This window comes from Elaeis guineensis, chromosome 8, assembly GCF_000442705.2.
Source record: "Elaeis guineensis isolate ETL-2024a chromosome 8, EG11, whole genome shotgun sequence".
NCBI classification, from domain to species: Eukaryota; Viridiplantae; Streptophyta; class Magnoliopsida; order Arecales; family Arecaceae; genus Elaeis; species Elaeis guineensis.
The window spans coordinates 4,544,116-4,611,651 of NC_026000.2; the positions used below are offsets into that span (position 1 = coordinate 4,544,116).

The 67,536-nt window shown below is 40.7% G+C and overlaps 4 protein-coding genes across 5 annotated transcripts in view; 3 read left to right on the plus strand and 1 right to left on the minus strand.

Annotated features, from left to right (window-relative positions):
- The window catches only part of LOC105050692 (homeobox protein knotted-1-like 2), an 8,753-nt gene extending 6,320 nt beyond the window's left edge, over positions 1 to 2,433 (plus strand). Inside the window, exons 3-6 of the mRNA XM_010930806.4 lie at positions 1,209 to 1,405; positions 1,478 to 1,609; positions 1,777 to 1,913; positions 2,005 to 2,433. Of these exons, the coding sequence (XP_010929108.1) occupies positions 1,209 to 1,405; positions 1,478 to 1,609; positions 1,777 to 1,913; positions 2,005 to 2,008 (470 nt within the window). The 3' untranslated portion in view covers positions 2,009 to 2,433. The remainder of the gene's footprint in view (positions 1 to 1,208; positions 1,406 to 1,477; positions 1,610 to 1,776; positions 1,914 to 2,004) is intronic.
- An 11,104-nt stretch (positions 2,434 to 13,537) lies between these two features.
- Positions 13,538 to 20,264, minus strand: LOC105050691 (pyruvate dehydrogenase E1 component subunit alpha-1, mitochondrial). Of its 2 annotated transcripts, XM_073261836.1 has the most exons (9): positions 19,491 to 20,264; positions 19,307 to 19,386; positions 17,098 to 17,175; positions 16,480 to 16,527; positions 14,798 to 14,893; positions 14,645 to 14,716; positions 14,326 to 14,379; positions 14,165 to 14,230; positions 13,538 to 13,825 (listed from the first exon to the last, which is right to left on the minus strand). In XM_073261836.1, exons 1-9 carry the CDS (start codon positions 20,179 to 20,181, stop codon positions 13,781 to 13,783), a joined length of 1,230 nt encoding a protein of 409 aa, XP_073117937.1. In that variant the 5' UTR covers positions 20,182 to 20,264; the 3' UTR covers positions 13,538 to 13,780. The 2 variants fall into 2 exon arrangements, with proteins under 2 accessions (XP_073117937.1, XP_010929106.2); XM_010930804.4 differs by lacking the exon at positions 16,480 to 16,527 and having other exon boundaries at positions 19,491 to 20,260.
- A 3,257-nt stretch (positions 20,265 to 23,521) lies between these two features.
- Positions 23,522 to 29,727, plus strand: LOC105050690 (uncharacterized). The gene is given in 7 exon segments (XM_010930801.4): positions 23,522 to 23,937; positions 23,940 to 24,278; positions 25,924 to 25,975; positions 28,227 to 28,322; positions 29,215 to 29,279; positions 29,386 to 29,538; positions 29,620 to 29,727. Coding segments are annotated over 7 exon segments (1,107 nt in total). The 5' UTR covers positions 23,522 to 23,604; the 3' UTR covers positions 29,689 to 29,727.
- Positions 29,728 to 32,159: 2,432 nt separating this feature from the next.
- LOC105050689 (uncharacterized) lies at positions 32,160 to 36,379 on the plus strand. Its single transcript, XM_010930800.4, has 3 exons — positions 32,160 to 32,518; positions 32,728 to 32,816; positions 36,065 to 36,379. The coding sequence occupies exons 1-3, from the start codon at positions 32,480 to 32,482 to the stop codon at positions 36,210 to 36,212; spliced, it is 276 nt and encodes a 91-aa protein (XP_010929102.1). The 5' UTR covers positions 32,160 to 32,479; the 3' UTR covers positions 36,213 to 36,379.
- Positions 36,380 to 67,536: the final 31,157 nt, after the last annotated feature.

The window sequence follows — 67,536 nt, forward strand, 5'->3', positions numbered from 1 at the left end:
AGACCTACTGCCAGGAATTAGTTTCTTTGACTGGTACGAGGCCAAGAAGATATTTCAGCTAGAGAGCAGATCAGACATATCTTATGAATATATAGTCCCATGGAATGAATATTAAGTTCCACTATTGTCTTTACTTGATGTTTAAAAGTAAATATTTTTATAGGTCTTTCATGCATGGCGACGACCCAATCTATGATTTTAAAATCAAGAGGATGACCCACAATAGATTCTTATTGAAAAGTTATGCTTCTTGTCCTTATATTTCAGATCATGTCATACTCAGAATCCAATACCACTTGTTTAACGCCTACCTGATAGTGGATTGTTGACATGCTTTCAGCCAATTATGATTAGGCAAAATCACATCCACTCATGAATAGTCTAGGTTTATTACACTAGGCCCTTACGAGGCACCTTGGCCTCCTTGCCTGGATAAAGGTTTTAAATCGGCAATGTTCTCCACACTAAAATGTTTTAATTTAATACATCCACATCTCTACAGCAGTTTGGGAAGAAGGTGATAGACCCCTTGTTTTGTTCTTATTTTTTATTTTTTATTATTTTTCATCGTGGTCTAATGATTTTCTTGGATGATTTCGCCATTGAAAAAATCTTCTCAAAGGTCTAAATAATTTATGCTAGGAATCCTATTCCTCTATCTTGACATGATGAGATTTTTTTTTTTTTTTTTTTGAGATAAAGCAGAAAGACCATATTCATCGTATATAAATATATCTAAAAAAAATCAGAAAATAAAATATCATACAAAACAGGTAGAATAATCATTAGCTCTATCCACAAGACCTCTCTTGAATGATCCACAATATAGGAAGCAATCTAGTCCATCATGGCTATGTTAGCCTCTCAATAAATATGTCTGGCTTCAAGGGAGGTTCTCGCCCACACATGATGCAAGATCTTCAAAAGATGTATTAATTATGTGATACAGACAACTGCTACAAGCCATAGTTTACAGTTTATTTCCCTGAATAAAAGCCAAAAGACAGAGAAATATTTTTTAATTAAACATCTCCCGGGCTTCCATCACTGCACTAGGCTCAATTCTACGGTACGTTCTCTTGCTTCAAATAAAACTGAAACTCAAACTAGTTGATTAGTTTTACTTTTTTCATAAGTAAATTAATCTTTGAACAGGTCTTATACTTTTGGCAAGATGCTTAATGAGGGGCAACATTGTGCTGTGACAGGTGTCTCGCCTGGTGAAGGTACAGGCGCAACCATGTCTGATGATGATGACGACGACCAGGCAGACAGCGACACCAACTTGTTTGATGGAAGCTTGGATGGGCCTGACAGCATGGGTTTTGGCCCTCTTGTTCCTACTGAGAGCGAGCGGTCATTAATGGAGCGTGTCAGGCAAGAGCTGAAGCATGAGTTGAAGCAGGTAAGGAAGCACCATGGGAATGTGTCATAGCAGCGGCATTACTATTGGATTACTGAGTCTTTAAAATTGCAGGGTTACAAAGAGAAGATTGTAGACATCCGAGAAGAGATCCTACGCAAGCGAAGAGCTGGAAAACTGCCTGGAGATTCCACTTCTCTTTTGAAGGCTTGGTGGCAATCCCACTCTAAGTGGCCCTACCCAACAGTGAGAAATTATACAGTCATTTGGTTCTTTAAATTTCCCAGTTAATAGTAGAATAGCTTCCTGTGGCTTTCTCGCTTCTATGCATATATTCTCATATGTTCTTTCTGTATTATTTGCTCTCCTCTAGTGGTCCTCAAGCTGGTTAGTATTGTTTTTGTTTTGTTCAGGAAGATGATAAAGCACGACTGGTGCAGGAGACGGGTCTGCAACTAAAGCAGATCAATAACTGGTTCATCAACCAAAGGAAGAGGAACTGGCACAGCAATCCTTCTTCCTCCACCGCACTGAAGAGTAAACGCAAAAGGTATTCCTTATCAGGCTTATAAAGTTAATTAGAATCCTATAACCATTAAGAGATTTCTTCTTATTTTGAATTTGAATGAGAAGTAACGCAGGTGACCACAATGCTGAACACTTCATGTGAGATGATGGCCGAGCATTTAAACAGTCCTGAAATGGAGCTCAATCGCTAATCTAGCAGGCAGTAGAGTAAATATTAGCACAAACGTTCTGAAAGATGGGCTGAGAAACCGTCACATGTAAACTACTGAGGAAAGCCAGTGTATCAATGGGACAAACCACCATAGTTCTACAAGCACTTGATATCCGAATATATGCATCAGCTTTACAGGTTTGTAGCCATGCTATTGCACTAAGTGGGCTAAAAGGTCGGAATATTGCAATTACAATGCCAGAAGATTATGTGGAACTTATTTCCTACGTTGGCACTTGGCAGATTAAGGTCTTGTTTGCACTCTCTGTATCGTTGAATAAAATGATGGAGCTATTAGTGTACAGTATAATAATTTTGCAGTGCTTGTCAATGCGGTGAACCGGAGTGAATTTATTGTGCTTTTGCATGTCAATGATCTACTGGTTGAAGCGTTGTGCTACGTAATTCGAGACTTTAAATTCACAGCGAATTCTCTTTTTCTGTTTCATTTATGTTTTTATCAGTTATCTGGCGAACATGTCCTGCAATGCACCAGCTCATAGAGCCCACCTATTGAAGCAAGACAAAAGTAGTACCTAATTACATGTTGGCAATCATTGCTTAGAGGATTTTGTAGGAGATTAGATTGCACTGGACTTGTCTACTTCGGTTGCTTTTGCTTTCACTCATACAAGGCATATAACATTTATGGTCTGGTTCAACGTCTCTCAATTTGACAACTATTTAGTTTGGCGAATTGAACAACATGTTTAGGAACGAAAAAGATCTAGCATCATCCATCTTTAGATCAAGTGCCCATTAACAATGATTCCGAACAGGCTCGATGCATGCGTTTTATGCGATCACATCCTTGAGAGCCATTTGAAGTGTTTATGCGTCTTTTTGGTCGACGTTCATGGCCGCCTAAAAGAATTCAGTGCCCAAGAAGCTTGGACATAGAAGCCTGCCTTGCCCATCCAAAGTCTCAAAGCTATCCTCCATTCGCTTCTCTTGCAAGAGCTTTGTTCTATGGACACCACCTGGTGAACTCATCTATTATTGAATACTCATATCCAAAAAAAATTAAAAATTCCATTGTATCTTCTTCCACGATCAATCCAAATAAAAACCTTTCCTTCATCTAAGGCTGGTAAATGAGTTAGGAATGGCCCTCTTCACAAGGCACATCACTGTGTGAGAAAGGTGATAGGGATAAAGGTTCTGTAAGCTTACCGGCTGTTACTGGTTACACCTAAACTCTTGGAAGAGTTGTTGTAATAGAATGTGGAGTTTGGGCTCAGAGGCAAACTCGACGTTCAAGTTAAACTTGTATGAACACTAGAAAAGCGAGGCATAGAGCTTTAGAGGATTATATATCTTTTGAGCCGGGAACTGGGAAACTGATTCATAGAGCAAAGAAAAACAAAATAAAGCGGGGAGAAAGAGGGAAAACATGTCCACGACTATGAATCCTATAAACTCCAAGCTTTCACACCTGATACACCCAAAACCAAATCTAAGAAACCTAGAGTTCACCAAAATCCCCAATTTAATATATATATATATATATAAAAGCATTTTCCTGCAAAGCACTACCTTACCTTCCTAGATAACATAAATATAAGCGAAAGGTTAAAAGCCCAAATAAATCGAAAAGAAGACAAGAATGCAGAAATCCAGTAAGAAATCTCAAATGCCAACATAAGGAGGGGAGGACATCGGAAGCAGGACTCACCATGAGAAGCGCTTTAGAGAGAGAGGGAGAGGATGTGGAAGAATTTGGGCAGCGGAAGCCTGCCCCACTGTCCAAAAGGAACCCTAGAATAGAAGTGGGTGTGCAACAGGGCTCTTGAGACACCCATCCCGAAGGAGTGATGATCGGGGAGTGGGAGCCGAAAGGGAAATCGGGAAAGGGCAGAACCCACTCAAAAGGTAATGATGGACGGTTGTAAAATACGCCAAGCCCAACGCTGTATTTTTGATGGTTGGATTATGAATCCCAAAAATTTAGGTCCCAATTTGAAGATTATTTATTTCATAAATATCGTCTTATGAGAAGGAGGATCTGAAGCACCTATCATTGCTTTGCTCGGGAAAGGATCACACGTATGCCGGCTTATCTTAGTACATGACAAAAGATTATTTCTATATTTCGGATCAATAATATTTAAATTATATTACAGCAATCTAATCATTATATCAAGACCACGTCTCAAATAGGCTTCGTTACTACCCTAAAATAATAGCATTTTTTGGACTTGAACATTGGATCCACGGAAGCATGTAAATACCCTCCACTGACGATGGGGATTCAGTAGCCATGCAGTGCTCTTATACTCTCCAAACTGCAAGACAATAACTCATCAATTATCAAGGCAATAGCCATCCATGCTGGTTCCTGATTCCTGCACCTTTGTGGCCATTATTGGGTGGTCCTAATGCACCACTACTATTGCCGAAGTCTTGCGTGCATTGAGGTGACTTGCCTGAGGCTGAAATATGCTCTAGAGGGAACTTACCCAACGTGTCATCAAAACAAGTAGGAGACAGATAAAGCTGCAATGCCTTCAACCACAAACATGTAATTTTCTTTTTCAATTGCTCCTATTATCTCCACACAAATCTCAAACTCATGCCTCGCGAGTGGAATTTCCCACCATTATAATTTCATCTTTGTATATATTCTAGAATTGGGCATTGGGCATTGGGCATGTGTATATATGTATGATGAAAGTAAACCAGATTGTTTTTATTGGGATCTATTTTTATATTTAAATTTACCAATATGCACATACAAATTTAAGCGTCCAACCAATATCCATCTCCATATCTTTATCCGTCAAAAAAAAAAAAAGAAAAAGAAAGGATCTGTATCCAAATATCTTGTTATGTTTGTTCTTAATATATTATATCTTAATTAACTTACTTCATTCAGTGATCTATCTTATATTTTGTATTTGTATCTGTACTTTAATATGTGATATATATTTATATTATTTAAAATAAATATTAATATAAATTTTTATATCCATATTTACCAAATATAAATGGATACAGCTATATATACCCTTTCAGGAGGAAAAAAAAGTATAGTACCATCTAATCTATTGAGGTCCAATCAAAAAATTTATTTAGGATTATTTAAAAAGATTATCTCAGGAGTTTATAGAAAAAGTCCAATTTAATTGAAAAAGTATGATATAGAATATATATATATATATTTGCTAACATGGATAATTAATATATTTTAAAATAAATAAAAAAATTATTTTTGATATAAAAATGATAAGATGGAATCAAAAAATAATATTTCTGATTTTAAAGATTCATGCATGTATGCATGCATATAGGGGGAGAGGTATATTTTCACACTGTCATGTCAATTTGAGACTTTGCACAACTTGCATAATGCGTTTGGCAAATAACCACTCCCATGAAGGAGGCATCGATACAAACAAAACAATGGGATATGGATTAATTTTCATAAAATAAGATTTTACCAGCCACTATGCAGAAAATAAATAGCACCGTACCCGTGTAGAATGTTGTCGGCCATTTTTAGGGACGAAAAGGACATGCCAAGACTAGCAAGAAGATGGCATCCCCAACCAACAGAAATTTATGTTAAGGTTCCCTCTTTTGTTTATCTAAAAAAGGATGGATGAGAAAATTTTGTTTATCCAAATAATGTTCTGATACTATTGATGTTATGGACATGTTAATGAGTAGTTTACAGCCATAACACAAAAAACCTGTATACAATATTACATTCAGGTTAATGTTGAGATAGTTTTTACATAAAACTTCGGCTATTTCTTGTTTTTACTTTTATCCGTTTTCTTTTTCTTGTTAAAGTAATCATTTTTTGCTATGAACAATTCTAAAGATTATACAAACAATTTAAAAAGCAAAAGGGCTTTATTATTTGTGTTACTCAGTCCAGCCTTTTCATTTTGGATTTATGGAAACGAAAGCAAAGAATGAAAGCATGTCAGATTCGTACCCATAAATGCTAATTATGTCCAGCAATAGTAACGGTGATTGCAAGATTTGAATCATGAAATGTTGCAGTTTTACCGCTTCACTTTTATGGAAGCATTTAAAATTTTTTATTTTTTATACGTAAAAAAAAAATATTGTGCTTCAATTTTGTGGACGGTACCATCCAGGCTTCTTTCTTTGGGTCATTCGGTCAATGGCTCCATGACATTGTGCACAGTAATATTATCAGCAAATCAAAAAGATCAAAATAAAAAAAAAAATTATAAATAGAATCATGACGACCTAGACGACTCATCAATAATTTAAGAATTAAAAAATAATAGCACCGGCAGCAACGACGGTGCTAACCCTAGTTTCCATTGCAGCCCCGATATCATACACAAACAAATTTGCATAACGTAAAGAAATATCCCAAGGGGAGAAACCTGCCTCATCCCGGACGTCGGAGCCGCCAATGTTAGGAGCCGTAGAGGGGACTTTCCATACTATAACATCTCGGAATCTTCGTTGCCGTCGTCACCCTTATCGAAATTGAGAGCATAGCTAAGGGGATCGTACCCACTGGCATGGCGATGGGGCCTATCGATCTGGGACACGAGGATGCGGTGCCTCTTTCAGAGCTTCGGTGGCTCCATCACCTTCAACTGGAGCCACATGAACAATGACTGGAGAGCGACGCTGGCCACACGTTCTTCAAGGCACCACTGATGCCGTCGAAGCAGCATGAGAAGAAGGTCGAGCTGCAGAACATCTTCTTGAGAGATGATGGAAGCGAGGAGGAGACATCATAGCGGCTATCGCATCTCATGGGGTGGTTAAGGTTTGGGAGGGATAAAATATAAAATTGGAGAAAAAAAAAATAGAAGGAATGAGGGCACCGAGCGCATGCAAGTGTCCCAAGGCTAAATCCGCGGATGAGATTTCGATAACTCCAAAGATCCGTTATGGTTGAGATATTTTAGATTATGGATAATCTGATAATTTTTAAAAATTATTTATATAAAAAATAATTATAAAAAAAATAATTTTTATTATATTTAATTGATAAAAAATTTATTTCAAAAAATGATACTAAAAAAAATTATTATATTTGATTGAAAATAAATATTGTTGGAAATTATGTCCTAAAATCAATCGTATGACGATTGAGTTTATCTTTGTATATGAATTATTGATAAATAAATAATAATTATTCTGACATCTTTTTCATCACAAAGTTACATTTTTCTTGAACTTTTGTGCTGTGATGAAGTCCTTAGAACTATGTTAGTGTACGATAAAGAGAGGATTTATCATATAGTTCTTAAACATGTTCGTGATCAAATGATATGTCATTACAGGACGATGACGTTTATCGAGTGAAAATCGTTGTGTGCCATATGGATTGGTTGTCCTCTTAACTAAAGAGTGTAGTGACACTGGTATAGCATACAGGTGAGATGTAGGAGTACATCATCACTAACAGGTAACTCACATGCTGAGCGTTCTGCTGTCAAGAGCTCTCGCGAAGCATATGAGTATAAATGTCCTTCAGATCTGAGATCACCATAGTGACTTACAAGTAATTCACTGTGCTTTAGTGTCGGACTATCTGAATTTTTAATGCAATGATAGAAGGCTACTGGGTACAGTCAAATACTTGAAAAGTCTGTGTGTAGATCAAGAGGGATTGACCTCTCTGAATTCTTGAAGTTGATGTATCACTGTATTTTAATTTAGTAAAGCTTTGCCAGGGTAAGCCATAAGATGGATTTAAAAGGTTGAAATACAATATGGATGAAGCAATCTCAGTTGACAATTAACCTGAGACCATCCTAAAGCATTCAGGGTTAAAAGGATGAATTATGCGGTAACTATATGTATGGTTCTGAAATATCTTTTTACAATAATTCGATCTATCTGGACATTAGGAACCATTGCTAGATGGTATCTCGATTAGTGGAGGAATCGGTTCTTGTGCTACCGGCTTAGTGTTTGAACTATGGAGTCACACACATAAGTCAGACACCGTAGGAAAGTATTGGCCTATGTTTATATGTTCAATTTAGAAATACTTGACTTGATTGAACATATAAGCTAACTTGATTGAGAATTAAGTTATAGGTTGAAGAAATTGAAGAGTTAACTATGTCTAGCTAGCACTATACATGAGATTCAAGTTCATCTCGGAGATGAACAGTTTCTAATCTATGATCCATGGAGCATATGAAAGATTGAATTTAAGTGCTGATTAATTTTAGATTAGATCTAAATTAATTAGACTTAATTGAACCCAAAATTCAAGTTAGACTTGATACAAAAATCCTAAAGAGTTTGAGATTGACAGTCTTTCTAAATTATTTCGAACCAGCTTCGAATTGTATTCGAATCGAATCTGTTTTGGATGAGATATGAAAATTCTTACACTGAGATTTTCCTCTCTTATGGGCCGACCAACACCTGGAAGCTTCCTCATTATGGGCGTCTAATGTGGGTGAGAGATTAGATGCAATTTGGTTGTCATATGTCATGGTAATTCTATCTCACGTAGGAGTTTTTCTTTCATGAGTATTGGATCGATTTAAAGCATGTTTGAGTTAAAAATCCTATACTTATTGGATCATTGGATTCATATATAAATAGAGAGGGTCTCTACCTATAGATGCATAGCAAACAAATCAGATTGAGAGAAGAGAGAAAGAGAGAGAGGTGTGAAAAGAGAAGAGTCCTTCTTCTCCTTGACCTCTCCCCTTTGGTGCCGTCCCTCCTCCCTTGGCATGGGCCCTCCTTGGGCATCCCACTTGTTGGCGTGAGATGTCACACCAGCACATCTTCTCTCTCATTTGATTGGTTGTAAAGATCGGAGTTCATCCCATTTATCTGTGACGTCTGGCGTGTATCGAAGTAGAGGATCTGCACATCTAGGCCTCCACGAAGGATTGTTTCAGATTTTTGGAGATTTGATATCTAGTTTCACTACTAATCAAGTAAAGATTTGATACTTATTCATGTAGATTAATAAAAAAAAAAATAGTTTCTCTTCTCTTCAAATATATATAGGAATATGATCAAATTTATAAATATATCCTTCAATATATAATAACTTTTTAATAATAAGATAGCATTGTCATCTTCGATCAATTTTTATATAAACTATAATCATATGGTCCTTTACATAATATCATTTCCATCTTAATTTTTTTGCACAAGCTCTTTATTGAATAAATTTAGAAAGAAATCAAAACAAATTCAATGATTATATATATAGCTTTATTGGGAGAATTTTCTTCTAGTATAGATTACTACCATTCAGGAATTTACCAAATATTAACCCTCATGGTACTTGTTTCACCTTCTTTCTCTGAAAATAAACATGTGTCTTATCAATTTTTTTACTATCTCTCTTTCATTTTTTATATCAAATATGGTAATCTGATATAAGATTCATTTTTTCATGCTAATTATCCCCAACCAAATGGATCCTAAATAAATTCTAAATACTTGTAGTCACACGTAAGGGAAGGTGGATGCAACTCACACAAGCCGTCGGTCCTGATAAAGTTTCATAAGCATTGTGATTGTCAACCTTCTAAATGAAAGTCAAATGTCGCTTAATTTAGTGATTATCGACTTAACTAATTTAAATGACTATGATATATTTTTTATAAAATTAATGATTATTGTTATCTTTCCTAATTTAATGACTATCGACTTACGTAATTAAATGATTATCACTATGGCATGTTTTTCTTTCCTAATTTAATGATTATAGCTATGATAGATTTTGTTTTCATAATTAGCCAAGAGGTTATTTCTTTGATCGAGGGATCTTATTTTGATCTCTACATTTTGCTTGCTTAGCGAGTTTATTATGAAGAATATCTCTATAGATACTCATTGTAACCACTCGATGGAGAGTTTAGCATCAATTTTTTTAGAGATTTTCTTCAATTCTCTAGACTTGTCTAAGTCTTCTTGCCCATCGCATTTAGTTATGCATAATTTCATCTCGAGGTGCTTGATCGCAAATGCAGACTTCCAGCACTCCGTATAAATTATCTCCTCACTCATGGTATGATCAAGTGGATCTTGCATGAATAAAATGCAAAGCCAATTATAGGAGAGAGTGGTTTATAGCTCCTACTACAAGCAAGTATAGCAATTCCCTTATGATGTATTTGATTCGATAGCAAGAAAGATTGAAACTAGGCAATCCTCCCTTATGATATTCTCCATTCTGAGCTATTGTCAATTTAGCAAGTAGATGCAGATGCTATTGGCACTTACAGATAGGGATGAGCAAAAGCCAAATCTAAACCAATCAAACCGGTGAAATCGAATCAAACCGTATTTTTGGTTTGGTTTAAAATTTTATTCGATTTGGTTTGATTGGTTTTTGACATATAAAAAATAGATTTAGATTGGTTCAGATTTGTTAGTAAATAAAATCATTTTCAAACCGAACCAGACCGACTTTAATAAAACAACGTCGTTTTGACTAGGATGTTATTTATGTTGGAGTATTAATATATTAAAAAATAAATTCTGAATTTATGGTATTATTTATCAATTTAATTTTGTATTGATTAATCTTAAACACTAAGTAGCTTACTTACTGGATTATTTATTTTTGTTGTAACGTGCTAGGGATCTTTATCTTAATCTCTAATGATGGTGTTTGTTTAAGAATTTTATTTTGTTGAGCGATAATATCTTATGTCAAGATAAATTATTTTACTTAATAAATTCTCTTGGTGGTATTCTTATGTGCAAAGAAAATAAGTCTTCATGAATCACAAAAAAATATATATATATAAATCGATAAATCAAACTAAACCAGACTGTTTAAACCATGTTGGTTTAGTTTGGTTTCAATCTTATATTGGTACGGTTTGGTTTCTAAAAATATCAAACTGTTTAGAGCTGGTTCGGCTTAGATTTGAGTATAAAATCGGTCTAAATCAGACCATGCTCACCCTACTTACAAGCATATGTCCAATCCTCTTAGGCCTAGCTATTCATCGTACCGATGGTAGCCTAGTAGGCCCAATTCTTCCTTTCGACCCAGGAGCTGGTAACTCACCTTTTTTGTGGCTATCTTGCTTGTTAGAAAATTCTTTGTGCGCGGTGTAGAAAATCCAACATGGAGTGCACCGTCTTGTCTGATTGGTCTATATAGCCATCACTTTTCAACACATATTTAATGTTTGTAGTTCGCTTTTTCACTTGAAATTTTGAATGATGAAAATATCAATCTTTTTTAAAAAAAAATTATGAATTTTATGCATATTATAACATTCTACATCAAATTATAACTTTCTGCACGCATGATGTCATAATATAGCCCAGAAAATAATTATATGACATCCTGTACGTAGGGTGTCATAATATGATCCAAAAATTATGATATTCTGACATATTAGGACATCCTGCGTCAAATTATGACTTCCTGCACGCAGGATGTCATAATATGGTTTAGAATGTCATAAAATATGAGGGTATTTTTGTCCAACTATTTTTCAACGTGCATTTAATATCTATAATTTTTTTTATTTAAAAATTTTGAATGATAAAAATATCACTATTCTTTAAAAAAAATTATAACATCTTGTAGCATATTATGACATCTTACGCGTTATATTATAACTTTTTGCATCGAAGATGTCATAATATAGATATAAGATGTTATAATTTTTTTCAAAGAACGGAGGTATTTTCGTTATTCAAAATTTCAAATGAAAAAGTAAAACTATATGTATTAAATTTACATTAGAAAGTGATGGCTACGTGGACCAATGAGATAAAGCGGTGCGCTCCAAGTTGGATTTTCTACGCCGTCTGCGGTGTACAAAGAATTTCTCCTTACTTGTCTGGGTCATATGGCTCTCTGCTTGTGCCCAAAAAAAAAAAAAAAAAGAAAGATTAAGGAGAATAGTTATATCATGAACTTTTTTTTTTTGATTTGATTATACTTCCAAAATTAATTTTTGACAAAATATTTTGTTTTGCGTAAAAAAAAAAGATATATGCATAAATGCGACCCCTATAAACAAAAAAAAAATGCAATCGCTCTCGACAAAAGTAGTTATGCCTATCATAAATATACTTAATCAATATAATAATTATTTGCTTACGCATATTTTTTGGCGAATTATTTGTGAGGCATGGAGTTCTGGAAAGTCTTACACCTGCATTATGCCTAAACATATATTGTGTTAATTCTATATGTCTATTTGTACTATTTACCCTTGCTCTCCTTATATATACTAGTAGATAATGACCGTTATTAACCTGATTTGTCTGAACCGGAGACATGAAAATTTTTTTAACAATGATTGTTATAGGCATTATAATAAAATAACAATTTAAAAAAAAAAATAGCAACAACATTATAGGATTAAATCATTATTCACATGATGAAAAAGAAAATATTTAGGAGTCAGAATAGAGATTTGAATTGAATAGTTAAATGATCAGTAATGACTAATCTTCATTAGATAATCGCAATCGTATATTAAAAAAAAAAAATCTAGCTAGAAGTTGTTAAAAAGACATTTTAACGGCCTTTATCTTACCTTGTTATCATATTATAACACAATATGGGCTGACCGTTACCTCCTTTGTACAATGGGAGTTGGATAGAAAAAACTACCAGACAATTAACATCATAACAGCCATTTAATCTTTGTTTAACTCTGATTGCAATAACATCTAGAATAATCATTTCTAACTACAAAGAAAGTAACTAAAGTAGAGATCTGCTTATGATAACAGCTGATCAGCATTTTTATTTATTTTAAAATTCTTTTTCGATCAATTTTTATGTCAATGCATGAAATAATATCTTCTTTCAGCGATGCAGATAATCATAAACCATAGGCAATATCATCTCAAGTATATTTTTCATTATCTTTAACCGTAATGTTAATCTTGTCACAATAAACATTATTCAACAAGGAGTAATCATCAGAGGATATTCCCATAGGTCGAAACATTGAACTAACCGAGGATAAAGCACGAGCTACATAGTAAATTCTCACCTCATGATAAATGAGATGCCATGCTTGAATCCCTGCAGGTATCCTAAAAAAATAAAAACTAAAAAAGTTAAAAGGCAGATCCCCAATTCTGGGGTAAAACATCCAAAGCATTCACATATTGTTCATATCCACCCTTGGACCAAGCAAGTTTCCAATGATTCATCAAGTTTCCGCAGTAGAGAAGCACTGCTTCACAAATTTGGTATTAGCATTACCACCATGCCCCCGAGGATGACCTCATCCACAAATACTCGTTGACAACTAAAAATGCTCAACCATTTAACACATCCGGCCTATCTTCAGTTCCACCCCTTGGCTGGAGGTTGCTATTCCATCGAGACTTCAGTGCAGAATGCCACTCCATGATGGTATAAGTAACGTTATACCATCTCCAAAGATCTCAATTTAGATCATTAGTTAAACGCAGTGTCAGCATTATTCCAAGTGTACTCATCCAAGCAGGTATAACATATGTATTCCAACCAATCCAAACATGAAATTTTGCATTGCACTCAAATTTTAAAAGAAGGAAAAATGAAACGTTATGGGTGTAAAAATGCATTAGGGGCAAATACAACACCCTCAATCAGAAAGCGAAATCAAACTCTATACAAATCAAATGGTCGAGAAATACACCAAAAGTCTATGAATTTTCCATTCAATTTTATTATTGAGCCTCTGTGAGAAGAATTTCCTTGCAGTGATGGTGGCCTTGCTTCACGGAAGAAAGGCTTTTACCTCTTTCCTATCTGCACCAAATGCCTGTAACCAGAACAAGAAGAAAGTTCAGTTGCACAGTCAGCAAGAACTTGTCAAAAACATGTACGTGCAGATGTAAGAACATTGCATAAAGATTTTTTTGTTTGTTTGTTCGTTTGTGTGTTTGTTGACACAAGCATTGCATGAGCTAGGATAAACAAAATAGTTTGTAATAAAGTTCAAGAGATTAAGCTTAAATTTTAGCAATCATAGGTAGAAAATAGATATCCAGGTCATTGATTTGGGGATATCATAAGCAAAAAAATCCTAGAAAATGGAACAACCTAAAAATCGAAAAAAACTAATATGGAGTGAAGAGACCACATTTCATAGCTCATTTACCTCCACACCAAAACCTTTCACATAGACATTAGTAAATAGCTCGGAAGGATCAGGCATAGGGGTCTCCTGAAAAATGGGGAAGGGAGAAAATAAGATTCCAGAGCACAAAGTTGCAATGAGATGTCTAATATTTTAGTCAATGTTCCCAATTTGGTGGTTACCTTGGCCTGAGCAATGGCCTCATCTACCTCCTTTCTCACTACTTTCTCAATGTCCTGCACAAACATTTTCAAACACATGATAAAGAGACAAAAAAGTATAACTAGTTTCTATAAACATTTACATGATAAAATCTGCAGACTAATTCTGGAAGAACACGCAGTAGTACACAAAACAGGAATCTGAGCCAACCAGCCTTGGCTCAGCTGGTTGGAAATTTGCATTCCTCTCCAATTGGAAGAAGTCCAAGATTCAAACTCTGGTAGTGGTGTCCCCAGTGTATTTCTCGGAATAAAAGAAAATAGGGATTCTATTCAATACCTTGAGCTCAGCAGCAGTGGCTAGCTCATGGGATAATATTAGCTTCCTAATTCTTTCGATTGGATCACGCTCCTGCCACATTACACAAAAGGCCAACTGAGATGAATGCTTGCACTATACCAGCAATACGATTAATATCTGAAAACAGCTGACCTGTCTCACACCACTAATCTCATCACGGGTACGGTAGGTACTCCCAGGATCCGACATGGAGTGACCATGGTACCTGTAAGTGTCCATTTCAAGAATCTACAAACCAACATTAAAAGAAAAAAAATATGAGCATCAAAACTACTTGTCACAACATAGAAAAATAAGATTTTATTCTCCAGATAATAAAATCACTGGCTGCCTGCAAAATATCCATCATAGAAGCAGGAGATGAAATTTCCCAACTGCTTGTATGTGTATCAACAAGGTAACATGTTTCCAATAGGTCCTAACATGATAAGCATGAAATATAGCTGCAGACTACATTTACTAGAAGGAACATATCAAATATGTGCTGTGCTGGAAGGAGAATATCAAATACATTTCCCATAAGCACTAGTGTGATGAATGAATGTTACAAGAGCAGAATAATATAGTTGTCAATTCCTAGTGCCATATGCATGGTGGGAACCAAAATCAACAATCCAAACTATTCATCATATTCGATTTCAACATATCACAGAAGCACATGGATAGAAGTTCTATATGGTTCTTTCCAGTCTGACCACCGATCAAAATTAATCAACTGTCACAATTGTTTTAAAAAAAAACAAGGGGGTCAATTGTGTCCACTTGAGCACAGGTACAAGCCCCAAAAACATTTGAATTTTTCTTAGATATTTTGCATAATGCAGATTGTACATTGTGATAAATAAGGTGGAAATTTTGTTTAGGGACAAGTTCCTACATACCCCCACTCCCTCATATAATTCTATATCTCTGCATTTAGCCATCTCTGACCAGACTATTGTCCTTCTGACCTCTTCCATGTTCCCCAACTCCCTAAACTACAACCAACACCAGTGTCTCCCCCCTCTGCAAAGCTAATTTCCCTCCTCATTCTAGCTCTACTCTAAACCCATTCCTCCCACAATCCTCATCCTTGTCATTCTTTCCCCTCCTATCTTTTGCAAATTCACACCTGCCTCTACACCAAGGCACCTCTACCTCAACAACCTCTTGGAAACAACTCCCCATCCCAAGCTTGATATGATCAGGTCTTATCCAATTGGATCAGATCAAACCAACAGGGTGCAATATGGATCACGATTCAAGGGCAAGGAGTTGTTGAAGGATGGTTGCAGTCCTGCAAAGCATTTTATATATTCAGGATTGCAAATAATTTGCCGTCAAATTTTTATTTTCATTATTTTTTTTTTTTTTTTTTTATTTCAATAATTTGCCGTCAATTTTTATTTTCATTATTTACATGTGCATGAATAACTGATTGAAAATGAATGATCATGTATGGTTGTGATCAAATCACATGTGCTGCGGTGATTGATTTAATGAGAAGACGTATCTGATGGATGGATTTTATCTCAGCATATAATGAAAACTAGTAGCATTATAAGATTTAGAAACCATATAGGAATTTTAATTGCGAGTTTATGAAAGAATATCATTGTGTCTATACATATTGATCCAATTATGAAAGTCAAGTCTAATTTTCAGATTAAATAATTTTAATTAAAGCATTTCATAACCTTGTTTCCTAAAACTGTTCGTTGAAGCAGTATTATGCAGCAGTTTTGGTTGTCCATCACTTGTTTATGTGCTTACCAATAGCTGTTTCCTGATGAAAAAATATACATGCAGGCACCATATCCAAATAAAGTACTCACCAAAACCATTTTATAATGTTCAAAGAAGTCATAGCTTTGAACCAAGACCTGCACCGGTTTCCAGGAAAATAGGTCTAGTATAAATTCAAATAACAAAATTCAAGTAGATGAAATTCCCAATTGCTATTGACAAAACAGAAATTTCCCTCTGCCACTTCTCTTTCATATTACCTTTTTAATACCTTTAATTATGACATGAGATATAACTTTGGTTGCATTTAGTTTTAACTAATTCAATAAATATTATATAACTAACACCACAATTCATAATTTTTTGCATATAGATTAAATCTGAAGCAAAATTTGAATTAGCACATCATATTATGGCATTAAGAAAAAGCTAAAGTTGGAAGAAAGAAAGAACATTTCAAGTACAATTTAACAGTAGCACCATGCATAGCACGTCCTTGTGAAACCTATTGTATCGGAGTAACCTGGTATATCAGTATTTATGGTATCATTTTCAGCATAAAAGTGTTGAGACCAACATGCATGAAGCTTTCAAGTCATAGGGACCCAGAAAGAAGTTTAACTTGTAAGATCAAATTAAAAATGGATATCAGGGTTCACAATTTTGAATAAGGAAAACAAAAATAATGAGGATGGTTAAGTACTCACCAAGGGTCCATTCTTCAGAGCGTAGTCTTTAGCAAATTTGCATGCTTGCTTCACAGCAAAAGCATCCATCCCATCAACCTGTTCTAAAAGAAAGCAACATTAAGAAAAGATACTTTTTTTTTTAATGCTATTGATAATTAACGTGTGTTAGGCTTACAATGTAGCAGTGCCCTTTCTATCAGAGAAACTCCGCTAAATAACTTGCATATATGACAAAGAAGAGACACAAAGCAATCTGTTGTTCCAAAAAAAGTAACATTCCTAAAAAATTGCATAGGTACCAATTTAATCTGCTTGAAAAAGATTCAAAATGCAGATCATGTAGAGCAGCAAATATAATGCTAAAATAACCTACTGTCTTTTATGTGAATCGGAATACTCATGCTTCGAAAAAGATATGCACTGAATTATACAGTATAAATTTACCACAATAGCACATTAAGGAATTTCAGAAACTGTAATCATGAATAAAGTGATAAGGCATGAAATTTATTTGCTGACTATCAAAGAATACCAACTTTAGAACTTTGCTAACTTGTACTCCGCTTCTCCAATGCTTTTGCTAGAACATTGTCTACAAATTGCTACCAATGATTTGTAATGGATATGATACTTGTTTCTTGAAATGCAAACAGATAGACTTTCAAGATCCTAGGAAGGGAATGGCGCTAGTATTTTGAAATGTGAGGAAAAAGTATATCCACTAAACCAGTTTCCTTGATGTGAAATAGCGTTCAAAAGGAATAATCTGCAGTATAGGCATATACATGAAAACAAAAGAGATAAGAGTTACTTGTGAGGACATGTTTTACCCATTGACAACAAATTTGAAAGAGCACTAGATGGTAGTGAAGTATTTTGCGGCAAAGACAATGTTATAAATATTGAAAACTGCAAATGAATGAAGATTTTGAGCGACCTAGAATTGATGACATTTGTTGTACATATCCTCTTAATTTAGCAGTAAACACACTTTCATAATAGAGATCCAGTTTTTAGGAAGCAATGGTTTTCCAAACCAAGCAAGTAACTAGAGACCTATCAAATACATAAAACCAAAGGCAGTATAACCAACCAAAGTTAGAAAACATGGGGTTTCACCGTGCAGACTAATATTCTAAATTTCCATATATAACTGTCTCTCAAAATAACAATAAGAAAACTTAATATCATTCCACATAGGTCATGCCAAAGACTTGATATCATTTCTCCATCAATTTAACTAGAATAGAACTTCACCATCTTGTAAAAAGCACTATAATACATAGTCTCACAGCAGATGGGATACTAGTGCTGACTCTAACGAAAGAAAAATGTTACAACCATAGAATAAATCCAATCTTACATGGCAAAAATAAATCATTATATAACCAAAAATTTCAATGATCAGGAATTCATAACATTTTGCTATATATAGAAAATTTGACATGATTAATTTGCATGACTGGATAGCCAAGTGGGTTTTTGTCTGAGCACAAAAATGGTTTCATATCTAGCTGAAAGTATTCGGTTAAGGTTACATCCTTCAGACGTGGAACTACGGTTAACATAGAGCATCAATGAAAAAGTTAGCACATTCATACACCAAATAGCATATGCAAATGTGATTAGATGGAAGCAATTGAGATTGTACAAACATAGCAATTTACAGATTTGCTTGGAAGGAACAATACATACTTGGCATGACAAATAAAGATAGGCACCAAAATACCACCATATGTGCATAATTTACACACCTAACCTAAGATATATTTTCTTGATGATCATTACATCACTATTGTTCCAAGCTGATATATGAAGGGTTTGTTTTTGCTGATTTTGATCTTCATGTTCAAAGAGTGGATGATTGGATGTCTTACTTGTTGCTACAAAGTGTGGACGGTAAGGTTTAGATATTACTATTAGATAACAATGTGAATAGTGAGCAGCTAGATCTAGGTTTGTTGGTCACCTTAATTGTACGACAACATGTACTGATGGAGTAAGAGAAACCAACCAAAAACATAGACCATCAAAAGTTAAACTGTAACAGAAAGGAGGGAATAGAGACTGGATGGTCTTATTCCACATTAAGAATCAAATTTAGAATCCTATTACCAACAAAAAAAAAAAAAAAAAAACAACAATTATAACGTGATGCTTTTCTCAGAGAGAGAAATAGGTAACGACGTGATGGTAATAAATTGATAAAAAATGTCTTCCACCTAACCTTCAGACCAGGGACATAATCCCCTCTCTTATAGTATGCAGGGCTCTTTGCCGCCCTCCATTCCGCCGTCCCCATTCCATCTACGAGACAACAAGAAACCAATGAGAGAAAATCTTCAAGAAAGAAAGACTTTTTCCCTCCCCTGCCCTAACTCAATATTGATGGTAAAGAAGTCCCGACTCACAGTGATTGTTCTCGCACACCAAGATGACGGGCAGATCCCAGAGCGCAGAGATGTTGAGAGCCTCGAAGAGCTGCCCCTGATTGGCAGCCCCATCGCCGTACATGGCGAAGGTCACGTTCTCATCCTTGGAGTACTTCTGGGCAAAGGCAACGCCGCAGCCGAGGGGGACCTGGGCGCCGACGATGCCGTGGCCGCCGTAGAAACCGGAGTCCTTCTTGTAGAAGTGCATGGACCCGCCCTTCCCCCTGGAGCAGCCGGAGCGGCGGCCCATGAGCTCGGTGAAGGACTCGACAAGGGAGCCGCCGCGGCCGAGGTAGATGCAGTGGTCGCGGTAGGCGGTGATAATGGCGTCTCGCTTGGTTATGGCGGCCTCCATACCGACGGCGACGGCCTCCTGGCCGTCGTACAGGTGACAGAAGCCGCGGATGAGCTTGGCCTTGTAGAGTGAATCGGCGGCGATCTCCATGCGGCGCATCATGGACATGTCGCGGAAGAAGGAGAGGAGCTCGTTCGGGGTGGTGTCGACGGAGCGGGAAGGAGGGTCGATCTTGTGGCCGATGAAGGGGAGGCTGGTCTCCACCGTGAGGACCCGCTGGTCATCGGCGGAGGAGGAGGAGAAGGGGCGGAGGATGAGGAGCCGCCGGAGGGGGGCGGCGGAGGACGACAGGGAGAGGCGGCGGACGGCAGCCATGGGGTGATGTGGGAGGGGATCCGGGAGGGGGCGGAAGAGAGAAGGGGAAGGGAAAGCAAATGGTGTGGTTTAGACCCTTGCATGCTTGATATCTTTTGTGCGTTATATCAGGGGACGCTTTGACCGTTGGATGGCTGATCCCAGAATAAAGCCGAGTTTGCTGTTCATTGTTTCTTCAGGATTTACAATTCAAAGTCAGGGAAGGTGGGTGGCTCTTGGGCCTCGTTGAGTCGTTGGCAGACGTTGAACCATCCTTGTTGTTTAATTTAATTTAATTTGGTTGTTGTGGCCCGAGGGTTCCTTTTCTTTTGTCCAATGGCCCGCTTTTACAAGATTTTCCACGATTTTTATTTGTTTGCATCCAACGGACCGTTCGGCGCTTGCCAAGACGTCATAGATGATGGCTGTGATCCCGATCCAATTCCTTTTTCCCTTTTTCTTTCTATCTTTTTATATAAAAATAAATGGAAGCTTTATGTCGCTAACCTGCCTTTTTTTTTTTTTTTTTTTTTTTTGCTGATAAATATGAAGAGAGAGAGCGTCTAAAGTTGTATATATTCAAAATAGTGATTCAGTTTGTATAAAGTTTTCCATTTATCATTTGGATTATAAAGGACACCAATGCAACATATATTAGTACTCACTACATCTTGCAGCATATATTAATGGCACTGGTATAAATATGCCCAGTCATCATTAAATTTTATTACTCGATATCTAACGAAAAAATCACTATTGAAACATTCAGTACATAATAATTTATTTTATTATTATATTACACTTTAAAGATAGTTGAACAAAAAAAAAAAAAAAAATGTCCCCTCATGGCATTAGGTTAATATTAATAGAGTGAGAATTTACGAAGAAAGATCCTCAGCAAAAATTCAGCTGTAGAATTTTTTATTTATCATATAAATAATAATATTAATAATATTGATATTAATGATAAATTTTTTTTGATAATTAATAAAATACATAGCTAAATATGTAATAAAAAATTGACTATTCAAATATTATATTTATCATAATTTTTCAAAAATAATTGAAAAGAAAAAAAATCATGCTACAATAATTAGATAAAATAAAAGTGTAAATGATACAAAATAGAAATATTTACTATTTTACGAGGAATTGCAACTTTATCCTCCTTTGATTAATTTCTCCAACTATCTCTAACTTAGTAGGAAAATAATTAGTATTAGCACCTACTCCTATCTCCACTACCACTTTTCTATTTTATCTCTTACCGCTACACTATTTTTCTCCATCAGAGATCTCCACTACCCTCAACTAAAGCTGATCATAGACCAAGCTTTTTAGTATATAAAATATTAATTTCTAAAAAATTCAACCTAAAGCTTAAATATAGTTTGGACCCGCGGTCAGCTCTACCCTCAACTTTAGCCACCTCTCTTAGGTGCCCCTTCTTATTTTTGATAATTCAAATGTACATATGTTACTGGGTCTAATTCTAAAATTAATTATATTGGATGAGAAACTAAATGGTCTGGGTGAAGAGATCACCCTTCTCCTCTGCTCCTCCACCATCATCTAGTTCAATCTCTCTCATACGAGATTATATCCCACACCTTACTCGGAGTTGGCTTGCACAGCCAAATGCCTAACATAGGCATTTGTAAGACTGCAAAGGGGTCAGATTGACCTATGTTCCAATCCATTTAGACTCGATTCGGCCCGCAATAAAGAGCTTGTAATGCTATATTATAATCTAAAGTTAGATCCGTTTCATTTTTCAGATCGGATATGAGTTTATTGAACTTGAATCTAATGATATGCGTTCTTTTATATATTGATTTAGATCTTATGCTTAATGGCATAATCCAACCCGATCCAAAATCAATATTAGACCCAGATCCCTCCTTTGCTTGGAGAATAGAGACCAACCTGACCCATCAATATTGATTGTAATTTTATTTGGATAATTTGATGTACAGATTATTTTATAAGTAGGGCAATGCAGCTTCCAACAGTAAAATTTTTTTCTTTCAAAATTCAAAAAAATCCAACCTATAGATCAATCTTAAATATTAATAATCCAGTATGATTCACCAAGTAAAAGGATTTGATTTGAGGCTAAATGTAGTTCAAAAGTATATTTGTGTTTGACATAAATCAATCTTGAGACAGTGCGTTGCTCTTCGAGAATAGGGATTGATTTCAAAGCAGAGCCCTAGAGTTTATAAAATATAATTTTAAAAGCACAACATCAAATACCTTCATTGTTAATTCAAACATTCAAGTGAATCTACCTGTCATGGTAGGTTGGCTTCATAAAATAGATTCAATTTTTTCAGAGTAAGATCGGATTATATATGGATCCGATCGGATCTGAATGATCCATTCTGATAAAATTTTTATCCATAGATTCAACCGAAACTTCTATTAGGTCGGATCTAGATCCAATATTGAGATCTGATCAAAAAACTGAGTTAGATCGAGATTACTTATTATCCGAACCAATTCAATCTGACCCATTTGCATCTCTAGGTATCCGTGAACAATCAAAGGTTGGAAAAAAAAATTGAGGGGTTTAATTTTTTTAACCAAAAATAAACCCTAATCTAAAAGACGAAAACTTAAGAAATGTGGTAAAAAAAGAACTTCAACGAAACAAAATATGGGGATTACTGTATTCACCTCATCATGTCTATAGAAAGCAAATCAGGCAGCAAATTGGCTTCTTAGTTTTGGTTTATTGGTTGATTTGCAAGTGGATTCTGTAATTCCTCAACAATTATCTTTGCTGCTGAGGATAGATGCTGCTGATTTTTGTTTATTTTATTTTTAGTATTTAGCTTTTCTTATTATTCCGTTTTTGTAAAGGCTTTTCTTATTATTCTTCAAAGGAACGAGGAAGGGAGGGAACGATGGAAGTAGGCAGTGCTGGGGGCAGAAGAGGAGTGGTTGCAGTAGGAGGGGAGGACATGGGGGAGGTTGGAGGCGACAGCGTTGGAGGAGCGGAGGACGAGGGAGACGCACGTGAAAAGGTAGCGTTCCTTGGGCGGAGATCCACAAGCTCCGGAAAGGCAGTGCCGCCTTATGGCCATGAAAATGGGGGGCGGTTGACGGCGGACTTCACCTCCGGGGAGGATTGGTGAGAGGATGAGAGAAACGTCCGCCCCATGGACCCGTATATTTTCTTATTCAATCTGGTTAATTCTAGACTCGGGCCCGACTAATGGTGGCTTAGCGGCTGCGCTTCCGTCCCATCTCGCTTATCGCATCTCAAAGCGCGAGGGGGGTAGATCCGATGCTTAGCGATACATCGAACGATCAGATAGCCCGCCGAGCGTCGGACCTAAGTAACCCCAAACTTGAATGCAATCGGATCTCGGCACGAATCTGTCGTAGCCCCGGGTTCCAGGCAAAGGTGCTTCCGGCCCCGTGCCGATAGAGGCGTCCATGGAAGAAGAGAAGGCCGCCGCGTATTACGACGAGCTCACCCGGAAGGGTGAGGGCGCCGCTCGATTCAAACAAGGCCTTGGCTACTCCTCCTCCTCCACGTCCGATTCCTTTCCCTCGAAATCCTCTACCTCCGCTTCTCTCTTCTCCAGCTTCGTCCGTGCCTCCAGCCCCGGAAAGGCCGCGGAGCTCGAGAAGCAATCCGTCCTCGATAACATCCACAACAAGCTCACCAAGGACCGCCGCCGCCACTCCCCTTCCCCTCCATCTGACCGCGATCGAGGCGGCTGCAGGAGCGGCGACAGAGACGACCGCCGTTCCGGTGTCTCCCGCACCGCCGGTCCTCTAGCAGGGACAGACGAAGGGGGAGAGATAGGAGCCATAGCCCGAGGCACGGGCACAGATCCCGTGAGAAGGATGGGAGAAGGCATAGGTCTCGAAGCCCTTCGAGAGAGGAAGAAGGAAGAAGAGGCGGACATCGGGACAGGGATCGGGATTCGCACCGCCGGAGCAGCAGGCGTAGTAGGAGCCGGTCACCTTATAGGTCCGCACGCAGTGGGGATCGAGATAGAGGAGGTCATGAGAGGGAGAAGGGTAGCCTCCAGCGTCAGATCTCAAAGACCAAGGGTGGAAGCACTGATTATTCGAAGCTTATTGAGGGTTACTCTCAGATGGTGAGTTTTCCTTTCTTTTTGTGGTTCTCATTTCTTTCTTCAATTTCTTGTGCACTTTCTTGACCGTTAATTATTTTTTTCGTGGTAACATACTAGATTTGAGTCTCCGAACAAGAATAGAAATCCGACGATGTGTTCATTATACTTTGTGGTTAGGGATTTTCCCTCTTTGTTGTTCATCCTTCTGCACTGTTTCAGTCTAAACTTAAGATATTAGCATTCTTTACCCCCATCAGCCTTCGCCTTGAAGGGACTTGGTGTGATGGCTATCTAATGCATGTGTGAATGTCAGTCCATTTGTCACGTTCTTCACTTCTTTCAGCCTGTGCCATCCGGACGATACATTTGAAACTTACAACAGTTCCGTCAAAGCATCATAGAATTTGGAACTAAACGGATGGATTTGATTTCATCTAGATGTACAAATAAATGATGCAAGCGGAAGTCGTTAGATAACCTCCTAAATCTCCAAGAGACCAATTGATGTACCTCCTAAATCTCCAAAAGACCGATTGATGTGCTTAACTCGAATACTTGTGATCATTCACCTTGGCGCATAAGTTTATTACTGATGCTACTATATATATATATGCGGGATATGTGTATATAAGGTATATTAATTAGCATACTTTTGTAGATATGAGAGAAAATTTATATTCATGAATTTGCAAGTGTTTGGTGTATAGTCTAAAACATTACTGAGGGATGCTTTTAGCATTGTATGCATCTATTTCATATCCCTCCCTCTCCCACTTTCTGTCTGAGAAGAGAATATCATGGCCCAAAAATAATAGTTTATGTCATTTTTATCCATCAAACTTGGGATGGGATGCCATGGTGGCATGATCCTTAGTAAATGATTACATGGTGAAAGAAGACTCTCATGAAACACTACAACGTGAGTAGGTAGTCCTTACATTCTGTGCTACTCAATAATATACATCTGCTGTATTTTTTCATGGAAAAAGATCAGCCCAATCTCTTTTTGTTGGTCACAGTATTTTGAAAGCTCAGTTTCTCCGTCAGTCACAGTATTTTGATGGGTAAGTTTGCAAATCCTAATTTCTGTCCCTCTCTTGGCATGCCCTGGTAAGATGATGCCCAAGCCCCACATTAAAAGCTCACACCCTTCCTAAGCCACCAAGGGATGGATGAAGAGTTATGGATGGTATCTTCTCCTAACTTGTAGGCAACGATTGATCTATCAGTTGCAACCAGGAATGACTGTGCAACAATAGCAATATTTCATAATTTTATAACCTAAACCGCCTCATATGAACTGACAATATTGGCCGCATCCAGTCTGGTTATATAATTGCATGTATAATCTGATAGTCATATCTGCATATCTTTTTAGCAGTCTTGGATTAATTGAATTCCTTGTCTCATCTAGGCAGATCATGCCTCTGATGTTGGATGAGCTGGCACCGAATGCATTTTGTTTCTTTAGTCACCTAAAAATCATACATAATGTTAGCTTTTTTTATCTCTTTTTCCTATTTTCTTTCTTTAACTTCACCATAGTGGGCTATTATGCAGTACATAATGAGAATTCTTTTCTTTTGTAAAGCTCAGGCCTGTGTGTACTTTTTCTTTTTATTGTGATTGATAATGATATGATGCTAATCTGTTTATTTCTTGACAGACACCTGCTGAGAGAGTTAAAGCAAAGATGAAGCTTCAGCTTTCAGAAACTGGTATCATTATTTCTTTTCTTATCTTTTTTCATGCTTTGTATTCTTACCTGCTAAAGCTTTCCTGTCACACGCTGTTAATTGTGCCAAATAGCTTGTTGATTGTCATGCATTATGTTAGTTAAGTTCTATTCTATGCTGCCAAACAAGAAGAAATACTGAAAGGTTTCTAAAAAGAGATCCAAAATTCATGTAGTTTGCGTATTTTGGAATCTTGATGCTCTCTTTCATAAAATTGTAATATCCTTAATGCTGAAGCAAGGAAAATTGTACTACTCATTGCGAGATAATGGTTCATGCTCTGGTTGCATTTTTCTATTACTTTTCAGGTTCAAGCATTAACAGTTTTAAGATCTTTAAGATGCATGAATTGAGCAATTTGCTCTATAAATATATAATTGCCTAGCAGCTTTTGCAGGGTAATTTATTGTATTATTCTAATATCAACATATAAAAGTGCTTTTACAAGGGAATGTATGCCGACATGTTATGTAATCATATCAAAACTAAGCTGTAATCCCGTTAAATTCACTTTTTTTATTCATTTCTAATTTGATTCATATGAGCACTAGATTTCACGATTACAGTGATGGGAGGCAAACTGTTATAACCCACCTCTTCTCATATACACATGCTTTATGGTTCTTTTCTGTCCCAATATACATTTCTAGGAGAAGTTATATTTTGCTAAGAGGAATGAAGAAACAACACAGGAATGAAGAGACAACTTAGGGTGGGCATGAGTTGTAACCACACATACAGTTGAGCAATGATCAGAACATGAGTGATAAATGTATTTGAGCACATTAATTCCAGGGAAGAAATTAACTTGAACTCCATTATCATGTGCTCCAATGAGCCTGAGTCCATTCACCAGTGAATTGAACAATTCTTAGACTATACAATGTTATGTGAAGCTATCATTGAAAATTGCTTGATGTGAAGCATGGTTGAAGCTTTGCATAGTCTTCTTTGGACAACTCAAGAGTTCCCTAAGTGGATGCATCTGATGGAGTAGTTTTGGATCCAGAGGTGTCCTTATTGTGATTCGCTATGGTTCCATGAAGATCTTTAGAAAGTATCAGTTGTATGATTTCGTAAACTATACAATATGAACACTTTATTTCCATTATACATATTTCTGATAGTGTACTTCTCAACAACACTAGATGTTGCATTAGAAGATGACAATCTCTTCATGTGAGATGGTTTGCTACAATTGGAAGAACAGGCACACATTACCAACTTATTCAGCCAGTTGGTCACTCTATTTGGTTCACTTTATTATATTTATCAGACAGTTCTCTGTTATGTCTCACTGCTATGTGTTCTCGGCTTCTCGCTAATGCTTTTCTCATGGAAAACATTGTCAATGTTGGTATAAGATAGACCCAAGATTTTTATTTTTATTATTAGCTTTTAGGATTCTTAAACTGCAAAAGAATTAACCCGAATTTAGGCATGCTTTTAGGTTGGAAGGGAATGGGACTAAAACAATGGATTTTCACTCGCAATTATGAAATAAAAATTAACACTTGGAAATAATAGGATTTATGGTTGTTAAGAGAAGATTTTATGCTGACTTCCTCTTTAGTGTCTTTGATATACCCAAAAATGTTGATTTACATAGATTCAATCCATAGTGCAGCTAACTAGGGATAATTTTTTATTTTTTATTTATTTTTTTTTCAATTGTCAATAGGTAATCTGGTCGTGTGTAGCTGAAATATTCGTAGTTTCTCTATCAGACTGATATGTTAGTGACTTAACACTATTGCTATTTATCAGCTATTCTTAAGCGTTTGCCCCCTAACTCTGAAACACAAAATTGAAAACGTGCCACAGATAGAAGTGTTAATTCTATTTATTAGGAACCTGATTGTACTAAAAAGTGCATTAGCCTGTTCATTTTGAGAGCTTCCATCAAATGTAATTTCTGGTCCTCATATATCAGACTGGTATCTTAATGTCTTAAGTTCTTAATACTATGGCTATATATAACCTATTCTTAAGTGTATGCCCCTAACTTTGAAATGTGAAATTTGAAATGCTCTATAGATAGAACCATTAATTCCAGTCACTAGGAACCTGATTGTACCCAAAAGTGCATTAGACTGTTCATTTGGTTTACTTCCATCAAATGTAATTTCTGGCCCTCTTATGGTGTGGACTCTGGGTTCTATTGCAGCAGTAATTAGGTGATATAATGCTTCTTAAAGATGATCTTTGACGTCAAAATTTTATTCTCTTGCAGCTGCAAAGGATACAGCAAGGGGCATGAACACTGGATGGGAAAGGTTTGATTTCAACAAGGATGCCCCGCTTGATGATGATGATGATGAAATTGAAGGTTAGTTTAGCTTCTGCTCGCAATTATATTAATTCTGATGACATAAGATGGTTTGAGTGGTCAGTTCATCGCAACAAATTAGTCAATGCTCTGGCATGTGTGTGATTGTGCATGCATGCATGTCAGAATATTTATCTGCACATGCACATGCATGTTGCTTGTGCTGTTGGAATCAGTGGGTAAATAAAGTTTGGACCAGATGGCCATGTCTATAAACAGTGTCCATCCAAACAACCCCAAAGGACAAATATTTATGATTTCTCCTGTACTGGTATTGCAACTGACTCTAAAATTGTTATCAAAAGAATTTCCAACAAATATTTCAGAAAATGGTTAGACAGACCTGAATCCAAGCATTTTAGACGCTAGGCTGCATTACCATGGACTGTTTGCCCATCTGGCAGAATTTGTTGGGTTAGGCATTTCTCAGGCTTGAGGGTTACAGTGCTACTTTGGACTTTCCGTATCTATAAATGGGGTAATGCAGGCAGGTTACTAGAACTCTACAAAAATTGTGCCCTACTATATTATCCATGCCATCTTCAATCACTTAATTTCAGCATTATATTGGTGTTTATCACTCTGATATGCATTATATATGCCAATGTGCGGTTATACGGGCTTGTGCCCTGTTGTCCTATGTTCTTTGTCCAACTGCCTAGAAAAGCCTTATTACCATTTGGAGCAATCTCTGGCATTTTGCAACAAGTCTATATGCTCCTTATAAACTTGATTAAAAAAGTGTTTAAAATAGTAAATGCCGTCTAAATTATTTATATGGCAGAAGCTTATTTGTGCATCTACTAAAATAAGATATAGATGTGCCTTAACTTTATTAGTTACAGACGATGTTTAGCATATATAGTACCAATGCTGTTATCTTTATCTGCAGTTGCAGATGATGATGCTTCACTGGTCAAGGATATAGGAAAGAGTTTCCGATTTTCTGCAGTTGAGGTACAATTGATTAGCTTTGTAAATTAGAGATTAAGATACAACTTATCCATTTCCTTTCCAAAACAACTTTGGAGTTTCCTGTCTTCTCTACTATGTTGTTTCATAGGCAAAACGGGAGGAAGAAGTGAAGGCTGCCCATGATGAGGCCATTTTTGGAGCATCAGCAGCTTCACCAGTTCCTGAAATAGGATCTACTGAAGATAATGATGCAGACGATGGTAATGAGACACACGTCAATAATGCTCTCATAAGCGATAAGGTGAGACTTTCCTAACCTATTTTGTGTTTTTATTAACAATTAAGTCAGATATAGTTGCTTATACTGCCAATGTCATGATAGGTGTTTGCCATGCAACAAGGTTCTTGGCGAGATCGAGCTCGTAAATTTAAGAATGATACAGAAAATTGAAACCCATCTTGTCTCTTAGCCAAAACTCGAGGTGTAGCCTGCGTTCCATGCTAGATCCTGCATTCCTGCCAAACACAACAGTGCATCATGGAGATAGTGGGAGTTCTAGCAAAGAATTCTCGGCGACCCCGGGAAAAATGGACCTCGTGGTGGTGAATCAGGTAGAACAAAAGTGAGCATGCTAAAAGAATGTTACAGTTGATGCCATTTGTCAAGCTCTGGGTTCATCGACTGGGTATGCATATGTGAGCAGAAACACCAGACAGAAACTCATTAAACCTGATTGTGAACAGGAATTAATGAAATTGTCATGTTTGCACAGAGTGCTTCATTGTTATCTCTCGGCTCCTTTTCTCATTTGTCTTATCACCATAGCTGCCTCATGCCTCCAGTTTCTTCCCTCAAAAATTCTTTTTTTTTTTTTTTTGGTAAGCCCCGCAAAAATCCTCTGGGCAATGGTCCTGAGCATCAAAATGCATAATTTAAATGCTGCGCATTCTTTTGTTGGAAGGATGAAAGCTTGTGGGTACGGTCGAGTCTTAACGCGTTTGGACCATATGCCTTGTTCTGCTTCAAAGTAGATCGTTAAAATGTAGACCAGCCATTATTTTAATAGAAGTATGATGTCACGATATCCATAGCGCGGGTTGAGATGATATTTTCTAAACCAACGAGGAAAGCATGCATGTACCGGTTCTTAGCCTGAAGTGATTTTTGCGTTAAAAATTGGTCTATTATTGATTTGTCAATTCTTTTTATTTCTTTTATTTTTTTTGCAGAATGATATATATTTAGGGGTTCTTGATGATTGTCCTCAGATCCAAGTACAAGAGGGTCAAGTTTGAACAAATATGTGATAGATATTCAAAATGTGTATTAGATTTTTAGCAATATATTTGATGTTTAGTAATGTGTATTGTCTGCTTGATATTTAGATTTAGGGGTAAAACTGCCCCAAAAAAATTCTAAACATACCATTCTGACAAGAAAAATATAATCTTTTTTTGTATAATTAATAATTAATAATTTTTTTAATACAAAATTTGTTAGTCTGGAAGGTCGAGATGGTACGTTTGGATCCGAATGGGTAATGCCACAACTAGGGCACACCACTCATTAATCAGAACTTCACTGGCCTTTGTTTTTTTTTTTTTTTTTTGTCTCCAATTCATTTAGAAAATCATGGAAAATTCTTTAAAGATTTAAGTTTTTTCGTATGAATCTATCCTCAATCTTCCACCATTATTTTGAGATTTGTGGAGATGGATGAATGATGGAACTCAGAGGACATTGGGATATGTACAAGGGGTTTAATCTTTTCAACCCTTCTCATCACCCTGGATTTAGCTGCTTTTATGAAAATGGGATTTTCAAACAATTTTCCTAGCTCTTCTCATCACTTTTGCTCGTGTTGCCTGTCTACTTTCATTCTTTTCTCCACGATTGTGATATAGCAGCCAAATCTTTGAATTTGATCTTGTCACAAGTTATAGTGCTGGAAGATGGTTCACGCAATTATTGACCTGATAATTACACTATTATCTTATAATTAATATTTTTAATATAATAGGATTTGCTACCATAACAACTATGGTTAGTTGTAATAACCAAAAAATAGCTTGCAATCAATGTAACGACGATAATGGCTGATATAAATAATAATTGAAATATAATCATTATTTATAAAATTTTAATGCATCCTAAATATGGTCATTAAACAATGTCCCTATTATGGTAAGCCATGTTCAAAATTTTTATGACTTATTTGGTTCATGAAAAATTTTTTTTTCAAGAAGTTACTTTTTAGAAAGTTATTTGTTAGAAATAAAATTTTGACATATTTAATTGATTAGAGAAAGTGATTTATTGCAAAGCAACTTATGTTTGATTGAGTATCTATTTTTTTAAAAAAATTATGTAGAAAATTTTATATATCCTTAATAAATATAAAATCATATATTTTTACTCCTAAATTTTATATAAATAAAAATATTATATTTATATTTATATTTATATTACATTAGATCATAATAATTTATTATATTAATATAATACTAATATATTAATATAATAATAATATTTTAATATAATAAATTTATTAATACAGATATAAATTTAATATTATATTAATATAAATACTATATTAATATCAACTAATTTATATTAGTATAAATATTAAAATAATAATAAAATATAATAAATATTATATATTTATATTATATTATATTCATATAAATGTTATGGTAATATTACTGTAGAGATTTTGATATATATTACTATTTAGTATTTCATCCTAACTATGTATTAATATTTATAAAATTTTAATTATAAATTTAAAATAATATTTTTTAAAAAAAATATCATCAATTTTCATCATTTTTAATAAATTTTTATAAATTTTCATTTTTTATAAAATATAAAACATATTCTTCCATAAAAAAATATTTTATTCTTTCTTTTTTTTTAAATTTCAATCAAATAAAAGATTCTCTCTCCACTTTAAAAAAAACTGCCTATTCCCTATATTTTCCGTGAACGAGTCCACGCGTTGGATCACGACGATGGGGTGCATACTGGTAATCTTCAAATGGTCAATAAGGTAGGGGGCTGAGTCTTATTAAATACGTTACCTAATCGGCGTGGTCTCTTGCAAAAAGCCCCAATGGAAAAGGAGCCCCAATAGAAAAGGACCGCTGAAGTCTGAAGGCGGTCTTCCTCCCGTCTACCAGCATTCCATTTTGTTCGCTCCATCGTCGGCTTCCGTTCCTCTTTCCGTCGCCCGTAGCTTCGCATGGCTTCTTCCACCGTTAACCGCTGGCTGAGGCCCGAGGTATGCCTCATCCCCCTCCCTTTCTCTCTCTCACAAACACACTTCTCTTCTCCTGTTTCCCCCTTTGGATCTCCTTTTCTCTTTCCTCATCATTCATGAACTGGGACCTGACGATCGACCCTACCATCTTTCATTTTTTTTTTTTCCTGTTTCCTTTCCTCCACAGGATGATTTATGCGTTTTTTTTTTTTTTTAAATATTGTTACTAGGTCTATCCCCTCTTTGCGGCGGTCGGGGTGGCTGTGGGGATCTGCGGCTTCCAGTTGGTCCGAAACATTTGCATCAACCCGGAAGTGAGGTCAGTTACTGGTTGGATCGTTAATTCGACGGCATATCGCATCCATGATCATAGGTTTTCTTAGTAGTTATCAGCAATTCGTAGTAGTTTGATATCGAAGAGGGTTTAGGTTTACGAATCATCAATTCAATCTTGATCTCCTGTTTATAATTGAAATCCTTATTCATCTATTTCTTCTGTATGCCTTCGATCACAACCACTCTCCTTCACCACCGTCGCGTCTATTCCCTTTGAGCCAACCTCCACAACCTCGCATCTGTTTTCCTCTACTACCCCTTCTTTCCTTGTTCAAGGGACGAATAAGAAGGGATGGAGGGTTGTTGGATCTCGCCAGGTGATGGCAATCTTGTCGTCTTCTGTGTTGACGGACACGAACAAAGGGTAGAAGAATAGGGGATGGTGGAGTGCTGAATCTTGCTGATTGTCGGCAATCTTGTTGTCTCTGGTGCCGAAGGAGATAAGAAGAAGGGGAGGGCTGTCGGAGTTTGCTTATCAACCATGCTTTGTTTCCTCCATTGGCCAATGACGCCACATTAGGAGGGGGGAGCTGCTAGCTATTTCTAGCATCCTTCTCCCGATGGCCGATGATGAAAGCTGAGCCATTGGCATCTATTAGTGGTGAGGGATGAAGAAGCCATAAGCAGTGGCGGATCCAGGAATTTCTCTTTTGTGGAGTCAACATAATAAAAGAAGCGGAGGAGCTAAGAAAAAAATAATAATAAAATATTATTTTTAAAAATAATAAAATATATAAAAATGATAATGTGTGATATGTTAATATCCTTTATGATAAAATATTATAAGAGAGCACCGTAACAAAATACTAGATATTATTAAATATTAAAATTATAATGACTAATCAAAAATTATTCTAATCATATATATTTCATATGAATGAGAAAAAAGATAAGACAAAAAAAAAACTAAAAAAATATTACAAAACAACAAAGAATCTAAAAGAGACATACATAATTGAAGTTGAGAAGAGATAAGAAGAACATATGATTTTTTATTGTATTTGGATTGATTAGGATATTAAAAAAAAATTGATGTGGAGTTTAAATGTAAGGGGTGGATGAATGAGAACTATGAGATTGGAGTGAGGCATTAAAAGACAAATATAGAAGTGATGAATAAAGAAAGAGAAAGAATGAGAGAGGGGGAGAGTGGTCAAAGTGGCATGAGAGCCGGAGAGAGAGATGGAATATGTGAATTACTAAAGAGAGAGAATGTGGGTTATAAGTACTTCTTTTTATCTTTTGATGGGATTTTTTTAGGATATAAAAAATAAATTAATATGGGGTTTAAATATAAAAGATGGATGGATGGGGTTGGATGGGGTATTAAAAGATAAATAAAAAAGTAATTAATAAAGAAAGAAAAAGGAGGAGAGAGAGGGAGAGAGGTCAAAGTGATGTGAGAGAAAGAGAGAGAAAAAGTGAGGTAGGACATTTGAGTCATTAAAGAGAAAGAATGTATATTATAATTACTCTTTTGATATAGTCTTTTTTATCCTTTATTTCTTTAAAATTTTACATGAGATATGGAATCAATTCATAAAATTAGTGGGGTCAATTTGGGCCTTTCCTACTAATATATATATATATATATATATATATATATATATATATATGTGTGTGTGTGTGTGTGTGTGTGTGTGTGTCTAATATTATGGGGTCAATTTTGGCTTTTTCCACTAGTCAATATGGCTTTTTCTACTAGTAGTCTAGTATATATATACATATGAGGTCGATTGACCCCATATTTTCCTCCTTGCATCCGCCAATGGCCATAAGCAATTAACATTTCATTTGAGATGGCATATTGTGCTTTTGTTGATTTCGCCCTTTTTTTTCCACTTCCAGGATTGACCCAACTGAGGTCAAGTTGTTGCCCTGGGTGGTTTGATTGGTTGTACTGCTCGGTCAATGGCTTTAACAAGTTTTCCAATTTTCCTGGTTTGGACCCAGCCAATCCTGTAACAGTTGGCTGGTGAAAGATCAGATGGATGGAAAACACTGGTTCTATAGGTTCTTTTCACCTCTCATCTAGACCCTGGATGATGAAGGATGATGGGAGCTTTGTTTGTCCCGAGGATTTTGGATGCAAGTGTTGCTTGCCTGACTGAATCTATTATCCAACGACCCCAAAAAATATTTGAGACGTGTCTAAGTTGTATCTAGAATTGTATCTTTGCCATTTTAGTATCAAGAAAATGGAAGATGCTAAGAGGAAGTGTTCACAACACGCATTTTGCTGTATCTGATTTTTATCAGTATTCTGAATGTACTGGGTGTTTCATAGTTTGCTGCCTATACCTGCTTGGTTGGTAATTTGATCATATTTATGGTCAAATTCAGAGAAAACCAGTGTTGCACCAATGTATCCTCAAGTCAAAATCTCATATGTATTGGAGAATCTTACTTTGCAATATCAAGAAATCTGGATATAGGGATTCATCAGGATGATGCACACACATTTTATCAGTAAAGTTTATAAATCTCAATAGAAGAATGTCATATTTAATTGTTTTATATATCATCGTCAGCATCTCTAGCAGCTTCACCATTGGCAGTACTGATGGGTAGCAGGCATGACATTGATCACGTTCTTCTGCTGAATCTTCTCAAACATCACATTAATAGTGCATCTACTGTGATGATTCACATTATTTTGTTTGTTCGTGGAAACATCGTGATCAGCAGCCTTATCTGTCATTTTTTGCATGTTATGCAGTTTATTGTTCGTTTGTTCTATTTGTTGGTCTTAATAGATATCTCCTTGTCCAAGAGTGATTTCATGATTAGTTATATGATGTTTTGGTTTTGACTTTTTTTTTTTTTTTTAAATTCTTTATATCCCTCCATTACCACATTCACCACCTTTAGCCTCATTCGTCTATACTACAGTTAATCTGTGAAGACAAAATTTCAAAAATTTATGATTGGTGCTGTAAAAATATGAAGCTAGAGAGAATTCCATAGTATGTGGAGATATTTTTCACAAACCTTAGTTTTGTGCATGTATGAAGGATATACAAGAGACTGTCACGATGTATGAGTGAGCTTTTCTTTCTGTGCACTTGCCATTAAAATTCGCACAACTAGTCTTGATCATCTGGACTTTGGCCTTTCTTTGATGCAATGCATCTGAAAAACTCTATTGCCACATTTTTTTTTAAATTCTTATCGTTATGTTCTTAATGTATGTATAGTGATTTGCCCCCGTATGTATGGTGATTTTACCAGGGTCAGCAAGGAAGGCAGGGCTGCAGGAGTGCTGGAGAACTATGCTGAAGGAGAGAAGTATGCTGAACATGGTCTCCGAAAGTTCGTTCGCAACAAAGCCCCTGAGATCATGCCATCAATCAATAGGTTTTTCGCTGATCCCAAGTGAAGTCTATTGGACCTAAATAACGCAAAACATTTATAATGGTTATTAGTTATTACTCGTGTTCAACTTGGATGATAATTGGGCCAAATATGGCCTGAGATCGGACAGCGTGTTTGTGATGCTATTGGACCATCAAATTATAATATGAAGCGTTTGAGTCATGTTCAACATGTTTTAGTTCTGCTTAAGAAACTTGATGACCTGTGAACGGACGTATATCTGTGATTTGACTTTTTTTTTTCCCCTCTTTTTTGTTGTGCGTTTCTTTTTCTCTTTCGTTTTTTCTTTCTAATGAGTTCTTAGTCTGTGTTGAATGATATTGGTGGTTTATATATGATCCATCAGGCTGGTGATTCGCGAGCTCGATTATCTATTAAAAATAGAAAATGAGAATTTGTTCGTGAATAACTGGAAGGAGGGGAAAAGGCAAAGCTTTTTCTTTTTTCTTTTTTTTTTTAAAAGAAGTCCTGGGACAAGCTCCATACACAAGCTGACCTGTAGTTATTATGGTAACGAATTCGTGGAAATCAGACTCTGTGGTTCTCGAACGAGGTTAACGTGGTAATGGAGCCTACTCAAGCCCAAAGCATTTCAGATAGGCCTAGGGCTGCATTTTAAGCTCAACGGGCCGGGCTTGACTTTAAAATGAAGCCTGCCTGTTAAACAGGCTGGATCGTGATTTTGACCAGCTCAGCTTGAGCTCGGTCCTCCTTCCTCCAATCTCCTCCTCCTCCCTCCAAGGCCCCCATCCCTCTCCTTCTCTCTCTATCTATCTCTATGCCCCACATTTCTCCTCTCTTTTCTTCCATATTTTATATTCTTAAATAAAAAATAAGGAAACTCAAGATCTAGTCCCAACTCTGAGTAAGCACTGAGCTCAAATCCAAGAAATAAGCATGAAGTGGAGCTGGATTTTATAAATTTTAGTTATATCCAGAGCCAAGCCTTCTCGAAGCCAGCTTGACCTATCCAATGTGTAGGTCTAACAACCACAAAGATCATAATGCTGTATATTGCTCAACCAGTGAGCCACCATCGTGCTAGTCCTCCGCTCCATCATCCTCTCTAATGCGATTGGTTAGAATCATTTGTATTTTAGACCATCCTATAAAAAATTATTTTATCATCTCAGATAAGTAAATCTTTTTCTTTCAAAATAGCAATTTATTCAATTCAAAATTTTCAATCAAATTTAAATAATAATAATTTTTTTTAATAATAAATAATATGATAATTTTTTATTGGATAGAACAAACCTAACCAATAATCTCGTCTTTAATTGGCTATTTGCTATACTTGTCGCCTCATCCAAAAATAGTATAGTTGGATTGTGTGTGTTTAATAATATTATATATATATATATATATATATATATATATATATATATATATATATGAACGAGATTTCCATTTTTGAGGTGGCTGATGTGGCGACGATCCGTGCATGCACAGCTGTGCACGGAGGGGGGTCTTCATTTATGCACGGCTGTACAGACACTGCGCGCCGATGATTTGAAATTAATCAACAGTACAAAGGTGCGAGGTCCTGAGAGATGGGAGCCGTAAGGGCGATGGAGAGGGGTGAGTGGGAGCGGTAAGAAAGATGGAGAGGGGAGTGGGAGGGTATCGGGAGTAGCAGAGAGAGCGCCCTCCTCCTCCTCTTCCTCTTCTCTCCAGACAGTCTTCATGCATGCTGACAACCTGGACATATATGTGGCTCATGATGGCCCTGGGATTCCTCAGTGCCATCGATCAGTGACGGCCTTTCGGTGCCCATCATGCTTCTTGTTGCGACCAATCGCCTCGTCGCCCGATCGTCGGGAAGCGTGTATCTGCAAAAGGAAGTCCGCACTGACCGGAGGCGGCTCCGGCGGGGACCCTCCGACGGTCAAGTCAGAGAGGTGACTGGGCAACAGTAAAATGCAGACAGAGAGCTCTGAGAGGGAGAGAGAGAAAGAGGAGCGAGCCTGCGTATGTGGGAGAGAAGGGCGGATCGACCCCTTTGCACTGTTGCCCTCCCCGGTTTATATAGTGGAGCACAGTATGGCGCCATCATTAATGGCGCGGATAAGTGAGGAACTGTCAACTCACTGTGGACTGTCAGAGCCGCCGTAAAAACGTCATGTCGCCGTGTGGCCGTCCAATCACCAGGGTTGAGCCGGCTCTCGGCGGGACCATGTCCCTAGGTAACTGCGCCGCATGTCCGTGTCAGAGCTGACAACGTCTGGCGGCTGTACGGTGGTTGGAGGAGCCGACCGACCCAAAGTCGGTAGCCAGCTGAGTGGTGTCGGGCCCCTCCATTGGTCGGCGAGCATCATGTTGCGAGAGTCGGCCATCAGACTTCCTGGCCGGAGTCGGCCAGTCGGTCGGTCGGAGTCGGCCAGTCGGGGTCGGCCAGTCGGTCGGTCGGCCGTCGGAGTCGGCCAATCGGTCGGTCGGCCAGTCAGGGTCGGCCGTCGGGGTCGGCCAGTCGGAGTCGGCCAGTCGGTCGGTCGGCCGTCGGGGTCGGCCAGTCGGGGTCGGCCAGTCGGAGTCGTCCGTCGGGATCGGCCAGTCGGTCGGTCGGCCGTCGGAGTCGTCCGTCGGGGTCGGCCAGTCGGTCGGTCGGCCGTCGGGGTCGGTCAGTCGGAGTCGGCCAGTCGGTCGGTCGGGTCGGCCCCTTCGACTGTAAGTCGGTCGGTGGGTATTCCCCAACAGTTGCCCCCCTCCACTCCTGAGCCCGATGTCGTGTTGGCTCGCGTGAACACGTGGGCGACGGCTTCGGACGAAAGGAGTGGTGTTCCATCTTTTCCTGCCCCGACTCTGGCGATCATATCAACGAACGATCCAATATCGATCGTCCCGACTGTAGGTCGAGCATGCACGTCGGGTCGGAGGTCGGCCAACCTCCGAACGTTGCTCGTCGACACGATCATTCTGCAGAATCTGATAGTCGAGTAGCATCCGACGTATTCGGATAGGATAACGATGGCAAGTCGAATATCCATTGTCCAGCCCTTGGTCGGACGTATGCGTCGGGATGTATGATAAACGGTGGCAAGCCGAATATCCTTCGATCGGTCGTGACCAGATCGGTATGTCGCGAATGCGACTGCGGTCATCTTGGCGTTTTGCCCTTCTTAGTCGAAGCTAAGTCGGCAAGTTAGCCAGCCGCATTAGTCGAAGCCCTTTGCCTTCAGAGGCCGAGGCCGTCGGTTCGACGATCGATGATCGAGTCGTTGATTCGGCGATCGACGATCGGCCATGTTGGTCGGAGCCTTTTGCCTTCAGAGGCCGAGGCCGTCGATTTCGGCGATCGATGATCGAGCCGTTGATTCGACGATCGACGATCGGCCATGTTGGTCGGAGCCTTTTGCCTTCAGAGGCCGAGGCCGTCGATTTCGGCGATCGATGATCCAGCCGTTGATTCGGCGATCGACGATCGACCGTGTTGGTCGAAGCCTTTTGCCTTCAGAGGCCGAGGCCGTCGATTTCGGCGATCGATGATCGAGCCGTTGATTCGGCGATCGATGATCGAGCCGTTGATTCGGCGATCGACGATCGGCCATGTTGGTCGGAGCCTTTTGCCTTCAGAGGCCGAGGCCGTCGATTTCGGCGATCGATGATCGAGCCGTTGATTCGGCGATCGATGATCGAGCCGTTGATTCGGCGATCGACGATCGGCCTGTTGGTCGGAGCCTTTTGCCTTCAGAGGCCGAGGCCGTCGATTTCGGCGATCGATGATCCAGCCGTTGATTCGGCGATCGACGATCGACCGTGTTGGTCGAAGCCTTTTGCCTTCAGAGGCGAGGCCGTCGGTTCGGCGATCAGTGATCGAGCCGTTGATTCGGCGATCGACGATCGGCCGTGTTGGTCGGAGCCTTTTGCCTTCAGAGGCCGAGGCCGTCGATTTCGGCGATCGATGATCGAGCCGTTGATTCGACGATCGACGATCGGCCATGTTGGTCGGAGCCTTTTGCCTTCAGAGGCCGAGGCCGTCGATTTCGGCGATCGATGATCCAGCCGTTGATTCGGCGATCGACGATCGACCGTGTTGGTCGAAGCCTTTTGCCTTCAGAGGCGAGGCCGTCGGTTCGGCGATCAGTGATCGAGCCGTTGATTCGGCGATCGACGATCGGCCTGTTGGTCGGAGCCTTTTGCCTTCAGAGGCCGAGGCCGTCGATTTCGGCGATCGATGATCGAGCCGTTGATTCGACGATCGACGATCGGCCATGTTGGTCGGAGCCTTTTGCCTTCAGAGGCCGAGGCCGTCGATTTCGGCGATCGATGATCCAGCCGTTGATTCGGCGATCGACGATCGACCGTGTTGGTCGAAGCCTTTTGCCTTCAGAGGCGAGGCCGTCGGTTCGGCGATCGATGATCGAGCCGTTGATTCGGCGATCGACGATCGACCGTGTTGGTCGAAGCCTTTTGCCTTCAGAGGCCGAGGCCGTCGATTTCGGCGATCGATGATCGAGCCGTTGATTCGGCGATCGACGATCGGCCATGTTAGTCGGAGCCTTTTGCCTTCAGAGGCCGAGGCCGTCGTAGATTCTCCGCTCCTTCGATCTCTGTCAGGATCTGCGCACGAGGAGCGGGGAGAGGGGCGTAGGAGTCATACCTGCGATGCGTCGGTCTCGGACCCCATCGTCAGGGTGACTTTTGGATTCGTCGGGGTGGCGAGACCCGACTATCGGTCGGGAGCCTGCTTGGTTCGGCGGGTTCCCGACCTTTCCTCCGCTTCTCCTTCGGGCCTCTGGGTTCGGCCAAACGTCGGTCGGATGCCCCTTCATCCGCACGCATATACTTATATGCGCGCTCCAGTAGCTCGGCATAAGTTCGGGGGAGGGTCTTGTCCAGAGAGTAGGTGAATCGGGATGCCCTCAGCCCCCACTTCATGGCTGAGATTGCCATGTCTTCGTTGAGGTCCCAGACCTCGAGCGTGGCCGCGTTGAATCGCGCCACGAAGTGTCGGAGCGTCTCGTTTTCTCCCTGCTTGAGGGAGAAAAGGCTGTCCGACGTTCGCGGCGGCTTTCGGCTGGTGCTGAAATGGGCCACGAACGAGTGCTCGAGCTGCCCGAAGGAATGGATACTTCCCGATCGGAGACCGGAGTACCAGGCCCTGGCAGCCTTGCGAAGTGTGGCGGGGAAGCCGATGCAAAAAAGAGCGTCGGTTGCCCCTTGAATCGTCATGAGAGCTTTATAGCTCTCGAGGTGGTCGACCGGGTCGGTGGAGCCATCGTATGGCTCCACGTTCGGCATTTTGAACCGACTGGGAATCGGCTCATCGAGGACCAGTCGAGAGAGAGGCTGGGCGGTCTGGAAGTCGACGTCGTTCGAAGACTTCTGGCCGTCCATCTGCAGTTGGGCGAGCCGGCGGTCGATCTCCTCGAACCGTCGCTCGTAGTCGTCCGCTCGTCGATGCTGGGAGACCCCGGGAGTGGAGCCTCCGGAGGATTCTGAAAGAGAGGCCGACGGTGTGCGCGGCCGCTTTTCCTTCCTCGCCCGTTCCAACGGGGAGGGAGAGGGCCGCTGGGACCGTCGGTCGTCGCGCCGTAGTCGTCCCTCCTCCTCTCCGCGGGAGCGCTGTTGGGAGCGCTCGCATGGAGGTGACAGGGATCGGCGCGGTCGGCGGCGGCTGCTCCTGGAGGGCATAGGTCGGGCCGCCGGTTGCTTCTTAAGGCTTTTGACTGCGTCGGTCAGTACGGTCATCTGCCGTACGATGGCCGCAATCTGGGCCTCCGTGGTCACTGCAGGGCGCGGAGAGCTAGGCTCCGCCGCCGGTGGTGGTGGAGAGGCCTCTTTCCGGCGGGAAGAGCGCCTGGCCGACCTCGTGACTCTCGATCGTTGAGCTCTTGTCCTAGTCATGCTGACCCCTACCTGGCGCGCCAATCTGTTGCGGCCAATCGCCTCGTCGCCCGATCGCCGGGAAGCGTGCACCTGCAAAAGGAAGTCCGCACTGACCGGAGGCGGCTCCGGCGGGGACCCTCCGACGGTCAAGTCAGAGAGGTGACTGGGCAACAGTAAAATGCAGACAGAGAGCTCTGAGAGGGAGAGAGAGAAAGAGGAGCGAGCCTGCGTATGTGGGAGAGAAGGGCGGATCGACCCCTTTGCACTGTTGCCTTCCCCGGTTTATATAGTGGAGCACAGTATGGCGCCATCATTAATGGCGCGGACAAGTGAGGAACTGTCAACTCACTGTGGACTGTCAGAGCCGCCGTAAAAACGTCATGTCGCCGTGTGGCCGTCCAATCACCAGGGTTGACCCGGCTCTCGACGGGACCATGTCCCTAGGTAACTGCGCCGCATGTCCGTGTCAGAGCTGACAACGTCTGGCGGCTGTACGGTGGTTGGAGGAGCCGACCGACCCAAAGTCGGTAGCCAGCTGAGTGGTGTCGGGCCCCTCCATTGGTCGGCGAGCATCATGTTGCGAGAGTCGGCCATCAGACTTCCTGGCCGGAGTCGGCCAGTCGGTCGGTCGGAGTCGGCCAGTCGGGGTCGGCCAGTCGGTCGGTCGGCCGTCGGAGTCGGCCAATCGGTCGGTCGGCCAGTCAGGGTCGGCCGTCGGGGTCGGCCAGTCGGAGTCGGCCAGTCGGTCGGTCGGCCGTCGGGGTCGGCCAGTCGGAGTTGTCCGTCGGGGTCGGCCAGTCGGTCGGTCGGCCGTCGGAGTCGTCCGTCGGGGTCGGCCAGTCGGTCGGTCGGCCGTCGGGGTCGGCCGTCGGGGTCGGTCAGTCGGAGTCGGCCAGTCGGTCGGTCGGCCGTCGGGGTCGGCCCCTTCGACCGTAAGTCGGTCGGTGGGTATTCCCCAACACTTCTTATCACCAACAAGTTCTTCCACAATTAATTCCGGCTCTGGTCCCTCTTCTCTTCCCGTGACCTTTCTCAATTCACCGACAACATCGGCAAGGTGACTGCTTCCTCTCTAGTTCCTTTGGATATGCATGCGTACATGCATGGAGGCCAAACACACCACTCGAATATCCTTTTTTGGATTCCTTTCTCTTTTCCTCCAGAATTCAGTGAAGCAGCACCACCAGTGCCTTCACTATCGAATTGGTCCTCGTTGATGATGAATGCACCAGATGGCCCAGCTCAGTGGAAGCTGGCAATGTTGGGCAGTTTGAGTGCGATGGGTTCCCTCCCGGGTAATGCAGCCACTCTATGCATTTGCTATTGGGACCATGATATCGGCATATTTCTTGGATGATCACGATGAGATCAAGTCGAAGACGCGGACTTATTCTCTCTTCTTCCTCTCGCCCTCAGTCTTCTCCTTCTTGGTCGATATCGGCCAGCACTGCAGCTTTGGAGCCATGGGAGACCGAGGGAGCGGATGCTTTCCAAGATTCTAACGTTCGAAGTGGGTTGGTTCGACCAGGATGAGAATTCGACTCGCCAAGGATGCCAATGCGGTCGGTAACATGCATGGTCTCTCTCGGTCTCTTTCTCTATTGCATAATTAGAAAATAACATGTTGTCTTCACCTGTTGGAATTATTAATTAATTAGATAGATAAGAACATGCCTTGGTGACTTTGTCGTGACGTATGACGGCTGATCAGTGGATTCTAATAAAATGATTCCTTGTTTGCAGGTGAGATCACTGGTGGGTGATCGGATGCCTTCTGATGGTCAATTAGACAGTCCCTGCGGTCACCGTCGGATGTACCACGGGCCTACCTATCTGAGCCCCGGGCTATCCTGATCACAGCAGGGTCCTCTCTCTGTCTTCATCAGTACAACACAAAGCAATCCCTCAATCCAGCCTCCATTATGACGATATCCTGAATACATTAGTGCAATATATGCAGCTGAGCCTGTGTGGAGTCTGTCCTATCAGGAATTTAGGTACAGTACATCAATCCGTCTTTAGAGGTGTAGTTGGTTATGTGATTCAGCTTGCACCATCTATTCTAAATCTAGCTGTAATCCAAATTGCCATCCGTCGAGACTATATGATGCTGTGACGGAAGCGTTGTTCGTTTCCTATCCGAGGCATGATCTGCCTGGACCCGACAAGGTTTTCAATTATTCGACTGCTAGAAAGATACGTAAATATGATCATCAAAATAATATATATTATTACTGATTAAATCAATCAAGATTGAAAGATGGATATTTGAGATTGAAAATTAAATATCTGATCCTAGTGCAGGGATGCTGGTGCCGGAGCGACCTGCAAAACAAGTTTCAAACTGGAGGCTGTAGCTCTGATGAGGACTCTCCGACGTTCAAGTCAAAAAAATAAAGAACAAAGGAGCAGCAACTGATTCTCTAAGAGGGATTTGATTTGATTTATTTGGATCTTCGAACTCTTGTTGTTTATATAAAAGGATATTAGACAGCTGATTGCATAGCTATGTGATCGTGCGATCTCGAGATTGTCGGACTGTTGAAATTGCTATAGTGGGAGAGATAATTCAGCTCTTGATTGCTCCTGCGAGATCAGGAGATTGTTATGCCGGATTATTATCTGTTCGAGATGGACAGTTGTTGCACACAATAAAGGGATAAATCGGCCGAAGCAGCTCATGCATAGGTCGAATTTCGTGGACGCCTCAGCTCAGTAGGAAGACTGACTCCTCAGCTCATACGACAATCAACGGTCATATTGATGATCCGAGAGCCTGAAATACCTTGCGATGCAGTGCCAATCTGAGGTGCTCACATGATCCTCCATAACACTATCCTTCTACTTTCGAGTCTGAGAATCAGACGAAAGGAGTACTCCAAAAGTGCCTTAGACCCGATGCCGGGCGTATCTGCCTTCATGCCTATCTTCCACATTTAAGGCTCATGACGTCAGCTTGATACAGCCGATGCGGATGGGCATAACTGATGGGACCACTCAGACAACGGTCCTCTCGAGGCTTTGTGTTAATTTCTCATCACTTCCTGGGGTAGGATGGATCTACAGTGGTGAAGAGGCTAGAGTAGATTCTGGCTCGAAAGAGACAGATTGTGGTTCTAGTTGCTGAAGCAGATCCAATGATCAAGGAAGAAGATCATGTCGCTCCTGCCGTCGAGCCCACATCCTCATCATCGGAAGCTGTGGTGCAAGATTCGCTAGGAAAAGTTCTGGTTGACGGGGCACCATTAGAGACAGCATTGGAGACGAGTGTCGTGGGACGCTTCAAAGAGGATCTAGCTGAGATATCCAGATGGAGAAGGTGGTTGACAATCCGGAGAAGGATCTAATGATGGCAACAGAAACTAGGAGGTTTTTGGAGACAACGACTCCTACTTGGCACCTTCTTGCATCCACTTCTCCTGTGGATCCTTCAGATCGATGCTTCGGACTTCATCCATAAGAGAGAAACTCCAATCCACAGTAAAGTACCTGAGGAATCTCCTACCGTCAGTCAAGAGACTGTTCCTCGACGATCAAAGGGGAGAGAAGCGATTTGCCGATGCTTTAAGATCTCTTGCACATATGGGCCGATATTTGGCGAGCCCTGCGAGTTTCAATCTCGATGTTTCGGTAATGGAGAAGGAAGAAATCAACTTACTAATGTATCGATCAAAGCAGCTACAGAGGAACAATGCTAAGCTGATCAAAGAACTCAGCTTTACTGAGGAGGCTCTCTAAGAGGCCCAAGAGTCAATCTTCCATCAGGATGAGGAACTAGGACGGGCCGAAAGGAAGATCGAGGCCTTCGAGCAGCTGAAATCCAAGGACAACGAGAAGATCGAAGGTCTGAGGAGTGGATTAGAACCTTCGAGAAATAAAAGTCTAAGATTGAGAGAGATTATCGTCGGACTCGTGACAACTTGGAGCATCTGAGGAGGGCACTTGAAGGGAGAAGAGGCTTTCATCGTCTTGAAACTCACCCTTGAAGGAGCCCCAGTGGGGGTCCATCCAAGAGGGCCAGGACTTTCGAGGGGACGAGCCGTGGAGAGAGAGCTCCTCGAGAAGATGGACGTTCTACTTCCAAAGGAGTTCAGACCTCCCCGAACCGCTCTCGAAAATCCAGGAGGCTGGATCGGAGGTGGAGCACATGAAGAAAAAGCTGGAAAATAGAAAGGTAAATTATAAGCTTCTTGGGATAAATTTATAGATCAAGAGATTTTACTTAAACGTGCTGAAAGCAGGAGAAAGAGTTGGATAAAGAAGGGGCTAAGGTTATAGCCCAAGCTTGCAGGGTAGCGTTCTTCACGGGCTTTGAGAAGTACAAGTCCGTTGTCCAGGTGCATCTTCCTACTGACTTCATTCAGCAGCTTCACACTGATTGTCTAGATGAAAATTTACAGGTGGTGTTGTTTGATAATTTGTCAAGATTCACGATGACATCCTACTTTCTAGATGAGACGGACAAGACCAATGCAGCCATCCAGACTGAAGGCATCGTCTGTGCCGAGGAATATCATCCTACAGACCACTGCCCTGGCAATCCCCTGAAGAATGATTTATGCTCTCCTCTTCTTTTATTTTTTTTGGATCCCTTTGGGATTATTTGTAAGCAAACTTGAAAGGAATAAAATAAAAAGAATCTTTTTGCCATACCCCGGCAGTGGACTTACATCGATCTGAGGCAATTCAATTTGAGACAATTCAATTTTGAATGATAATCTCGTTTTGCTCCTTGAAATGCGGATGATTATGGAGAATGATGGTTGATAACTTCGCCCGATAAGATCATGCCTGAGAAACGATACGGGATTTGAGAAAATATGCCACGTGGGCCCATTTCATTTTGCGAAGCGTGCAGGATTTATTCCTATTCTGGAGGAAGCGCTTCATTAACGGCTTGGGCATTCATTAACGGCTTGGGCATTAACTTTTGGGAAGCGCCAATTGACGATTGATGTGGTTGCTAGTGCCTATAAATAGGGAATCAAAGAGCAAAGGGATCTCCACTTCTCCTTCTGTGATAAAGAGTCCTTTTTCTTTGACTGCTACCATATCTTTGCCTTCGAATCTGCCATCTTTGGAGCAAATCAAGCAACGAATGAGAGAGCAGAATACCTTTGCAAGGGAAACCCATCGGAGGTGTCTAGCTCACGAAAGAGGGACAACTAGATGGACTGGCGCATCCTCCTTTCGTAGGGCTTCCCCTTTTTTGCCTCCTGCGGCTATGCTTCCCCCTTCGCCTATGCACATCCTGCCTACAACCTAGGAGCACTGCATTGTAAAGTTTCAAAATTTTGCGACGTTCAGAAGAGAGATGCTCAACGTCGCCACCGTCGCCTTTATTCAGGACTTCAACGATTGCAAGGCCCATCTACAAAAAATAATGCCGTATCTAGAATTTCATGATATAGAAGCTGGTGGCACCAATGAAGAGGTAGAGGTCTCGATAGATGAAGATTGAATCAGCTCACTTGAATGGTGTGGAGGTGAAATCCCTGGTGAATGAAGATCAAACCAGCTCATCTGACCGATCTGATGTTCTGTCGATTGCCGCAGGACATCCCTCCTCATCTTTCTTTTTTATTTTTCTCTCCATCTTTTTTCATCCCTCTCTTCTTCTTCTTACCTTCCTTATTTTCTTTTTTTGTTCGCAAGACACTGCTTGGAATAATTGTCCTCTCTTTGTAAAGCATGTATCCATTTTTTCTTTGTAAAGACTTTAATAAAATGAATTATTTTGCTTTCGTCTTTAAGTTTGAATTTGTGAATTCTGTATGAATCTTACTCGGTTCGTAGAGAACAGCATAGCACGCATTTTGCTCGGCTCGTAGAGATTAGCATAGTTAAATACTTAGATCGGCACTGTTCAGCTCAATACGAGTGAAGTTTTAGGTAGCTCAGCTTTAGCATAACTGAGGCATCATAATAACCATCTCAACACTACCCTCCTATTTCTGAGTCCGAGATAATATTTCAAGCGGAAGGAATACTATTGAGATGATTACTCTGGCTATATGTTGCCTGTCTTTTTATTCTTCTTTTGAGGATGTAGAGTGTACCAGCCACGATCTTGTGCCTGCAGTATCTAACACTTCTCATCTTCATGTGAGAGGTATTATGTACCAGCAGTGAGCTTGTGCCTGTGGCATGCACTCTCGACGGCCTTCTGAGGATCTAATAAATTATCTCTCATGAGTGATATTATGTGCCTGCGGTATCTAGTACTTCTCGTCTTCGCACGAGAGGCATTATGTGCTGGCGGTGAGCTTGTGCCTGTGGCATGCACTCTCAACGGCCTTCTGAGGGTCAGATAAGTTATCCCTCATGTTAGTTGACCATCGTCATGGTTCAGGATCTCAAGTAGGAGGAAGCAACTCTTGAAAAACTCGGGTGTCCATCATAAACTGGTGGCCCTACAAATTTTATTTTCATGGAAAGCGTTTTTACATCATTGATAATACATAAGGCTGGCAAAATATGACCCGACCCACCAACCCGACTCGTATTCGACCCACCATAAACAGGTTTGGGTTTAAGCTAAACGGGTTTGGGTCATAAACGAATCGACCCGTTTAACTTGTTTAATAATTAGATCGGATATAGGTTTTAGATATCTGACCTATTTAACTCGTTTAACCCATTTAATATTTAGGTTAGATTGAGTCAGATAACCCATTTAACCTGTTTAACCTATTTCTGACCCATTTAATCCGATCTGTTTAACTTGTTTAACCCATTTAAGATCCATTTAACCTGTTTAACCTGTTTCTGACCTATTTAACTTAATCCGTTTAACATGTTTAATCTATTTAATCTAATTTGATCTATTTAATAAATCGATTAAATGGATCGGGTCGGATTATCTGTTTAATAAACAGATCGGATTCAGATTTGAATTTTTGACTCGTTTAATAAACAGGTCGGATTTGGGTTGATCATTTTCTGATCCGACTCGTTTATGACCTGACCCATTTATGACCGACCCGACCCATTTGCCACCCCTAGTAATACACACAGAGATTTGCTGAATTTAAATTGGAGTTTCATCGAGCTACTTTAGCTTCCTCAGCTATAGCATCCTGATGTTTTGGGGTGAGACTCCGCCTCTTCTGCTTTTTCGATCGACAAGTTGGATCCGTCTTTAGGTGATGGGATATCGCTTCAGCATTGATGTTGGGCATGTTTGCAACAGTCCAAGCAAAAAGATCTGCATTCTCTTGCAAAAAATAAATTAGTCGGTATTTGGTTACCTTACATAGACATAAGCCGAATTTCATCATCCGGCTCGGATTCTCCTCCTCAACTGGTTGGAGGCGTCCGTCAACCAGGCCTTCTCTAAAATCTAGACCCATCGGGGGCCCCAGACGACCCCTTAGTAATTATGTAGATTTCTCCTCAGATGTGTCGCTCTTCTTCCACCACCTGCTTTCCAACCTGATGCCGTTCCTGTCGAGCTGACGCCTACTACGACTGAGGCAGAGGGAGAGACTGCTGGGGCATTGGGGGTGGCTGTGAAGCTCTTGGAGTTCGACGTTGAGGAGCCACTCTTCAGACAAAATGATTCAGCCGCCCTTGCCTAACGAGCCTTTCGATCTCATCGCGAAGCTGATGGCAGTTTTCAGTATCATGGCTACAATCATGATGATAAAAATAATATTTAATTGGATCTCAGTAATATTTTGACTTTGTTCTCATCAACTGAGGCACAGGTAACTCAGGTTCCACTTGTAAAAACAGATCGCTCTGAGGGACAGTGGAGGGCGTGTAGCTATCTTACTGTCCAGGTGGTGATAGTCGTCGAACCCTTCTCGGGGACTCTGAGATTGACAACCTTGACTCCTGTTATTTCATCTCAGGGGTGGAGATCGGGAGCATAGATGGCTTTTCTCTATTCACCTTGGATGACGCTCCTTGTCGGATTCTATCGTGATTGAATCGGTAGGAGTATCATCGGCAAAAGCCTCTTCTATGTGGGCATACTTCTCCATACGGACAAGCATATCCGAAAGATTTTGGAGAAAAATTTTTATTAATAATTTTTTCAAATCATTCTTCAGCAGACTACTCATTGTTGCGGTCATCGTGATCGACTGGTCCAAGCTTTGGACCTCCAAAGTCATCAAGTTGAACTATTCATGAATGAGCAGATCGACTTGCCCTCTTTTTGCTTGATGATGTAAAGGTAGTCGGATCGCTTCTGCTATCATCGGCTGCAGATAAAAATGATCGATGAAAGATTATACAGATCTTCAAAAGAATGGATAGATGTCGGCTTCAGACTCAAGTACCACTACCGAGCGGTTCTCTTGAGGGTTGGAGGGAATGCTCGACAGAAGATTGCATCTGATGCCCTTTGAAGGAGTATTGCTATCTTAAAGATCTCCATATGATCGACGGAGTCGGTGGTCCCATCGTAGACCTCCAGCTGAGGCAACTTAAAGTGCAGGAGGAGCAGTTCTTACACAATCATCGGGATGAAGGATGGCTGGCCGTTATATTCTTCGTAGGGCAACGTTGAGGAACCATTATTGTTGAGGATTTTTTCTATTTTTTGATCTAACTGCTGGCCGAGCTCTTGAAATCATCTTTCAAAGTCAGCCTTACGGACAATACCAACCTCAGAGAGTAGAGGAGATCGATGTCTGAAAATTGAGTCATGACCCACTTGTGGGCTTGAAGATCACCGTCGAGCCAGTTGCTGGGCCCTAGGATGACTCTAATGAGTCAGCCTCCTCTCCGAACTTCGACGAGGCACCTACGACTCTAGTTGAGGTGGTGGTTGCAGAGCCGCAATTGAAGTAGGATTCTGTAGAGGCACCGATGCGAAAGGTACAGGTGGCACCATCAAGAAAATTATGTGATGCATCGTTGTGAGGGTTGCAGAAACAGTCTGGGGAGGCTGGGCGTCGCTTGGAAGGGTGCGAGAAAGGTATGGACTGTCTGAATTGCAGTCGTCAGATGTTGAACTTGCTGAGAGCTCTGACCAAATTGGTCGGTCGTGACTGGCACCAGGAGGATCGGTTGAACTGATGGAGAGACTTTCAGTGCTAGTGGTTGAACTTGATTGTCGGCTTGGCTGGCCACCTGTTGGAAAGTGGTAGCATTGGAAAGCCGAAAGATGTCCGTCTTGGAGCCATGAATGCTAATGTAGCCCCTTCCTCTATCTGTTATTGCTTAAATCGGTTGAGGTCGGAAGATGGATGCTTGAGGTTGAAGATCAGATGTCTGGTCCTAGTGTAGGGATGCTGGCGCTGGAGCAATCTGCAAAACAAGTCCCAAATCAAAGGTTGTGGCTCTGATTCTCTGAGAGGGATTTGATTTGACTTACTTAGGTCTTCGAAGTTTTGATTATTTATATAGAAAGATATTGGACAACTGGTTGCATAGCTATATGATCGTACGATCTCAAGATTATCGAACCATTGAAATTGCCATAGTAGACGAGATAATTCAGTCTTTAATTGCTCCCACGAGATTAGGGGTGACTGTTACGTCGGATTATTATCTGTTTGGGATGGACAGCTATCGCACACAATGAAAGGTTAAGTCGATTGAGGTAGCTCATGCACAGGTCAAAATTCACGAATGCCTCAGCTCAGCAAGGAGACTGACTTCTCAGCTCATACGATAATCAGCGATCATATTGATGATCCGAGAGTCTAAAATGCCTTGCGATGTAGTGTCGATCTGAAGTACTTACGGTATCCCCCGTAACATATACATATAACACCAGATGAAGGAAAGCAGTGAAAATGAGAAATAAAATGAAAAAAGTGATAGAAAGAAGTCCAGCATCTATGAAAAACAAAAGGAAGTGAATGGAGTGAAGAAGTAATCCTTCTGATGGCAAACAATCATCAACTATGGAGTCATCAAAGCTGCTTTTCTGTATGTTTAAGAGTTGACCCATCACTAACGAGGAAGAATGGAAATGGCACATCTTGATCTCCTAGTTCATTTAGCCTTGAAGAGAGAGAAAATTCATTAGGCCAATAAAGAACAAGGTTCAACTTAGAAAGAGATCAAGGAGGAAATTCCTAAAAAAGAAATTTGGGTTGTTGATGTTAAGGATAAGTCATCAAACAAACTAGAGAAGTAAAAGTAGAGTAGCCAAGGAGTGGTGCCAATCATTTTGATGAAAGATGCTTCATAGAAAGCTAGGATAAAAAATCTAGTAAAGTTTGCAAGCAAAGAATGGTTATGATGGTGTCGAAGCTTCAGATGGTGAAAGAGTGGAATCGAAAAACTCTCAGGATAGGATATTTGATGACCACAAAATTTATGAGCTGATCCTTCCTTTTTCCCTTCTTCTCCTCGTCTTTCTTCTCTTCCTCCAATCTTGTCCATCAGGCTGTTGATGCCGCTATTTTCGTTCATGCCGATTTCTACGACTCCATCCTCTCTCTCTATAATGACTCCCTCTACCTTTGTCCCTTCCTCACTGGTGACCCCTCCCTTTCCTCCTTAACTCTTCTCCTTATCCTCCTCATCCTTCAAACCTACTTGTGAGGCTTTTAATGCCACCATCCCCCTCCATACCGACTTCTGTGACCCCACCCTCTCTCTCTATGACAACTCTCTCCACCTCCGCACCTTCTTCATCAGCAATCCCTTCTTCCCCCTTCTCTCCCACCTTCTTATCCATTTCTCCTTCTTATCCTCCTCTTATATCAATAATGGCATTTTTATCCATTAAAATAGTAAGCTTATACATTTTGCCAGTAAGTAAGTGATAGGATCATATTAAAATATTTTCATAACTAAAAGAATCAGCTTGATACTTTTTAAAGGACAAGATGTATGGATGAAATTAAACTAAAGTTAAGAAGATATTTCTATAATTTAACTAAAAAAATATAATATAAACTTTATATCTTCATTTTAACATTGATAACAAATAATGCCTCCTTATGCGTCAGATCTAATCGAGCTACATGTGGTATATTTCATATAGATCCTATTGAAGAGAGTAATTCCCTTTTACAACTTATTGCATGTTAGGATTTGATGCCTCGAGATTCAGCCCATATTGAGCCCACAGCGAGGTTCGCGACGAAAAACGGAGTCCAACGAGACCAAGATCACCTGAAACGGAGCTCGGATGGAGGAGATACGAGCTTTCGAAGTCGGCACGAAAATCGAGACGGCGGAGGATCGCCGGCGACCGGCGACGGACGGCAGCGGCGCGGCCGCAGGCGGCGGCGCGCGGGACGCGCGACCCAGGCCCGCGCGCGGGGGGGCCTGCGGCCCAGGCGGGCGCGCGGCCCAGGCGCACGCGGGCGCGCGGTCCAGGCGCGCGCAGGCCCGCGCGCAGGCGCGGCCTAGGCCCGCGCGCGCGGGCCGGCCCAGGCCAGTGGGCCTGCTGGCCCTTGCCCCGGTCCACCGTGGATCGGGTGGTCCACGGCGCGGTCTGTGGACCGCGTGGGCGTTTCCCACGCGATTCTCGCGGTCCACGGTCCTATTTCGTGGACAGGAGCACGATCTAAGGGTCGAGGACGCTCCCGGTCTTGATCCGACGGTCAGGAGGGTTTTTTGGCTATGTTTAGGATTCCTAATCACTCTCTAACCTATGTTTAAGGCTTTAAAAAGCCTGAGAACGAACAGAAGAGGTTGAGGCGCTCGGTTTTCTCGCCGCCGTACGAACCGAGAGGAGAGAGAGGCGTGAGGCGCTGTGAGAAAGGAGCAGGAGGCTCCTGGACAGCGGTCGCCAGGCTCTTCAGGGGTTCAGGGGGGTCTCCAAGAGAGAGAGAGCTTTTAGGAGGGAAACTTCATGTGAGAGAGAATTGGGTGTACAAGGGTTGAGGGTGAGGTCTCTTCTTGTAAAATTTTCTTTTCATAGTGAAGTTTGCATGCCCCGTGGAGGCGAGCCCTTTTGTGGCTGATCCACGTATTTTGATTGTTTTTTCCTTCTGTTTTGTTTCTTCTTTCTTCCTGCTGCATCGCGTGGTACTGAAAGGGTCTTGGGAGGTGGTGTCCTGGCCAGACATCCACCCAACAAGTGGTATCAGAGCAAGGCGGTACAAGGATGCAGATTGCAGTGGTGGTGAGCAAGACTGAAGATGGAGAAAACAGGAACAATCAAGATGGAGATCAACAAGTTCGATGGTAAGAGCAATTTCTCCTTGTGGCAGGCAAGGGTGAAGGACGTACTCATCCAACAGGGGTTGATCGAAGCTCTCTTGTGCGATGAGAAGCCGACCACCATGGAGGTGCGGGATTGGAAACGGCTACAGATGCAAGCGGTGAGTACCATCCGCATGTACCTGGCGGATGAGGTGGTGATCCATGTGCTGAGCGAGACTTCCCCGACAGTGCTGTGGTCGAAGCTCGAGGAGTTGTACATGACGAAGTCTCTCACCAACACTCTTTTCCTCTGGAGGCAGTTTTACCAACTGCGGATGACTGAGGGACAGAGCGTGCAGGAGCATCTGAGCCACTTCCAGAAGATCCACACCGACCTTCTCAGCGTTGGCGAGAACGTTGAGGAGAAGACCAGGGCGCTGGTTTTGCTGGCGTCGCTTCCTTCTTCGTACGAGTCCTTGGTGACTGCTCTTCTAGTGGGGAAGAGCACTATCAAGATGGACGAGGTCACCGCGGCGATACTCCAGAACGAGGTTCTCAGGAGGGAGAACCCAGCTTCGAGCTCAGGTGTCGATAGCTCAGCTTTGGTGGCTTCTGGAGGAGCAGGAGGCGGTAGACGGAGCGACAGGAGATCGCATCAAGGGCGGTCTAAGTCCAGGAGGGACTTGAGCAAAACCAGGTGTTACCGGTGTGAGGAGTTGGGGCATCTAGCCAGAGATTGCCCTCAACTTAAAAATCGGACTGTGGCTGCTGTAGCGATGGCCGGCAGTGATTTAGATGGAGATGTCTTCGAGATATCTGACGAGGTATCTATTTCTTCCCAGTAGTGGATATTAGATTCTGCATGCCCCTATCATGTATGTTGCAGAGAGGAGCAGTTTGACTTCCTGGAGAACAGTGAGAGCACTGTAAATCTGCCGAATGGATCGAGCTGTGCGATCAGAGGCATTGGGACGGTCAGCTGGAGGACACATGATGGTGAAGTGAGGAGATTGGGGGAGGTCCGATACATACCCGATTTCAGGCGAAATCTTATCTCACTTAGCAGACTGGATTCGAGAGGCTACAGGACGGTAGCTGGTGGAGGAATCCTGAGGGTGCTACGCGGCGATAGGATTGTGCTGGAGGGGAAGAAGGGGAGCAGAGGACATTATTACCTGGCAGGGAGCCCAGTGCGAGGTGGAGCATCGGGAGCCAGGTGGAGCCCAGAGCGAGGTGGAGCTCCAGGAGGCGGATCGGGCACGAGACAGGAGACTCGGGAGGATGAGAGGCGACGTCGCAAGGTAAGATTCCTATTGCCGCAGGATGATGCCCCGAGCAGGTCTCAGGTCAGGAGGAGTACAGCATACGACGGAGATGGGATCGAGCAGCCTGGCTCGACTCCCATGTTTGCCCATCCATGATCAGCAGGCGACTGCCCCAGGGCATGGGGGCGAGGAGATCCAGAAGCTCTCGAAGTTTGGAGGAGGCCGAATATCGAGTCGAGGTGGAGATTGTTAGGATTTGACGCCTCGAGATTCAGTCCACATTGAGCCCACAGCGAGGTTCGCGGCGAAAAATGGAGTCCAACGAGACCAAGATCACCTGAAACGGAGCTCGGATGGAGGAGATACGAGCTTTCGAAGTCGGCACGAAAATCGAGGCGGCGGAAGATCGCCGGCGACCGGCGGCGGACGGCAGCGGCGCGGCCGCAGGCGGCGGCGCGCGGGACGCGCGACCCAGGCCCGCGTGCGGGGGGGCCTGCGGCCCAGCGGGGCGCGCGGCCCAGGCGCACGCGGGCGCGCGGCCCAGGCGCGCGCGGGCGCGCGGCCCAGGCGCGCGCAGGCCCGCGCGCAGGCGCGGCCCAGGCCCGCGCGCGCGGGCCGGCCCAGGCCAGCGGGCCTGCTGGCCCTTGCCCCGGTCCACCGTGGACCGGGTGGTCCACGGCACGGTCTGTGGACCGCGTGGGCGTTTCCCACGTGATTCTCGCGGTCCACGGCCCTATTTCGTGGACCGGAGCGCGATCTAAGGGTCGAGGACGCTCCCGGTCTTGATCCGACGGTCAGGAGGGTTTTTTGGCTCTGTTTAGGATTCCTAATCACTCTCTAACCTATGTGTAAGGCTTTAAAAAGCCTGAGAACGAACAGAAGAGGTTGAGGCGCTCGGTTTTCTCGCCGCCGTACGAACCGAGAGGAGAGAGAGGCGTGAGGCGCTGTGAGAAAGGAGCAGGAGGCTCCTAGACAGCGGTCGCCAGGCTCTTCAGGGATTCAGGGGGGTCTCCAAGAGAGAGAGAGCTTTTAGGAGGGAAACTTCATGTGAGAGAGAATTGGGTGTACAAGGGTTGAGGGTGAGGTCTCTTCTTGTAAAATTTTTTTTTCATAGTGAAGTTTGCATGCCCCGTGGAGGCGAGCCCTTTTGTGGCTGATCCACGTATTTTGATTGTTTTTTCCTTCTGTTTTGTTTCTTCTTTCTTCCTGCTGCATCGCATGGTACTGAAAGGGTCTTGGGAGGTGGTGTCCTGGCTAGACATCCACCCAACAGCATGATATAGTCAATCCAACAAAAGTTTAATAATTATATAGTTCTTTACTTAATTATTTAAAGCATATGGATGTTACAAACTTTTTTCTTCTTTATTTTTTATAAGTTGATATAATTATAAGATAGTTGCTCTAATAAAAATAAAAATAAATATTTAAGTCCAAATGGATAGGAATCAGAATTTTCTACATCAATTTCAAAAAATCAAATGCCTCCACATAATTACATATGTACTTATCCTGCTAGAAATATTCAAAAGTTGTTATTGTGGATCTTTTTATTAGTGAGGTGTTGAAAATAAAATAATTAATTATTATTAAATATATTTTATTGCGATCAATTCTCTGTTGCATCCGTTATCGGAGAAGAATATCTGCAAAAAGAAGTCTGCACTGATCGGAGTTATGTCCGACGGAGATCTTCTGATGCTTAAGTCAGTGAAGAGTGATAAATAATAGATTAATATTTAAAGAGACAGAGTATCAGCTTCAAAAGAATATCTTACTAAATGCTATTCATTTATCTTCTTTTATAGACAAGTTGTTGGTAACCATTTTTAACGGTTAGACATGTCAGTTTTGCTTATTTTGGTATTATGTGATCCTGGGATGGACGGTTATACCTACCACTGATCATATTCTGATCATTATGTGCTTTTTGCACTGGTAGTTTCTAGTATGCCGACTCTATGTCGACAGTCAGAATATGTCGATTGTATGTCAATAGTTGTGAAAGTCCGAATGACCATTGATCAGTAACTTTGATATATCGATAGTCATTGATTTGAAGTCAGTTGAGTCGTCATAGTCAGAGTTTACCAGGATGGTTGAGGATAGCCAACTGTTGGTCGGCCAACCAATTGATAGTCAACGATTCGTACTTATCAGCTCGATTGAAAGTTGGAATCGGAAGAGTCGGCTGAATTGCCCCAACAGTTATCCCACCACTCCTAAGTCTAAGGTAGCCTGACATGTGGATTGACACGTGATTTGATATGTTGGACGAAGAGAGTTACTATATGTTATCTCAAGCTCCGATTCGACTGCAGACATTAATGATTTTTTTAAAAAAATAAAGGATCTCCAGCTGTTTTGTTGTTTCGATAACCATGAGATTATCATTGGGGTGTCATTTCGAAAAGATAGTATGGCGTTCGACGAATCCGGTTGATTTGATTCTGACTAGTCGATTTTGACCAAGTGTTCAGATGTCATTGGCTCCGAGCCGTTCACATAGATAGTGATGAGGTGGCATGATCTGAAGGTAGGTGCGTCGAAACATCCGATCAATAATCGATTTTGATGCAGCCATGTGTCAAAATCTGGAGAAGCTTTGATTTGAATAACTTCATCCAAACCGTTAAAGGGTTCTATATGTATAATGTCACTTTCATTTAGATCTTCTGCTTCTGCATTCGTCACTTTCTGCTGCAACAGAGGGTTCCCTCTTGGGTGCTGAGAGCTTTCAAAGTCTTCCTTGTTCTTTACGTCATTTCCTAATTCCAGATTGAGTTTTCATTCCTTCCTTCTAGGTTTTCTTCTTTCTTCTTCTAGGTTTCTCTACCATCTATCATTTTCAATAGCAAGTAGGGGTAAGAAAGTGAAGGTTTCAATTTTTCGAGATAGTCGATCGAAGAATCCAATTGATGATTTTTTTCAGATCCGAAGATGGAAGTTTTTTCTTATCTGAATTCAATATCGATCGACTTTGGGAACAATATCATATCCCAGAGCAATTTCAGCTCTTCACTCCTAGTTCGGATGATTAGATGAATTCTCCTCCTCCTAATCAGTTGCATTTTTATACAAAAAACTTTTGGACCGATCTTCGATTTTTGATTCTAGAGTTTGTCCAGAATCTCTTTGATTACTATCATCTTTGCCCTACTCAATTAGCTTCGAACTCCATTCAGCTAATTATTAATTTTGCTTTATTGTGTCATCTCATTCTGATCAATTCTCGTCTTTCTCTTTTTCGAGCCTTCTTCGTCCTTCGTCTTCACCCAAAAGTCAAAGGTTGGTGGTTTTTCAACTCAAGGAAGGGTTTGTCTTTTATTTTCGATCTTCCATCATCCATTCATGGGTGGAAGAATCAATTTTTTTTTATCTTTTCTTTGGCTTCTTAGGGCTTTCCTTCATCCTAGAACGATCCGAGAACCGGCTCCAATGAACATAGTCGGATCAATATTATTGATCGGAAAGATTTTCTCCGACTCAAGGATATGGAAGTCCCAATACAGAGATAGCTAATGACGGAGCAAGCTTTCTATGACACTGGACTTAGTTCGATGACTTCTTTAGGTATAGCATAGTCGGTTGTTTTGTTTTTCATTTACTTTCAAACTTTGTAACTAAACTTTTGCCTCCTGATTGCAGCTATGCGTTTGACAGCACGAGTCTCAACTACCGACATTCGTTAATATGCTGTCAAGAAGAGAGCAGCGATCGATGCCAGATCATCCTGAACGATAAAAAAAAGTCAGGTTGATTCGGAGTTGGTACTGATGAGAGAGTGACATTCCATCGGTGATAGCTCCCATCGTTGAGTCGATCATAGCATTGTCGGCTCCGACAATGCTTCCTTCTATCAAAGTGCTGTCAGTTGGAATAGAGATGACGAGAGATGAGGATGCCACAACCATCATGCCAGTTGTAGTGGTCGAGACGACATCGATCCTGATTCTATTAGTGGAGGTTCAGGCCGAATCTACAGTCACAGTCAAATCAGAATTGTCTGCTACCATGCAGACCATTCCTCAAGTGCCTCTGACTGTACCAATGTAATCTCGGACACAGTCAAGCTCCGACTTTATGATGATTTTGAGCGAACGATCGCCAATTGGAGAACGGAGAAAGGTGCCGGCTACCTCTGTCGACAATGGATCATCGGCGAGTCTCTCCACCCTCTTCGACATTCGGATTCCTATCGATGAGTCGACTTTGGCCACTCTGATGCTGGCCAAGCGACACATCGAGGCTGTTCTTTTCCCGACTGACAGGGAGAATAGAAAATATCAGATTGTGTCCGAAATATTTTTTTCTTTCTACCCAACGATCCTCGGAGTAAGTTGATGATACTTCTTTTTTTTATCTAACTTGTTCTTTTTTTTTAGTTAGCACATGACATATATGCTCTGGAGAGCGGATATCGAAAATTTGCCGAGCTTCATCGGGTCTGGATGGACAAAGTTGCAGCCGCAAACATCAAGAAAGCTGTCACTGTCGAATAGCTTCAAGCAGCAACTGGATGGGAGAAGGCAGCAGCGGAGCAAGAGAATGGTCTTTAGGAGGAGATCTCCCATACGACGGCTGAACTGGAGTCAACCAGAGCCAAATTAGGATTGGCTCAACAAAACATCACATCCCTGGAATCTCAAGTTAAGAGCAAAAAGCACTCAATCAATTGGCTTCGAAGGGAAAGGGATGAGGTGTATTGAAGAACTTGAGATAGAGTGTGAAAGGCATCGGGCCACTAAAGAAAATTTGGCACTGACCGATGCAGGGTCGGCTTCCATCAGAGAAGAAGCAGAGTCGGCGAAATATGTCTTGAATCTGACCATCGAGAATTTCAAAGAATCATAAGAGTACAAAGATAAAATTCTCAAGGATAGATTCGTCTCCTATTGCATAGGATACGAGGATGGCAGGAATGTGGTCAGAAAGTTGTATCCGAACTTGGATCTGAGTAGTATTGTCCCCTTAGTTCGGAAGAAGAGACTACCAAGGAAACCACTATGTCGAATGAGGGAGATGCACCGGCTGCATCAGAATCTATTCCAATCACCGAAGCTGTACCAAAGCGAGCTGAAGAAGAAGCCGACTAGTGATCGGTGTAATATATATTTATTTTTTGTAATCAAACAATAGTCCAATTTTGTAATCGGATCTTGGGTCTAATTTTGTAATTTTTTCTCTAATGAATGAAAAAGAAAATTTTCAAGTATGGAATTCCTTTTTAATCCTGATGTATTATCAATATCATTGAATAACAGTCGGATTATCGATTATTCATCGGTGAGTTAAATGTCGATCAATAATCGTAGTAGAGGTCGTCTGTTAGTCGGGTATCAGCCGACTTAACTTTTAGACTTTTTAGGTATTTGATAGACGGTGACAAATCGAATATCCTTCGACTGACCATAGTCAAATCGATATATTTTTTACTCGATCAGAATCGAGTCGGCATAATATTCCACCTAGTTAATGCTGAGTCGGCATAAGTAGTCATTCGACTTAAGTCAATTTTTACAGTAAAAAATTGGGATATAATTGATACAAGTTGATCGATTATTTATCGATTTGGCACCATCATTCACTTAAGTCAATTTTTTTTAATAAAAAATCGAGATGTAGTCAGTATGAACTGACTGATTATTTATCAGTTCGATACGACTTCTATAGATAACTTGTAGATTACTGAAAATTTTAAGATTCAGAATTTCAATATTTCATTCCGAATATGTTGTAAATGTGAACAACTTTATTGATAGTATATCTTCAAATTATCGACATTCTAAGTCCAAAAAATAGTCACTCTATTGAGAGTTTTAGTCGATATGCATCCGAACAAAGTATGTCGATCACCTTGTAAGGTCCTTCCTAGTTTGGAGATAATTTTTCTTGATCTAGAGGCTTTGAAACTTCTACCTTTCTTAGGACCAGATCTCCTGGATGAAAGACTTTCGATTTGACCTTTGTATTGTAATACTGAACTATTCTCCATCGATATGCTACCATCCAAACTTGAGCTTGTTGTCGGACTTTCGAAAGTAAATCTAGGTCAGCTCTTCGACATTTAGAATTACTCGACTCATTATATTGTTCGACTCTTACTGATGAAAATCCAATCTCAAGTGAAATTATCACCTCAGTTCCATAGGCTAAGTTGAATGATGATTCTCCTATCGATATATGAGGAGTTATCCGATATATCCACAAGATCGAATATAATTTTTCCATCCAAAGATCTTTAGCTTCATTCAATCTGATCTTGAGACCATATAGAATTGTTCGATTTGTCACTTTCACTTCATCGTTGGATTGTAGATGACCGACTGAGATGAGCTTGTGCGTAATATGAAATTTTGTATAAAATTTTTTAAAATTTTGATTATCAAATTATCGATCGTTGTCAGTGATGATGGTATGTGATAGATCGAATATGCATATAATTAATTTCTAAATGAAGACTTTCATCTTACTTTCAGTGATTTATGCCAAGGATTCAGCTTCCACCCATTTGGTAAAGTAATCAATGACAATCACTATAAATTTTTTTTTATTAGATGTCGGAGGAAAAAGATCAAGTATATCGATTTTCCACTAAGGGCCATGGTGCAATAATTGATATCAATTGGCTAGTTGGTTGATGTTGTATGTTAACATACTTCTGACATAGTTTACATCTTCAGACAAGTTCAGCTGCATCTTTCTTCATGGTGAGTCAATAATATCTTTATTATAAGACTTTATAAGCCAATAATTTGTCCTCCAAGTGATTTTCATAAATTTCTTCATAAATCTCTTGAAACGCATAGTCAGTATTCATTGGTCTCAAGTACTTTAGTAAGGAAAGAGAGAATGACCTTTTATTGAGTTATCCATTCATTAAAACATATTGTGAGGCCATCCATCTTAATCGTTTGACTTTTGAAGGATCTGTAGGTAGAGTTCCATCAGTCAGATATTGGATGATCGGATTCATCCAACTTGGTTCATCATTGATTTGCAGTACTTCTTCGATTTTGTCAATACTTGGTTGTTCAAGATATTCGATGAACATCCGATCGAGTGAGCTGAATGAAGTAGTTGTGAGTCGAGAAAGTGCATCAACTCGAGCATTCTCTGCTCTTGAAATATGAGAGATCTCAAAATATTTCAAGGTTGATATAAGATCTTTTATTTTCTGAAAGTACTTCATCATAATAGGATCTCGGACTTCAAACTCATCCTTAACTTGCTCGGTAATTAGTTGTGAGTCAATGAAGATCTTCAAGTTGTTGATGTCAAGTTCTTTGATAATCTTCAAGCCGGCTAAAAGAGTTTCATACTCGGCTTGGTTATTTGAAGCTTTAAAATTAAATTGAAGGATATATTCAGTTACGATCCTTTCGAAATTGGTGAGGATGAGATCGGCTCCACTCTCTTGTACGTTGGATGCTTCATCAATATGTAGCACCCACACCGATGTTAAGTCGGCCTCAAGAGTTTCAATTTGCTTCGATTTACCATTGAGTTCATCTTTAGGATTATCGTCGGATACGGTATACTCGACGATAAAGTCAGCTAAAACTTATACCTTCATTGATGGTCGTGGGCGATATTGAATATCAAACTCGTCGAGTTTTATTATCCATTTCATCATTCGACCTGAAGTATTGGGTCGATGCAGAATTGCCTTCAACGGCTGATCTGTCAAGATAATTATTGGATGTGCTTGAAAGTACGGTCGAAGTCATTGTGATGATATGATCAGAGCGTAGATCATCTTTTTCATTCTTGGATATTATATTTCAGCATTATGAAGCACTTTACTGGTGTAATAAATAGGTCATTAAATTTAATTTTCGTCCTCTTGGATAAGTACTAAACTAACCGCCTCTAGCAAAGTCGCCAGATAAAAATATAATATTTGTCCCATCTTTGGTTTTATGAGTAATGGTGAAGATGTCAAATATTTTTTCAGATCCTCGAAGGATCGTCGATATTTATTTGACCATGAAAAGTCTTTTACTTGTCGCAAGATCTTAAAGAAGGGTAGACATCTTTCTGCCGACTTTGAGATGAATTGACTGAGTCCTTCCATTGAGTTATTGTATCTCTTTCTTGGAGCCTAGATGCTTCATATTAATGATAGCTTTTATTTTTTCGTGATTAGCTTCAATTCTTCGTTGCAGTACGAGAAATTCAAAAATTTTTCAGTAGTTATCCCGAATGCACACTTGATCGGATTCAATTTCATCTGATGTCATCAAAGTATATCGAAGGCTTCTTTCAAGTTTCGAATGTGATCAAAAATTTTGAAACTTTTCACCAGCATGTCATCAACGTAGACTTCCATGTTACATCCACTTTGTATCTTGAATAGTCTGTTAACTAACCATTAATAAGTAGCTCCGACATTCTTTATACGAAATGACATTACTTTATAATAATAGATATCTTTGTCGGTTATGAAGGCAGTATGCTCCTTATCTTTGGATGCCATCCGAATTTGATTGTAGCTCATGAAAGCATCCATAAAGCTCAAAAGTCGATGTCTCGAAGTCAGATCAACTAGTTGGTTGATCTTTAATAAGAAAAAATTATCCTTCGGACAAGATTCATTTAAATTTGTATAGTCGATGTAGATTCTCTATTTTTCATTAATTTTTCTCACTATCACTACATTGACGAGCTAATCGGAATATTTAGCTTCTTTGATGAAGCCAGCCGTGAGGAGCTTGTCGACTTCTTCGTCGATGACCTTCTGTCTTTCAAGAGCAAAAGGTCTTTTCTTTTACCTCATCAATCTAACTTTAAGATCAATATTCAGCCAGTAAGTTATTACTTCTGAAAAAATTTCTGGCATATCGATTGCCAATCAAGCAAAAATATTGGCATCTACTCTTAACAGGTTCACCAGTTGTTGTCACTCCAGATCAGATAATTGCGATCCAATTTGGACCATCTTTTCAGGATTATCTTCTCTTGATAGGATGGAAATCAGTTGCTTGACTGGTTCATCCATTTCTTCATTTTTTCTTTGGTCCAATTTATCAACAGACAAAGAGTCTTCAGATTGATTATTTTTTGTAGAGATCATGAAGCAACATCGAGCAAGTTGTTGATCTCCATGCATTTCTCTAGCTTTATTTTTTGTTGGGAATCAAACCAATAAATGATATGTTGATACTATCGCTTTTAAGGCATTAAGCCCTGGTCGTCTAAGTATGGCATGGTAAGTCGAAGGAATTCGAACGACCATGAATGTCAAAAGAATGATACTTTATTGTAAATTTGTTCCCACGATTAGTAGGAGAGTAATTTCTCCTTCCATATTAACTGCATCTCTAGTAAAACCGACTAATGACATTGAGATTCTTCTTAGTCGGTCAGTCAGTAGTCACATTCGAGAGAAAGTCGAGTAAAGAGAACATCAGTAGAACTTTCATTATTGACTAGAATTTTTTTTACATCGTAATTTGCTATTGTCGTCAAGATGACGACAGCATCATCATGGAGAGTTTGTATTCTCCAAACATCATCTTTCAAAAAAAAGATTATATTATCAAGTTATCATTTCTTTACCAACTCTTCTTCGAAAGTTGCCCCCCAATCCTTCGATCGTCCAGAAATTATGTTGATCACTACCGCCGTTGGTCGATTGTTGATCTTTTTCTCAGCTTGTGGCTGAGGCTGTTGGTCGGTGGGAGATTGAGTCGAACGATCTTGTCGAAATTTTTTACGATAGCCACATCGGATCAGGGCCTCTATTTTATCCCTGAGTTGAATACATTGTTCAGTTTCGTGACTGTGATCATGATGAAACCAATAATACTTCTTTTTTATCATGACTTCTCGATGGTACTTTCATCGGTGGAGGATGTCGAAGATATTCATCTCCTTCAATTTTCATTAAGATCTGCACACGGAGAGCAGAAAGAAGAGTATAGGAGTTATACCTGTTGCCATAGTTGTTCAGTCTTGGACTCCATCGATGGGGTGAAGCTCCTTTATAAGTTGTTGACCGACTTGGTTCGATCGAAGCTCCATTTTTTTTTGTTTCTTTTTCTAACCTTTTCCTTCTATCTGGCACCGATCAGAAGTACTTTCGTCCGGTGAATATACTTGTATGCGTGCTCCAAAAGTTTAGCATAGGTCCGAGAGAGAGTTTTATCCAATGAATTGGTAAATCTAGATCCCCTCAGACCTCTCTTCATAGCCGAGATAGCTATATCTTTATTGAGGTCCCTGACTTTAAGGCCATGTTAAAGTGAGCTACGAAGTCTCTCAATATCTCTGTCTCACTTTGCTTGATGGAGAAGAGACTATCTGATGTTCGCAGCATCTTTCGGCTAGTACTAAAATGAGTCATGAACGAAGTTCGAGCTGCTCGAAAGAACTTATATTCTCCGATTGAAGTCCAGAATATCAAGCTCGAGCAGCTTTCCAAATAATTATCGGGAAGCCAATACATAGAAGGATGTCGGTCGTCTTCTGGATCATTAGAGAGCCTTATAACTCTCTAAATGATCAATCAGATTGGTGGAGCCATCATATGGCTCCATCTGCGGTACCTTGAACCGAGACAGAATCGGCTCGTTCAAGATATATTGAGAGAGAGATGGGTAATGTAAAAGTCGAGATCGTTGGAGGACTTCCGACCTTCCATTTGGAGTTGGACAAGTTAGCGGTCGATCTCTTTGAATTTACGCTCATAATTATCAAACTACCGTTGCTGGAAAAATTCAGGGATAGAATCTCTTGAAGAACTTGAGGATAGAAAAGTAGAAGGTACACACGGCCTTTTCTTCTTCTTGATGTATGTACACGAAAAGGAGAGGGAGATCGTCGCGAATGATAAGTGACATGATGAGAATGTCAGAAAGCGGTTGCTCGACTCGATGAAAACGTCGAGACGGTCGTCGTTCTGGAGATGAAGAGGGTGAGTGTCGTGGAGGACATCGGCTATGCTTGGATGGCACTGAATGCGCTACCGGCTCCTCCGCCAGTGGCTGCTGCTGTTGCTGTATCTGTTATTGTTGGAGGCTGTGTACCACCTCTGTCAACACCTTCATTTACTGCATTAAAGCAATAATTTGTGCGTCCGTAGTGACTATAGGATGTGAAGAGCTGGTCTCTGCCAATGGAGGTGGGGAAGGGAGATCTTTCCAGTGAGAAGATTGTCTTACGGATCTTGTAGAGTTATTTTGAGCTCTGATTTTGCCATGATTTTTCGTGTCTGCCCTTACCTGGCGTGCTAATTTGTTGCAGTCAATCCCCTATTGCGCCTGTCGTCGGAGAAAAGTATCTACAAAAAGAAGTCCACATTGATCGAAGTTGTATCTGGTGGGGACCCTCCGATGCTTAAGTCAGTGAAGAGTGATGAACAGCCAATTAATATTTAGAAAGGTAGAGTATCAGCTCCAAAAGAGTATTTTACCAAATGCTGTTCATTTACCTCCTTTTATAGGCGAATTGTTGGTAACCATTTTTAATAGTTAGACATATAGATCCCGCTTATTTCGGTATTATGTGATCGTGAGATGGACGGTTATACCCACAACTGATCATGTTCTAGCCATTATGTGCTTTCTGTGCTAGCAATTTTTGGTATGTCGACTTTATGTTGGCAGTTTGAATATGCCGATTGTATGTCGATGATTGTGGAAGTCCGAATGACTATCGATCGACAATTTAATATACCGATGGTCATCAATCTGAAGTAAGTTGAGTCGTCATAATCGGAGTTTGCTAGAGATGGTTGGGAATTGCCGATCGTTGGTCGACCAACCGATTGATAGTCGACGGTTCGTGCTTATCAGGCTAATTGAAAGTCGGAATCGGGAGAGTCGGTTGAATTGCCCCAACATATTTTATTTTATTATCAATTTTATTATTATTTTATTATATAAAATTATAATTCGATTTTCATTATCTCTTATTAATTTATTTTATTTTTCTAAAAAATATGATAAAGACGTAAAATGCGGCCTCATGTTGTGGTTGTGCGGAGGGTTAGGCGGTTACGTAAGTGGCTAAGTGCCCTTTCAGATGCTTCGTTCAAACTCCACTGACAAGCGAACCTTACTAGCTGCCGCATTAAAAAAATTTGAAATCCCAGGGACTACCGGCCTCCGAGTAATGTTAGGGTGCGTTTGGTTAGCCATTAAATTTTTTTTTAAAATTTTAAAAAAT

Excerpts from the sequence above, each read along its gene's own strand:
- LOC105050689 (XM_010930800.4), top strand. The coding sequence starts at position 32,480 with ATGGCTTCTTCCACCGTTAACCGCTGGCTGAGGCCCGAG. Across the intron at positions 32,519-32,727 it reads ACCGCTGGCTGAGGCCCGAG|GTCTATCCCCTCTTTGCGGC; the intron begins GTATGCCTCATC and ends TATTGTTACTAG. Across the intron at positions 32,817-36,064 it reads TGCATCAACCCGGAAGTGAG|GGTCAGCAAGGAAGGCAGGG; the intron begins GTCAGTTACTGG and ends TGATTTTACCAG.
- LOC105050691 (XM_073261836.1), bottom strand. The coding sequence starts at position 20,181 with ATGGCTGCCGTCCGCCGCCTCTCCCTGTCGTCCTCCGCCGCCCCCCTC. Across the intron at positions 17,176-19,306 it reads ATTATGTCCCTGGTCTGAAG|GTTGATGGGATGGATGCTTT; the intron begins GTTAGGTGGAAG and ends CTTTTAGAACAG. Across the intron at positions 14,717-14,797 it reads AGATTAGTGGTGTGAGACAG|GAGCGTGATCCAATCGAAAG; the intron begins GTCAGCTGTTTT and ends GTAATGTGGCAG.